A 72,089-nucleotide genomic window follows, 5' to 3' on the forward strand; every position below is an offset into this window, starting at 1 on the left:
ACAGCTCAATGCCTCCTTTTCGATACACAGTGTGCAGCAATTTGTCAAGTCTCAACAGGTAAGCTGAAAGCTTCTCTCCTTCACTCTGGAATGTGTTTCTCAACCTTACCATGAGATCAGGTGCACTTTCGGTGGTACCGAATGCGGTTTCTAGAGCCTTCATGTATTCAATCGCTGTAGCATGGGGGTTTCCTGTCTTGAAGAACCTCACAATGTCAGCAGCAGGCCTTTAAAGACTTTCTATTATTCTCTGCTTTTTCACATTGTCGGTGCACTGCCATTCCTCTAGAAAATGGGTGGTTTGCTCAGCCCATGCGTCATACTCTTCCTCTCCACTAGGAGTGGGCTTCACACCTGAGAACATACGTAGCTTACGGTAACTGAGTCTCAGATGGCACATTGTTGCATTTCTCTACCAGTGAACTTATGGCACTAACCAGTTCAGCGTTGAGGTCAGCACCAGAGGGACTTAACATCAGCCACAGTCTTCCCTTGATAGGATAATAGCTTCGCCTGAAAATCTTCATCCTCTCTCTCAACAGGAGATGTGACTTGTGAAACTACATCTACAGGCCAGGGACCCAACTCTCCAGGTATCACTTGGCAAAGCTATTTTGTTAAGGTTGTTTGATATCTCTACCAAAACATACAGCTTTTTACCAGCTGAATAAGAACAACGACCACGCAGTTTAATTTTGGATGGCTGCCGTTTTAGGGACTCTTAACCAACCGTGCTATTTTGTTAGTTTTTTTCGCATTGTTTGTAACTTATTTTATACATAATGTTGCTGCTACCATCTCTTATGACGGAAAATAGATTCTGGACATCAGAACAGCGATTACTCAACTTGAACTGGACAAATCATTTTTCTTTAATGAGTCGGATGAGAGGGATTTGCTCCAGACACCCGACAGGCCCCTCATCCCCGTCATTCACAGTTGAAAAAAAAGGAGATATCACGGAAGGAGATCGGGGTGCCTGGTAAGAAGCCGGCGACGAGTGGCTAATCTGTCTTTGCCATCGACACTATTGGCCAATTTACAATCACTTCATAATAAAGTGGATGAACTACAAGCACGTATATCCTACCAACGGGACATTCAAAACTGTAATATCTTATGTTTCATGAGTCGTGGCTGAACAAATACATGAATAACATACAGCTGGCAGGTTATACACTGTATCGACAGGATGGAACAGCAGTCTCTGGTAAGACAAGGGGTGGTGGTCTATGTATAATTGTAAATAACAGCTGGTGCACGATATATAAGGAAGTCTCAAAGTTTTGCTCGCCTGAGGTAGAGTATCTCATGATAAGCTGTAGACTACACTATCTACCAAGAGAGTTTTCATCTATATTCTTCGTAGCTGTCTATTTACCACCACAAACCGATGATGGCACTAAGACCGCACTCAATGAACTGTATACGGCCATAAGCAAACAGGAAAACACTCATCCAGAGGCGTCGCTCCTAGTGGCCGGGGACTTTAATGCAGGGAAACTTAAACTGATTTTACCTCATTTCTACCAGCATGTTAAATGTGCAACCAGAGGGACAAAAACTCTAGACTACCTTTCTTCCACACACAGAGACGCGTACAAAGCTCTCCCTCGCCCTCCATTTGGAAAATCTGACCAGAATTCTATCCTCCTGATTCCTGCTTACAAGCAAAAACTACAGCAGGAAGCACCAGTGACTCGGTCAATAAAAAAGTGGTGAGATGAAGCAGATGCTAAGCTACAGGACTGTTTTGCTAGCACAGGCTGGAATATGTTCCGGGATTCATCCAATGACATTGAGGAGTATACCACCTCAGTCACCGGCTTCATCAATAAGTGCATCGACGACGTTGTCCCCACAGTGACCATACGTACATATCTAAACCAGAAGCCATGGATTACAGGCAACATCCGCACCGAGCTAAAGGCTAGAGCTTCCGCTTTCAAGGAGCGAGACACTAATCCGGACGCTTATAAGAAATCCCGCTATGCCCTCAGACAAACCATCAAACAGGCAAAGCGTCAATACAGGATTAAGATTGAATCGTACTACACTGGCTCTGACGCTCGTCGGATGTGGCAGGGCTTGCAAACTATTACAGACTACAAAGGGAAACCCAGCCACGAGCTGCCCAGTGACGCGAGCCTACCAGACGGGCTCAAAGTATTTTATGCTCGCTTCGAGGCAAGCAACTCTGAAGTATGCATGAGAGCACCAGCTGTTCTGGACGACTGTGTGATCACGCGCTCCGTAGCCGATGTGAGCAAGACCTTTAAACAGGTCAACATTCACAAGGCCGCAGGGCCAGACGGATTACCAGGACGTGTACTCAGAGCATGCGCGGACCAGCTGGTAAGTGTCTTCACCGACATTTTCAACCTCTCCCTGACCGTGTCTGTAATACCTACATGTTTCAAGCAGACCACCATAGTCCCTGTGCCCAAGAAAGCGAAGGTAACCTGCCTAAATGACTACCGCCCTGTAGCACTCACATAACTAGCCATGAAGTGCTTTGAAAGGCTGGTCATGGCTCACATCATCATCGTGGTCCTCTGTAGCTCAATTGGTAGAGCATGGCGCTTGTAATGCCAGGGTAGTGGGTTCGATCCCCGGGCCCCCCATACGTAAAAATTTATGCACACATGACTGTAAGTCGCTTTGGATAAAAGAGATAAAATTATATTATATTATCATCCCAGAAACCCTAGACCCACTCCAATTTGCATACCACCCCAACAGATCTACAGATGACTCAATCGCACTCCTGTCCTTTCCCACCTGGATAAATTGAACACCTATGTGAGAATGCTGTTAATTGACTACAGCTCAGCATTCAACACCAGAGTGCCTGCAAAGCTCATCACTAAGCCAAGGACCCTGGGACTAAACACCTTCCTCTGCAACTGGATCCTGGACTTCCTGACGAGCCGCCCCCAGGTGGTAAGGGTAGGCAACAACACATCTGCCACATTGATCCTCAACACGGGGGCCCCTCAGGGGTGTGTGCTTAGTCACCTCCTGTACTCCCTGTTCACCCACGGCTGTGTGGCCAAGCACGACTCCAACACCATCATTAAGTTTGCTGAGGACACAATGGTGGTAGGCCTGATCACCGACAACACTGAGACAGCCTATAGGGAGGAGTTCAGAGACCTGGCAGTGTGGTGCCAGGACAACAACCTCTCCCTCAACGTGAGCAAGACAAAGGAGATGATTGTGGATTACAGGAAAAGGAGGGCAAACACGCCCCCACTCACATCGACAGGGCTGTAGTGGAGTGGGTCGAGTGTTTCAAGTTCCTTGGTGTCCACATCACCAACAAACTATCATGGTCCAAACACACCAAGAAAGTCATGAAGATTGCACGACAATGCCTTTTCCCCCTCAGGAGACTGAAAAGATTTGGCATGGGTCCCTAGATCCTCAAAAAGTTATACAGCTGCACCATCGAGAGCATCCTGACCATAAGGCGCTACAGAGGGTAGTGCATACAGACCAGTACTTCACTGGGGCCAAGCTTCCTGCCATACAGGACCTATATACTAGGCAGTGTCAGAGGAAGGCCCAAAAAATTGTCAAAGGCTCCATTCACCCAAGTCATAGACTGTTCTCTCTACTACCGCATGGCAAGCGGTACCAGAGTGAGAAGTCTAGGTCCAAAAGGCTCCTTAACAGCTTCTATCCCCAAGCCATAAGACTGCTGAACAATTAATCAAATGGCCACCCTGACTATTTGCATTGACCCTCCCCCCCGCCCCTCTATGTACAAATTACCTCGACTAACCTGTACCCCCGCACATTGACTCGGTACCGGTACCCCTTGTATATAGCCTCATTATTGTTATTTTATTATGTTACTTTTTTTAGTTGTATTTTTGACTTTAGTTTATTTAGGAAATATTTTCTTAACTATATTTTCTTAAAACTGCATTGTTGGTTAAGGGCTTGTAAGTAAGCATTTCACGGTAAGGTTGTATTCGGCGCATGTTACAAATAAAATGTGATTTGATTTGATTTATTCCTTGTGTTTTAAATTTTCTATAATTTCTATTTTTTTCTCTCTGCATTGATGGGAAGTACCCGTAAGTAAGCATTTCACTATTAGTCTACACCTGTTGTATTACGAAGCATTTGAAAAATAAAATGTGATTTTTTTCTGGTAGATGTTTTCTACGACCAATGTTCCATCTGTTTGACCAGAAATCAAAGCCTTTGCTTATACCAACTTTTTTGAATGGAAAATGGTGGAAAAATGTACTGTATATATGCCTTACTTTCTCAAAAATATAGACTCAGCTTTCATTTGACACCCAATTTGACATGGTCCTATGAACTTCACATGTTGATGCTCATAGGTCCTTTTACATGGAAATGACCACATAGAAAGAAGCAACATATGATAAGTTCAGTAATAAAACATTATAAGACCTACAGTTGAAGTCGCAAGTTTACATACACCTTAGCCAAATACATTTAAACTCAGTTTTTCACAATACCTGACAATACCTGACATGAATTCTAAATAAATCACAGACAGTGTCAACAGCAAAGCATACACACACCATCACACCTCCTCCTCCATGCTTCACGGTGGTAACCACACATGCGGAGATCATCCGTTCACCTATTCTGCGTCTCACAAAGACACGACGGTTGGAACCAAAAATCTCAAATTTGCACTCATCAGACCAAAGGACAGATTTCCACCGGTCTGATGTCCATTACTCGTGTTTCTTGGCCCAAGTAAGTCTCTTCTCATTATTGGTGTCCTTTACAGTGCTTTGCAAAAGCAGTCATCTCCCTTGGCGTTTTTCCTATTTTGTTGCATTACAACCTGTAATTGAAATTGATTTTTATTTGGATTTCATGTAATGGACATACACAAAATAGTGGGTCGCAGTTCTGGAGGGACCCACTAGGTGTCATCCTCCAACAACCATAGGCACCTACTCACTCACAGTCGGGACTAATTATTTGCCTATTGGTGTCACCTGTGGCTATCTGATTCACCTGTGTATTTATGTCCTCACTTCCCTGTGTTCCCTTGCTCAGTTTTCTCTGCTAGTTCCTTAATGTCAAGCAGTAGTGTTGATTCTATCCTTTGTCAGGTGACTGTCACATGATCTGTCACATGATCTCAGTATATCCATCAGACGTGTTGCTGTGCGTTTTGTTGCTGTGCGTTTTTGCTGCCAACTTTACTTTATTTTGCTAGCTGACAACTTTATGTTATTTTTTTTTTGTTTTGTTTTTAATTACCGTTTATATTTTTAGTTTTTCCATCGCAACTTTTTTCCCTCATTCAACTTTTTCACTCCGGACGCTTTATCTGGACATGGTTCGTCAACATCTTCAACAGCCGAAGCTAAGTAGTAACATTAACATGATGTCTTCTAATTGCAGTCGCTGTACTCATAATATACAGGAGAACGATCGCCTTTACGGCGAGAATAGCTGTGCTACAAGCCCAGCTTCAGACGCAATCGTTAGGCAAGGGTAATTTCAGTGTAGGAAAGGAAGAAACAGCGTCTGTGCCACCAGTAAGTACAGATAGTAACGTTAGTATAAATCCCCCGCACAGTCCCCGCAGCCGGACAACTTTCTCATGGCTTCTGGAGGGAAATACTGTTGGAATGCTCAACCGGTGTCGCTCATTCAGCCGACAGAAACTTTCAACCGGTTTTCCCATTATGTAGCGAGTCGGAGTCTGAGTCTGAGTCTTCTCTTGTCTCTACTCCTCCCATTACGGGGTCTGAGACGCCGAAGGCTCCCACCATTAGCTCTGACAAATTGAAAACCCTAGTCATTGGCGACTCCATTACCCGCAGTATTAGACTTAAAACGAATCACCCAGCGATCATACACTGTTTACCAGGGGGCAGGGCTACCGACGTTAAGGCTAATCTAAAGATGGTGCTGGCTAAAGCTAAAACTGGCGAGTGTAGAGAGTATAGAGATATTGTTATCCACGTCGGCACCAACGATGTTAGGATGAAACAGTCAGAGGTCACCAAGTGCAACATAGCTTCAGCGTGTAAATCAGCTAGAAAGATGTGTCGGCATCGAGTAATTGTCTCTGGCCCCCTCCCAGTTAGGGGGAGTGACGAGCTCTACAGCAGAGTCTCAGCACTCAATCGCTGGTTGAAAACTGTTTTCTGCCCCTCCCAAAAGATAGAATTTGTAGATAATTGGCCCTCTTTCTGGGACTCACCCACAAACAGGACCAAGCCTGACCTGCTGAGGAGTGACGGACTCCATCCTAGCTGGAGGGGTGCTCTCATCTTATCTACCAACATAGATAGGGCTCTAACTCCTCTAGCCCCACAGTGAAATAGGGTGCAGGCCAGGCAGCAGGCTGTTAGCCAACCTGCCAGCTTAGTGGAGTCTGCCAATAGCACAGTCAGTGTAGTCAGCTCAGCCATACCCATTGAGACTGTGTCTGTGCCTCGACCTAGGTTGGGCAAAACTAAACATGGCGGTGTTCGCCTTAGCAATCTTATTAGGATAAAGACCTCCTCCATTCCTGCCATTATTGAAAGAGATCGTGATACCTCACATCTCAAAATAGGGTTACTTAATGTTAGATCCCTCACTTCAAAGGCAGTCATAGTCAATGAACTAATCACTGATCATAATCTTGATGTGATTGGCCTGACTGAAACATGGCTTAAGCCTGATGAATTTGCTGTGTTAAATGAGGCCTCACCTCCTGGTTACACTAGTGACCATATTCCCCGTGCATCCCGCAAAGGCGGAGGTGTTGCTAACATTTACGATAGCAAATTTCAATTTACAAAAAAAAAAAATGGCGTTTTCGTCTTTTGAGCTTCTAGTCATGAAATCTATGCAGCCTACTCAATCACTTTTTTATAGCTACTGTTTACAGGCCTCCTGGGCCATATACAGCGTTCCTCTCTGAGTTTCCTGAATTCCTATCAGACCTTGTAGTCATAGCAGATCATATTCTAATTTTTGGTGATTTTAATATTCACATGGAGAAGTCCACAGACCCACTCCAAAAGTCTTTCGAGCCATCATCGACTCAGTGGGTTTTGTCCAACATGTCTCTGGACCTACTCACTGCCACAGTCATACTCTGGACCTAGTTTTGTCCCATGGAATAAATGTTGTAGATCTTAATGTTTTTCCACAAAATCCTGGACTATCGGACCACCATTTTATTACGTTTGCAATCGCAACAAATAATCTGCTCAGACCCCAACCAAGGAGCATCAAAAGTCGTGCTATAAATTCTCAGACAACACAAAAATTCCTTGATGCCCTTCCAGACTCCTTCTGCCTACCCAAGGACGTCAGAGGACAAAAATCAGTTAACCACTTAACTGAGGAACTCAATTTAACCTTGCGCAATACCCTAGATGCAGTTGCACCCCTAAAAACGAAAAACATTTGTCATAAGAAACTAGCTCCCTGGTATACAGAAAATACCCGAGCTTTGAAGCAAGCTTCCAGGAAATTGGAACGGAAATGGCGCCACACCAAACTGGAAGTCTTCCGACTAGCTTGGAAAGACAGTACCGTGCAGTACCGAAGAGCCCTCACTGCTGCTCGATCATCCTACTTTTCCAACTTAATCGAGGAAAATAAGAACAATCCAAAATTTCTTTTTTGATACTGTTGCAAAGCTAACTAAAAGCAGCATTCCCCAAGAGAGGATGGCTTTCACTTCAGCAGTAATAAATTCATGAACTTCTTTGAGGAAAAGATCATGACCATTAGAAAGCAAATTACGGACTCCTCTTTGAATCGGCGTATTCCTCCAGGGCTTAGCTGTCCTGGATCTGCACAGACTCTGCGAGGGCCTGGGATCGGGAGAGACACTTAAGTGTTTTAGTACTATATCTCTTGACACAATGATGAAAATAATCATGGCCTCTAAACCTTCAAGCTGCATACTGGATCCTATTCCTACTAAACTGCTGAAGGAGCTGCTTCCTGTGCTTGGCCCTCCTATGTTGAACATAATAAACAGCTCTCTATCCACCGGATGTGTACCAAACTCACTAAAAGTGGCAGTGATAAAGCCTCTCTTGAAAAAGCCAAACCTTGACCCGGAAAATATAAAAAACTATCGGCCTATATCGAATCTTCCATTCCTCTCAAAAATTTTAGAAAAAGCTGTTGCGCAGCAACTCACTGCCTTTCTGAAGACAAACAATGTATACGAAATGCTTCAGTCTGGTTTTAGACCCCATCATAGCACTGAGACTGCACTTGTGAAGGTGGTAAATGACCTTTTAATGGCGTCAGACCGAGGCTCTGCATCTGTCCTCGTGCTACTAGACCTTAGTGCTGCCTTTGACACCATCGATCACCACATTCTTTTGGAGAGACTGGAAACCCAAATTGGTCTACACGGACAAGTTCTGGCCTGGTTTAGATCTTACCTGTCGGAAAGATATCAGTTTGTCTCTGTGAATGGTCTGTCCTCCGACAAATCAACTGTACATTTCGGTGTTCCTCAAGGTTCCGTTTTAGGACCACTATTGTTTTCACTATATATTTTACCTCTTGGGGATGTTATTCGAAAACATAATGTTAATTTTCACTGCTATGCGGATGACACACAGCTGTACATTTCAATGAAACATGGTGAAGCCCCCAAAATTGCCCTCGCTAGAAGCCTGTGTTTCAGACATAAGGAAGTGGATGGCTGAAAACTTTCTACTTTTAAACTCGGACAAAACAGAGATGCTTGTTCTAGGTCCCAAGAAACAAAGGGATCTTCTGTTAAATCTGACAATTCATCTTGATGGTTGTAAAGTCGTCTCAAATAAAACTGTGAAGGACCTCGGCGTTACTCTTGACCCTGATCTCTCTTTTGACGAACATATCAAGACTGTTTCAAGGACAGCTTTTTTCCATCTACGTAACATTGCAAAAATCAGAAATTTTCTGTCCAAAAATGATGCAGAAAAATTAATCCATGCATTTGTTACTTCTAGGTTAGACTACTGCAATGCTCTACTTTCCGGCTACCCGGATAAAGCACTAAATAAACTTCAGTTAGTGCTAAATACGGCTGCTAGAATCCTGACTAGAACCAAGAAATTTGATCATATTACTCCAGTGCTAGCTTCCCTACACTGGCTTCCTGTTAAGGCAAGGGCTGATTTCAAGGTTTTACTGTTAACCTATAAAGCGTTACATGGGCTTGCTCCTACCTATCTTTCCGAGTTGGTCCTGCCGTACATACCAATACGTACGCTACGGTCAGAAGACGCAGGCCTCCTAATTGTCCCTAGAATTTCTAAGCAAACAGCGGGAAGCAGGGCTTTCTCCTATAGATCTCCATTTTTATGGAACAGTCTGCCTACCCATGTGAGAGACGCAGACTCGGTCTCAACCTTTAAGTCTTTACTGAAGACTTATCTCTTCAGTAGGTCATATGATTGAGTGTAGTCTGGCCCAGGAGTGTGAAGGTGAACGGAAAGGCTCTGGAGCAACGAACAGCCCTTGCTGTCTCTGCCGGGCCGGTTCCCCTCTCTCCACTGGGGTTCTCTGCCTCTAACCCTGTTACAGGGGCTGAGTCACTGGCTTGCTGGTGCTCTTTCATGCCGTCCCTAGGAGGGGTGCGTCACTTGAGTGGGTTGAGTTACTGACGTGATCTTCCTGTCTGGGTTGGCGCCCCCCTTGGTTTGTGCTGTGGTGGAGAACTCTGTGGGCTATACTCGGCCTTGTCTCAGGATTGTAAGTTGGTGGTTGAGGATATCCCTCTAGTGGTGCGGGGGCTGTGCTTTGGCAGAGTGGGTGGGGTTATATCCTTCCTGTTTGGCCCTGTCCGGGGGTTTCTTCGGATGGGGCCACAGTGTCTCCGGACCGCTCCTGTCTCAGCCTCCAGTATTTATGCTGCAGTAGTTTATGTGTCGGGGGGCTGGGGTTAGTTGGTTATACCTGGAGTACTTCTCCTGTCTTATCCAGTGTCCTGTGTGAATTTAAGTATGCTCTCTCTAATTCTCTCGTTCTCTCTTCTCTCTGAGAACCTGAGCCCTAGGACCATACGTCAGGACTACCGGGCATGCTGACACCTTGCTGTCCCCAGTCCGCCTGGCCTTGCTGCTATTCCAGTTTCAACTGTTCTGCCTGCGGTTACGAAACCCCTACCTGTCCCAGACCTGCTGTTTTCAACTCTTAATGATCGGCTATGAAAAGCCAACTGAGATTTATTCCTGATTATTATTTGACCATGCTTGTCACTTATGAACATTTTTGAACATCTTGGTATGGTTCTGTTATAATCTCCACCCGGCACAGCCAGAAGAGGACTGGCCACCCCTCATAGCCTGGTTCCTCTCTAGGTTTCTTCCTAGGTTTTGGCCTTTCTAGGGAGTTTTTCCTAGCCACCGTGCTTCTACACCTGCATTACTAGCTGTTTGGGGTTTTAGGCTGGGTTTCTGTACAGCACTTCGAGATATTAGCTGATGTACGAAGGGCTATATAAAATAAAATTGATTGATTGATTGACAGTACGTATCAGTGTCGGATCATGTGACGGAGTTACAGGTACTCGAGAAGTGTTCTCCCTGTGTCATTGTGTTTTTCCAGTCAGAGTTAGTATTTTGTATTGTTTGATGTCAGCCAGTTTTTGGAGACCTATGTGCTCCTCATTTGTTTTCGTGTATAGTCCGTTGTTTTGTGTCCTGGCTTTTGGACCACCAGTAAAAATCCTTGTTTCACCATCCTTGCCTACTGCCTACGGTCTATCCTGCACCGCACCTGGGTCACACCTAACACCAACCCTTACAAACTTGTTTCAAACATTTCTAAAAAATAAATACGGAAAAATGGTGCATGCATACAGTTGAAGTCGGAAGTTTACATACACCTTAGCCAAATACATTTAAATTCAGTTTTTCACAATTCCTGACATTTAATCCTAGTAAAAATTCCCTGTCTTAGGTCAGTTAGGATCACCACTTTTATTTTAAGAATGTGAAATGTCAGAATAATAGTAGAGAGAATGATTTATTTCAGCTTTTATTTATTTCATCACATTCCCAGTGGGTCAGAAGTTTACATACACTCAATTAGTATTTGGTAGCATTGCCTTTAAATTGTATAACTTGGGTCAAACGTTTCGGGTAGCCTTCCACAAGTTTCCCACAATAAGTTGGGTGAATTTTGGCCCATTCCTCCTGACAGAGCTGATGGAACTGAATCAGGTTTGTTGTTCTGCCTACACATTTTCTAAAGGATTGAGGTCAGAGCTTTGATGGGCACTCCAATACCTTGGCTTTGTTGTCCTTAAGCCATTTTGCAACAACTTTGGAAGTATGCTTGGGGTCATTGTCCATCTGGAAGACCCATTTGCGACCAAGCTTTAACTTCCTGACTGATGTCTTGAGATGTTGCTTCAATATATCCACAAAATGTTCCTTCCTCATGATGCCATCTATTTTGTGAAGTGCACCAGTCCCTCCTGCAGCAAAGCACCCCCACAGCATGATGCTGCCACCCCCATGCTTCACGGTTGGAGGGTGTTCTTCGGCTTGCAAGCTATCCCCTTTTTCTTCCAAACATAACGATGGTCATTATGGCCAAACAGTTCTATTTTTGTTTCATCAGACCAGAGGACATTTCTCCAAAAAGTATGATCTTTGTCCCCATGTGCAGTTTCAAACCGTAGTCTGGCTTTTTTATGGCGGTTTTGGAGCATTGGCTTCTTCCTTTCTGAGCGGCCTTTCAGGTTATGTCGATATAGGACTCGTTTTACTGTGGATATAGATACTTTTTGTACCTGTTTCCTCCAGCATCTTCACAAGGTCCTTTGCTGTTGTTCTGGGATTGAGACAGAACGTCTCCTTCCTGAGCGGTATGACGGCTGCGTGGTCCCATGGTGTTTATACTTGCGTACTGTTGTTTGTACAGATGAACATGGTACCTTCAGGCATTTGGAAATTGCTCCCAAGGATGAACCAGACTTATGGAGGTCTACAATTTTATTTCTGAGGTCTTGGCTGATTTATTTTAATTTTCCCATGGTGTCAAGCAAAGAGGCACTGCGTTTGAATGTAGGCCTTGAAATACATCCACAGGTACACCTCCAATTGACTCAAATGATGTCAATTAGCCTATCAGAAGCTTTTAATGCCATGATATCATTTTCTGGAATTTTCCAAGCTGTTTAAAGGCACAGTCAACTTAGTGTATGTAAACTTCTGACCCACTGGAATTGTGATACAGTGAATTATAAGTGAAATAATCTGTCTGTAAACAATTGTTGGAAAGATTACTTGTGTCATGCACAAAGTAGATGTCCTAATTGACTTGCCAAAGCTATAGTTTGTTAACAAGAGATTTGTGGAGTGGTTGTAAAAACGAGTTTTAATGACTCCAACCTAAGTGTATGTAAACTTCCAACTTCAACTGTATACAGTGGGGGAAAAAAGTATTTAGTCAGCCACCAATTGTGCAAGTTCTCTCACTTAAAAAGATTAGAGAGGCTTGTAATTTTCATCATAGGTACACGTCAACTATGACAGACAAAATGAGAAAAAAATATCCAGAAAATCACATTGTAGGATTTTTTATGGATTTATTTGCAAATTATGGTGGAAAATAAGTATTTGGTCAATAACAAAAGTTTCTCAATACTTTGTTATATACCCTTTGTTGGCAATGACACAGGTCAAACGTTTTCTGTAAGTCTTCACAAGGTTTTCACACACTGTTGCTGGTATTTTGGCCCATTCCTCCATGCAGATCTCCTCTAGAGCAGTGATGTTTTGGGGCTGTTGCTGGGCAACACAGACTTTCAACTCCCTCCAAATATTTTCTATGGGGTTGAGATCTGGAGACTGGCTAGGCCACTCCAGGACCTTGAAATGCTTCTTACGAAGCCACTCCTTCGTTGCCCGGGCGGTGTGTTTGGGATCATTGTCATGCTGAAAGACCCAGCCACATTTAATCTTCAATGCCCTTGCTGATGGAAGGAGGTTTTCACTCAAAATCTCACGATACATGGCCCCATTCATTCTTTCCTTTACACGGATCAGTCGTCCTGGTCCCTTTGCAGAAAAACAGCCCCAAAGCATGATGTTTCCACCCCCATGCTTCACAGTAGGTATGATGTTCTTTGGATGCAACTCACCATTCTTTGTCCTCCAAACACGACGAGTTGAGTTTTTACCAAAAAGTTATATTTTGGTTTCATCTGACCATATGACATTCTCCCAATCCTCTTCTGGATCATCCAAATGCACTCTAGCAAACATTAGACGGGCCTGGACATGTACTGTCTTAAGCAGGGGGACACGTCTTGCACTGCAGGATTTGAGTCCCTGGCGGCGTAGTGTGTTACTGATGGTAGGCTTTGTTACTTTGGTCCCAGCTCTCTGCAGGTCATTCACTAGGTCCCCCCGTGTGGTTCTGGGATTTTTGCTCACCGTTCTTGTGATCATTTTGACCCCACGGGGTGAGATCTTGCGTGGAGCCCCAGATCGAGGGAGATTATCAGTGGTCTTGTATGTCTTCCATTTCCTAATAATTGCTCCCACAGTTGATTTCTTCAAACCAAGCTGCTTACCTATTGCAGATTCTGTCTTCCCAGCCTGGTGCAGGTCTACAACTTTGTTTCTGGTGTCCTTTGACAGCTCTTTGGTCTTGGCCATAGTGGAGTTTGGAGTGTGACTGTTTGAGGAAGTGGACAGGTGTTTTTTATACTGATAACAAGTTCAAACAGGTGCCATTAATACAGGTAACGAGTGGAGGACAGAGGAGCCTCTTAAAGAAGAAGTTACAGGTCTGTGAGAGCCAGAAATCTTGCTTGTTTGTAGGTGACCAAATACTTATTTTCCACCATAATTTGCAAATAAATTCATAAAAAATCCTACAATGTGGTTTTCTGGAGAAAAAAAATCTCAATTTGTCTGTCATAGTTGACGTGTTCCTATTATGAAAATTACAGGCCTCTCTCATCTTTTTAAGTGGGAGAACTTGCACAATTGGTGGCTGACTAAATACTTTTTTCCCCCACTGTATGTTTATAACAATAATACATTATAACTGTAGTGTATGCCCTCAGTAAGGTGTTATAGTCGTATAAGGAGCCACAGGCTATTATTAAGGCTTATAGCATATTTTATAATGCATATTACCACCTGTAGCATTTACGCTAGGTGTGCATAAAGTCAGTTAAAATGAGCTGTAAGCTGTTAAGGCACACACATGCAAGCAGGCACGCACACACACACAACCACACACACACACAGTGTCATGGACTTACTTGCGTGTCTCTAAGGTGATGATGATGAGGATGGGTCTCCTGTTCATCCCTCCCACACAGCTGCTGTTGCACATGAAGTTGTAAAGGATGGTGGGGAACTCTGTTCCCACCTATCAGAGAGACCTTTACTGTCCGCTGGCCAATCACAAGGCAGTCTGATAGCCAAGGCACCACATCATACCACCCCATGACGACACACTGGGGCTTCCCATTTAAAGTATAGATTTAAAAACTATTTTGTCAGGGCTTGTGTGAAACCAACCCTAACGCATCAGACTGAATATAACAGACAGAATATAAGCTGTATATTTTATTACCTCTAGATGGGAGTGTTGTCATAAGATGTTACATCATAAAAGTCAGGCATGGTGAAAATATATATTATTTTGAAAATATCAACTAAAATATAAAAACTTCTAAATAGGTATACTACATCTAAATAACCAATTCAAATGAATACTGTGATTTGTGTTTTGTGGTGATTTTAAATGTCAACCAACCCCCATGTTCTACTGCAGGGATAAGCAACCCAAGTCATGGAGTGCTGCAGACACATCAAGTTTTTTATTGAACATTTCTGGAGATCAGGTGTGGGGATTGGTAGTATTGTATGTGGTGCCTGGTTGGAACAACATCCAGTAGTGGCTACGGCACACCAGCAATTGGGTTGCTTACAGTTCTTTTGTATTGTGTGAGCTGTGGGGAGCCACTCACCTGTGAGTTCTCATAGGGCAACATCACACTCTGCCTGCCCGTGATGGGATCGTCCATATACTGGGACAGGTTGTTCCCCTCCACCCTGATCAGGTGACTGGCGGGGGCCGCCTGGCCTGGAAGGGGGTGGGGGGGATTCCAATCAATGAATCCATCCATCTGTTCATCCATCCAAAACTACCATGAATTTTTACAGTACCCAAAACCGATATTTCATTCACACTTTACTACATTTCAGTCATGCAGCAGCCACTCTTATCCAGCGTAGTATACAAGTGCATTTAAGTAAGGAAGCCCAAACAACCACATCAGACGCGCATCGTCCGAAGTCAAATCCGTTGTGGAAATGGGTCAGTCGGTGACACGAGTGGTGTCGATGGCTATCGAGGTGGCTTACCGTCGTTGAAGTCCCGCCCCAGCTCATGGTTGGGGCAGCGCTTGACCACCTCCGTGACGTGCTCTGCCTTCTTGTAGACAGGCATGGCACGGATGACGCTGGCGTGGGGTGGGACTGAGGACAGCTTGATCTGGATTGGACATGTCTTGGCAATCTGACAGTAGAGCTTCTTTAACAGCGGGGAATACTGAAGAGGGGCAAGATAGAAGGGGGTTGTTATTTTTGACCAATCACTGGTATAGTGTTATTTTTTGTGACTGATCATTTTTGTTCATTACGATGTCTCAGTCATATTACACTATGGAGGGTCCATATGGTGATGAGGGATATTGGTGATGAGGGTGTGAGATTGATGTATAAAGAAATACACTCTTTCTAACCAAAGTGCTGAGTGATGGTATTACCAAAGTACAACACGAACGGTTATGACCACAGTAATCCTTTCAGAGTAGTACTACGGTAGAACAAATTGAGAGATTTGAAATATGAGGGAAAATACATGAGGACTTTTTGAAGGCCGTAAAACATGCAGTAAAATAGTAAGGACTATTCGGTTGCTGGAATGAACATGATCATTATCTTCTAGACTGGGCTTGTGGGTGTTGTAGCAAAGTGAGATATGATTCCTGGAGGATAACATGTCAGTCCAAAAAGCGAAGTGTGTTTGTTTGTGTGTGTGCATGTGTGTGTGTGTGTGTGTGTGTGTGTGTGTGTGTGTGTGTGTGTGTGTGTGTGTGTGTGTGTGGAGTCCAGTAGGAGTCCAGTAGAGCCTAAAAATGTAATACAATCAAAACTGTATTCAAACTCCAAATGGAATATTCAATATCACAAGCTTGTTAAATTGAAACAAATCTACTGAGGAATGCACTAACTACATTGGAGATACTCAGCTAAGATGCTATTATAGACAGGCAATGATGTATTCAAGAACTGCAAGGACAGTTCTTCAGTCCAAATGTTTGGATAACTAACTGAAGTGCATCATGCAAGTAATCTGCCATTACTGCAATGGAGGTTCAGATTCCTTCAAACTTAAGGGGGGGGGTGTTTTACCAGACAAGCTTCAACATGCCCCAGCACTATCAACAAATCCCCAAAATCCACCTGAGGACATCAAAATAGAACCTTCAGCAAAATAGCATTTTGTTTTGTGTGGACTTGCTACAATGAATCTCAATGCAGATGCTACATTGAATCTCAATGCAGAGGCAACAATGTGTCCAAAAGCCCTGGTAGAATGATAAGCATGTACTGTCTTCTGAGATATGGTAGATAGTGAAAGTCTACATATTCTACTGCCTGAAGATAAAATCTTAAAACGGATTAAATTAGATTTTTTTCCTATTGATCTACACAACCTACTGCACATTTTGAAAGTGTTAGAAAAATTATTTTACATTTTCCAAGTTACTAAGAAATACAAAGTGAGGATGCATTGATTGCGTATGTCTTCACACCCCAGAGTTAATACTTGGTGCAAGCACCTTTGGCAGCCATTACAGCTGTGAATGATTTTTAATAAGATTCTACGAACCTTACACAACTCTTAAGGCAACATATATCCATTGTTTTTGTCAAAATTGCTCAAGCTCAGTACATTTTCATTGATGGACAGCCATATTCAAACATTGTCTCTGTTTTTTTAAGCAGATTTAAGTCAAGACAGAGACTGGACCATTCAGAAACACTCAACACCTCCTGGAAAGCCATTCTGGTGTGTCTTTAGCATAAACATTTGGGAAATTGTTCAGCTGTAAAATAAAACTCTATCCCAGGCTTATGTTTTCAGAAGATTGAGGCAGGTTTTCCTCTAACTTTTTACTTGGGCTCTGCTCCTTTCATATTTATTTTCATCCTATAAAACTCCCTAGTCCCTGTCTGTGACAAGCATAGGCATAACGTGATGCTGCCACAACAATACTTGAAAATATAAAGGGATCAACAACATTGCATTCACTCAACATTACTGGCATGTATGACAAAGTGAAAAGATGGAAGTCTGTGTTAAAGTAATACTGCAAGACAACACAACAAAGACATTAACTTTTTGGCCTAAATTAAAAACTACAGGTTTGGGTCATATCCAATACAACACAACACATAGTGAAACTCTCTGTATTTTTAAGTATTGTGATGGCAGCATCATGTTATGGGTATGCTTGTCATTGGCAGGGACTGAGGAGTTTGTCAGGATCAAAATAAATATGTGTCACGATCGTCGTAAGAACCGGACCACGGCGCAGCGTGATATGCGTACATTCTTTATTTTCTAGTACACACGAACAAAACAACAAACCAAAACAATACGTGAAGTCCAAGGTTAAACACCAAAACAAACCTTACACGGAACAAGATCCCACCAATAACAGGTGCCAACAAGCTGCCTAAGTATGGTTCCCAATCAGAGACAACAAGCCACAGCTGCCTCTGATTGGGAACCACCCCGGCCAACATAGAAACACATGAACTAGAACAATAACATAGAACACTAAACATAGAAACTAACACCCTGGCTCAACATATAAGAGTCCCCAGAGCCAGGGCGTGACAATATGAAAGGAGCAAAGCCCAGGTAAAAAGGAAAACCCGCCTTAGTCTTCTATAAAACCTACTGTAACCCTGAGATAGAGTTTTATTTTTCAGCAAGACATTCACACAGATTTTTAAACCAAGACACACCAGAATGGCTTTCCAATAGGTGTTGAGTGGTCTAGTCTAAGTTCTTACTTAAAAATCAGAGACAAGGTTTGAATATTGCTGTCCATCAATGATTCCCAAACAAATTGACTGAGTTTTAATAATTTTGACCAAAACAATGAACACATGAGTTGTGCAAAGTTGGTAGAATATTATAACAAATTATACAGAGCTGTAATGTCTGACAAAGGTGCTTCCACCAAGTATTAACTCTGGGGTGTGAAGACATGCGCAATGAAGGCATCTTATAATTTTTTTCATTGTATTATTCATTTAGAATGTTTTCTCTAACTTTATTTCATTTTCAATATGTGGAGTAGGTTGCTTATATCTGTAGAAAAAGTAACAAATGTAATCCCTTTTTATATTTAATGTTAAGGCAGCAAAATGTGAAGATTGACAAGGGGTGTGTAGACTTTTACTAGGCATTAGCATGCTACATGCTACAATGTCATTAGCATGATGGTAATACTCTAATACTTTTTTGTTCTTAGGCCAATGTGAAATTGTGGAAAAGTACCTCCCCACTAGTTTCAACCATTTTATACATCATCATCAGAATCGGGGGTACAACATCACATTTACATTTTAGTCATTTAGCAGACACTCTTATCCAGAGCAACTTACAGTTAGTGAAAAAATGGGGTTAAATACATGTAAGGAAAAAAAACATGCTTCAGCATTTGGCGGTTCCATTATGTGAGCTTGTATGGCCTACCACTTTGCGGCTGAGCCGTTGTTGCTCCTAGATGTTTCCACTAAACAATAAATGCACTTACAGATGACTGGGGCAGCTCTAGCAGGGCAGACATTTGACGGTGCCATGTAGAAAGTCACTGAGCTCTTCAGCAAGGCCATTCTACTGCCAATGCTTGTCTATGGAAATTGCATGACTGTGTGCTCAATTTTATACAGCTGTCAGCAATGGGTGTTGCTGAAATAGCCACTAATTTGAAGGGGTGTCCACATACTTTTATATATATAGTGTAGGCTAGTAGAATCCCCCTTCAAATTGGAGAAAAAGACAGACAGACAGACAGACAGAAAGAGAGACGCATCTCTATACAGTCAGCCAGGCCAATGGACGAAAGGTACAGGTCCAGACAAGCTGGTGGACACCGAGTGATAATTGCCAAACTGTCATCCCTGTGGACATGCTCCGGTTTGCTTACCGCAAAGTTAGTTAACTGTCCAAATATGTTAACCCACGCAGTCTTCCTCAGCTATATCCCCCATCCCATTGACCATAGTCGAGCAATAACAACACTTTCCCGAATCCCTCTCAACGCACATGGCAAAGAAAGAAATTAGTATTTTAGATAAGAAGTGTAAATTCCTATCGCGTTCTATGTGAATTCCCCGAAAGTGATTTGATCGGCTCTAATTGCTGTTTGGGAGAATTATGGAGATGTAGAAGTATGTAATCATCTTTTATTTCACCAAAATCCACCATTTTTATTTTTGGGAAAATCCTACCAGAAGTCACTGATCATGAAGTAGTGGAGCTGGTGTGTTTTGAAGTTGTTGTTGTTGCTTTGGGAAAAATGAGCTACTATTGCATAAATACATACATACACACGTACACACACATACACACATACAGTGGGGAGGAAAGTATTTGATACTTGCAGGTTTTCCTACTTACAAAGCATGTAGAGGTCTGTAATTTTTATCATAGGTACACTTCAACTGTGAGAGATGGAATCTAAAACAAAAATCCAGAAAATCACATTGTATGATTTTTAAGTAATTAATTTGCATTTTATTGCATGACATAAGTATTTGATATATCAGAAAAGCAGAACTTAATATTTTGTACAGAAACCTTTGTTTGCAATTACAGAGATCATACGTTTCCTGTAGGTCTTGACCAGGTTTGCACACACTGCAGCAGGGATTTTGGCCCACTCCTCCATACAGAACTTCTCCAGATCCTTCAGGTTTCGGGGCTGTCGCTGGGCAATACGGATATTCAGCTCCCTCCAAAGATGTTCTATTGAGTTCAGGTCTGGAGACTGGCTAGGCCACTCCAGGACCTTGAGATGCTTCTTACGGAGCCACTCCTTAGTTGCCCCGGCTGTGTGTTTCGGGTCGTTGTCATGCTGGAAGACCCAGCCACAACCCATCTTCAATGCTCTTACTGAGGGAAGGAGGTTGTTGGCCAAGATCTCGCGATACATGGCCCCATCCATCCTCCCCTCAATACGGTGCAGTCGTCCTGTCCCCTTTGCAGAAAAGCATCCCCAAATAATGATGTTTCCACCTCCATGCGTCACGGTTGGGATGGTGTTCTTGGGGTTGTACTCATCCTTCTTCTTCCTCCAAACACGGCGAGTGGAGTTTAGACCAAAAAGCTCTATTTTTGTCTCATCAGACCACATGACCTTCTCCCTTTCCTCCTCTGGATCATCCAGATGGTCATTGGCAAACTTCAGACGGGCCTGGACATGTGCTGGCTTGCGTGCGCTGCAGCATTTTAATCCATGACGGCATAGTGTGTTACTAATTGGTTTTCTTTGAGACTGTGGTCCCAGCTCTCTTCAGGTCATTGACCAGGTCCTGCCGTGTAGTTCTGGGCTGATCCCTCACCTTCTTCATGATCATTGATGCCCCACGAGGTGAGATCTTGCATGGAGCCCCAGACCGAGGGTGATTGACCGTCATCTTGAACTCCATTTTCTAATAATTGCGCCAACAGTTGTTGCCTTCTCACCAAGCTGCTTGCCTATTGTCCTGTAGCCCATCCCAGCCTTGTGCAGGTCTACAATTTTATCCCTGATGTCCTTACACAGCTCTCTGGTCTTGGCCATTGTGGAAAGGTTGGAGTCTGTTTGATTGAGTGTGTGGACAGGTGTCTTTTATACAGGTAACGAGTTCAAACAGGTGCAGTTAATACAGGTAATGAGTGGAGAACAGGAGGGCTTCTTAAAGAAAAACTAACAGGTCTGTGAGAGCCGGAATTCTTACTGGATGGTAGGTGATCAAATACTTATGTCATGCAATAAAATGCAAATTAATTACTTAAAAATCATACAATGTGATTTTCTGGATTTTTTTTTTGATTCCGTCTCTCACAGTTGAAGTGTACCTATGATAAAAATTACAGACCTCTACATGCTTTGTAAGTAGGAAAACCTGAAAAATCGGCAGTGTATCAAATACTTGTTCTCCCCACTGTACATACATACATACATACATATCCTTTAAAAAAATATATATATTCCCCTTTATTACTTTCCAACCCCACCACCCTTTCCCTAATTGGAGTAAACTAGTGAACAACAATGCTTAGGCCTCTACTTCCAGCTTATACTTACTATATACATTTTATGGACACAGTCAATTTTCCAATAAATATATTTTGTTTGTTTTTTCTCCTGAACTTCTACTACTCTCAACCTCTCCGATCATTTTCATGATGTCCATCCGGTTTGCTTCTATATGACATGTCTTTCTAACTGTGCTCTTTCACAAAAGCTCCCAACCTACAACCTATATACATATTATGGACACAATATGCTTACATTATTAGTTCTCTTGTTATTAGCTGTTGTTAGTTGTTATTAGTCCCATCCTTCAACTCCATTCAACACCACCCATCTATCTCTTAACACCATCCATATAGGATTTCTATTTGCCATATATTTTTCAACTGTACTGTGATGTTTTACAAAAGTTCTGAACCTTTCTATTCGCATTGTTTCTACAGAATGTACATTGAAAATAAACATTTTTGCTAAAAGTATTATTATATTATTGATCGATTGACTATGACTTTTCAGATCACCCAGTAATGCTATCTGCAAGGTTAGCTCCAGGTAAATATTGCAATCCTTTAGCCATTCCTGGACCTGTGTCCAAAAACAAGCTACAAATGGACAGTACCAAAACAAATGATCTAATGATTCTGTCTCCCAGAGCTGGGAAGATTGTATCCCCCATATAAATAACATTCTATTGGTAGCAATAATTTTATATAATAATTTAAATTGAAAGATTCTATGTTTTCTTTAACCAAATATGTTCTTTAATGCAAGGACGACAGACAAGTTCCTTACTTTCTCCCCCTTCCACTTTCCTCTTCCATTTTTGTGGTAAGGCTGCAATTATTTGGTTGTAATTTTGGGTAGAGCAGACATTTCCATATGTTTTTTTGGTTAGCTGCATGTGCGACATAACTCCACCAGTCCTACCGATGATATCATTTAAGAAGATTATACCTTTTTTAAACATTATGTCAAAAAAAATAGTTTTTTGTCAATTAGTATATTTGAGTTTAACCACAATATTTGTTGCATTATTTGTTCTGTCGTTTCTGGAGGATTAAATTGAAATTGCAACCAACTTTCTATGGCTTGTTTTAGAAATAGTGATATTTGGGAGATGATTTCCTTTTCAAATAACTGAAAGTGAGAGGTTGTAATCTGAATAAAGGGAAAAAGGCCATTCTTGAACATTGGGTGAGACAATCTTACTAATTTGCTAGAGAACAAGTTCGGATTTAAGTATAACTTTTGTATGACTGAAGCTTTTAGTGATAGGTCTAATGCTTTAATATTTAATAATTTCAGTCCTCCGAATTCAGATTCATTATATAAATAGTCCCGTTTAATTTTGTCTGGCTTGCCGTTCCAAATAAAATGGAATATTTTTTTCTCATATAATAAAAAAAAAAAATTCGCTAGGCGTAAGCAAGACCATAAGCAAATAGGTAAACTGGGATAATACAAAAGAGTTAATCAGGGTGATTTTTCCAAAAATTGACAGGTATATACCTTTCCATGGTAGCAAGATCTCATCTATTTTTGCTAACTTTCTATTAAAATGTATTGGAGTGAGATCATTTATTTCCTTTGGAATATGTATTCCTAGTATATCCACATCACCATCAGACCATTTTATTGGTAAACTACATGGTAATGTAAAATTTAAATTTTTTAGTGATCCAATACGAATATAGTGCATTTGTCATAATTTGGTTGTAATCGAGGGGTTAGAAAATGTATCTAGAGGATGTGGAGGGATTCTAGTTGTGGATTTAAAAGAAAACATGAATCATCAGCGTACAATGACAAGCCCTGGATTTCTAATCCCTTGATATTATTGTTGGATCTGATTTTAATAGCTAACATCTCGATGGCCATAATAAATAGATATGCCGATAGTGGACAACCTTGTTTCACTCCTCTTCACAGTTTAAAACTTTCTGAGAAATAGCCATTATTTACTATTTTACACATAGGGTTACTATACATGATTTTGACCCATTTTATAAGAGATTCTCCAAAATTGAAATGCTCCAGGCATTTATATATAAACCCCAGTCGTACTTTATCAAATGCCTTTTCGAAGTCTGCTATGAATAGCAGGCCTGGTTTCCCAGATTTTCCATAGTGTTCTATTGTTTCCAGTATTTGCCTTATATTACCTCCAATGTATCTTCCATGTACAAAACCTGTCTGATTAGAATGAATAATGTCCGACAATGTTTTTTTAATTCTATGCGCTATACATTTTGCTAGAATTTTTGCATCACAACACTGAAGTGTAAGGGGCCTCCAATTTTTTAAATGGACTGGATCTTTATATTTTCCACTTGGAGGAGATGGAGGCGACTGAAACGAAAACATATGCTTAAAGTACTTTGTTTCCTCCTTCAAAATATAATTTGGTGAATCATGGCTGACTCCGTCAATTGTAACCAGTTTCATTACATTACTTTTGGTAGCATTCCTATGTTGAAGATAAAAAAAATATTTAGTGCATTTTTCCCCATATTCCATCCAGTTTGCTTTATTTTTATAATATATTACTCTTGATCTTTCTTGAAAAAGTTTCTCCATTTCTTTTTGTTTTTCCTCTAATTTATTCTGAGCCTCTATGTTACAGTTTTTATTGCCATCTATCTGTTCTGTTAGACCTTCTATTTCCTTTGTTAGTATGAACTCGTTTGACTTAAATTGCTTTTGTTTTCGAGATGAGTACTGAATTGCATGGCCTCTAAAGGCACATTTAAAGGTGTCCCATACAATAAGGGGATTTGCTGTACCTATGTTATGTCGGAAAAAATCAGTTATAAATTCCTTTGTCCTAGTTAAAAATAAATTATCATCCAATAGGCTTTGATTACATTTTCAATATCCTCGCCCACGTGGAAATTCAGTAAGAGTAATGTATATGCCAATTATATGATGGTCCGACCACATTCTGTCCCCTATCAACACTTTTTAAACTAGAACTAGCCAATGAGAATGACATAAGAAAGAAGTCAAGACGACTAGCTTGATTGAGTCTCTGCCATGTATATCTCACTAGATCAGGATATTTAAGCCTCCATATATCTACTAGTTCTAATGAATCCATGACATTCACGATTTCCTTAAGAGCATGAGGGTGATTGTTTGTGGTGTGATTTCCTTTACGGTCCATTGAGCTATTTAAAACAGTATTATATTCCCCCACCATAATAATATTGTCTTGAATTGCTTGCAGGGTTGATCATTTATTATATATATTGTCAAAGAAGTGTGGATCATCATAATTTGGTCCGTAAATGTTAATGAGCCATATCTGTTTATGGTCCAATAACATATTTAAAATAATCCATCTACCTTGCGTATCTATTTGGACAATTTGCACATTCGGATCGAAATTACTATTAATTAATATCTTCACCCCTTTTGAGTTTCTTTGCCCATGGGAGAAGTATATTTCGCCCCCATTCCTTTTTCCACGCAACTTCATCTAGAATTGTTGAATGAGTTTCCTGTAAACAATAGATATTATATTCCTTCTCTTTGAGGCATGTAAATATTGTTCTTCTTTTGTTATTATCAGCTAAGCCATTACACTTATAACTGGCTATACTTATTTCACCATACACCATAATGAGATACAAGTTTCAAGTCTATTTATCATTATATATGTTTGTAAATTTACCAATAAAAAATACCATAATGATTGAGTGTCCATATAGCTGTACCATGATATTTGCATTGCTACTACAGTGGGGAAAAATAGTATTTAGTCAGCCACCAATTGTGCAAGTTCTCCCACTTAAAAAGATGAGAGAGGCCTGTAATTTTCATCATAGGTACACGTCAACTATGACAGACAAATTGAGAAAAAAAAAATCCAGAAAATCACATTGTAGGATTTTTAATGAATTTATTTGCAAATTATGGTGGAAAATAAGTATTTGGTCAGCTACAAACAAGCAAGATTTCTGGCTCTCACAGACCTGTAACTTCTTCTTTAAGAGGCTCCTCTGTCCTCCACTCGTTACCTGTATTAATGGCACCTGTTTGAACTTGTTATCAGTATAAAAGACACCTGTCCACAACCTCAAACAGTCACACTCCAAACTCCACTATGGCCAAGACCAAAGAGCTGTCAAAGGACACCAGAAACAAAATTGTAGACCTGCACCAGGCTGGGAAGACTGAATCTGCAATAGGTAAGCAGCTTGCTTTGAAGAAATCAACTGTGGGAGCAATTATTAGGAAATGGAAGACATACAAGACCACTGATAATCTCCCTCGATCTGGGGCTCCACGCAAGATCTCACCCTGTGGGGTCAAAATGGTCACAAGAACGGTGAGCAAAAATCCCAGAACCAGACGGGGGGACCTAGTGAATGACCTGCAGAGAGCTGGGACCAAAGTAACAAAGCCTACCATCAGTAACACACTACGCCGCCAGGGACTCAAATCCTGCAGTGCGAGACATGTCCCCCTGCTTAAGCCAGTACATGTCCAGGCCCGTCTGAAGTTTGCTAGAGTGCATTTGGATGATCCAGAAGAGGATTGGGAGAACGTCATATGGTCAGATGAAACCAAAATAGAACTTTTTGGTAAAAACTCAACTCGTCGTGTTTGGAGGACAAAGAATGCTGAGTTGCATCCAAAGAACACCATACCTACTGTGAAGCATGGGGGTGGAAACATCATGCTTTGGGGCTGTTTTTCTGCAAAGGGACCAGGACGACTGATCCGTGTAAAGGAAAGAATGAATGGGGCCATGTATCGTGAGATTTTGAGTGAAAACCTCCTTCCATCAGCAAGGGCATTGAAGATGAAACGTGGCTGGGTCTTTCAGCATGACAATGATCCCAAACACACCGCCCGGGCAACGAAGGAGTGGCTTCGTAAGAAGCATTTCAAGGTCCTGGAGTGGCCTAGCCAGTCTCCAGATCTCAACCCCATAGAAAATCTTTGGAGTGAGTTGAAAATCCGTGTTGCCCAGCGACAGCCCCAAAACATCACTGCTCTAGAGGAGATCTGCATGGAGGAATGGGCCAAAATACCAGCAACAGTGTGTGAAAGCCTTGTGAAGACTTACAGAAAACGTTTGACCTGTGTCATTGCCAACAAAGGGTATATAACAAAGTATTGAGAAACTTTTGTTATTGACCGAATACTTATTTTCCACCATAATTAGCAAATAAATTCATAAAAAATCCTACAAAGTGATTTTCTGGATTTTTTTCCTCATTTTGTCTGTCATAGTTGACGTGTACCTATGATGAAAATTACAGGCCTCTCTCATCTTTTTAAGTGGGAGAACATGCACAATTGGTGGCTGACTAAATACTTTTTTTCCCCACTGTAAGTAACCCTCCAATTGTTCTCCACTAATTCCCCCACTAAAGCCCCTCCCAATCCCAAGTTGAGCCGTCATCCCAGTGATCGGCATCCCACCCCCGTCCCTCCGGATCCCTAGGGTCCTGAGAGGCCAGGACCCATCCATCGAAAACAGCACACAGTGCCACCCACAAAACAGAAGCAGGTTAACCGCCAAAAGCATTTCCAATCCTGTCACCTCAATGTATATATATATATATATATATATATATATATATATATATTTAAAAATATATATCTATTCAAATATCTTGCATATCTTATTTTCCATCATTATAAATTAATATGCGTAATAATGTCGGCAGTTCATGCGTAGGATTTTAACATATAACCCGGATTGCCATTGTATTACATTTAATTTTTGACAAACAATTATTGTGGTTCATCCTATATTCTCCCTAACATCCTTACCCCCTTGTAACAGATGTGGGATAAACACACACACACACACACACATACTCTAACACACTCAACACCTTTCCTCCACAATCAACCATAAAATCAGATGCTCAACGGTTGTTACATCCCAGAGCCCAACTCAAGAAAGGACCTGATTTACGAATGCATATACAGTTACAGCTGATTGAGAAAGCATGCAAGATTGAGTAGAAATTGACAACAATGTGAGATTTGATTAATCTATTTAATCTATGTCAAGTCCTAGGTGATGGAGATCAGATCCATCCTCTTCACCTGAGACTCAAACACTCTGGTCCCCCGTTATAACCATTTTCCTCAAGCATCTCTGTGCAGTCAGACCTTTGATTATTTTGTGCCACCTGGGCCACAATGATAAGCCCCCTCTCTGATTGTCCGAGTGTGACCCCCTCCCCATGGGTTACTGCAGCCAGTGTTGCCAGCACTGCCACTACCTGGGTGGGGGTACCCCACCGGAATCCCCACCAGCTAGGTACAAGGTCGTCAAGGTTCTCATTAGCAGCTTCGAGAATTTCCTTGTATATAATGCTCTCCCATCAGGGAGCTCTGGCTTTGTAGGACCAACCCTGCCAGGCAGGCTCAGAATCTTGAGGGGGTGGTGCTGCTCAAGTAGGTCTCTGACCGCATTTATTTTCCTGTTTGGGCTGCATATAGGCAACTCACAGCAGGTCCATAAAACAGATGGGGACTTCTCTTTGGTGTATGGGTCGCTCAGGTGGGTGTCTAGGATATAGGGTTGGGGATCGTTCCATCATGATAGGACAATAAAAAATATATTAGATGTATAGCTACTATTGCACTTGTAAACATCTCAAAATGTGGATCAAATGAATAGAAAATATTGTTCACTAAGAATAACTGCAAGTACAAAACAATCTAAATGCATATCTGCAGTCTAAAAAAACAGTGTTGTTTATTTTGTACCTACTAGTCATACATCAATGACTAGCCGTGTACTCCGAGCATGTGCTGACCAACTGGCAAGTGTCTTCACTGACATTTTCAACATGTCCCTGACTGAGTCTGTAATACCAACATGTTTCAAGCAGACCACCATAGTCCCCGTGCCCAAGGACTCTAAGATAACCTGCCTAAATGACTACCGACCCGTAGCACTGACGTCTGTAGCCATGAAGTGCTTTGAAAGGCTGGTCATGGCTCACATCAACAGCATTATACCAGAAACCCTAGACCCACTCCAATTTGCATACCGCCCCAACAGATCCACAGATGATGCAATCTCTATTGCACTCCACACTGCCCTTTCCCACCTGGACAAGAGGAACACCTACGTGAGAATGCTATTCATTGACTACAGCTCAGCATTCAACACCATAGTGCCCTCTAAGCTCATCACTAAGCTAAGGATCCTGGGACTAAACACCTCCCTCTGCAACTGGATCCTGGACTTCCTGACGGGCCGCCCCCAGCTGGTAAGGGTAGGTAACAACACATCTGCCACACTGATCCTCAACACGGGGGCCCCTCAGGGGTGCGTGCTCAGTCCCCTCCTGTACTCTCTGTTCACCCATGACTGCATGGCCAGGCACGACTCCAACACCATCATTAAGTTTGCCGACGACACAACATCAACCGACAACGATGAGACAGCCTATAGGGAGGAGGTCAGAGATCTGGCCGTGTGGTGCCAGGACAACAACCTCTCCCTCAACGTGACCAAGACAAAGGAGATGATTGTGGACTACAGGAAAAAAAAGAGGACTGAGCACGCCCCCATTCTCATCGACGGGGCTGTAGTGGAACAGGTTGAGAGCTTCAAGTTCCTTAGTGTCCACATCACCAACGAACTAGCATGGTCCAAACACACCAAGACAGTCGTGAAGAGGGCACGACAAAGCCTATTCCCCCTCAGGAGACTAAAAAGATTTGGCATGGGTCCTCAGATCCTCAAAAAATTCTACAGCTGCACCATCGAGAGCATCCTGACTGGTTGCATCACCGCCTGGTATGGCAACTGCTTGGCCTCCGACCGCAAGGCACCACAGAGGGTAGTGCGTACGGCCCAGTACATCACTGGGGCAAAGCTTCCTGCCATCCAGGACCTCTATACCAGGCGGTGTCAGAGGAAGGCCCTCAAAATTGTCAAAGACTCCAGCCACCCTAGTCATAGACTGTTCTCTCTGCTACCGCACGGCAAGCGGTACCGGAGTGCCAAGTCTAGGTCCAAAAGACTTCTCAACAGCTTCTACCCCCAAGCCATAAGACTCCTGAACAGCTAATCATGGCTACCCGGACTATTTGCACTGCCCCCCCATCCCATCCTTTTTACGCTGCTGCTACTCTGTTAAGTATTTATGCATAGTCACTTTAACTCTACCCACATGTACATATTACCTCAACTACCTCAACTAGCCGGTGCCCCCGCACATTGACTCTGCAACGGTACCCCCCCTGTATATATAGCCTCCCTACTGTCACTTTATTTTACTTCTGCTCTTTTTTTTCTCAACACTTTTTTTGTTGTTGTTTTATTTTTACTTTTTTTGTTTAAAATAAATGCACTGTTGGTTAAGGGCTGTAAGTAAGCATTTCACTGTAATGTCTGCACCTGTTGTATTCGGCGCATGTGACCAATAACATTTGATTTGATTTGATTTGATATTGCTGGTAATGTATGGCTGTTGCTCATGACTGTATTGCTTTGGGTAAAAGTTGCCTTTAGGCACAAATCTATCTTAACCTTAATGGGGAAGTTCAGGATTTTACAACTTGATGTTAGATGGTTCCTCACCCTGAAAGTAGTCTTTGGTCCAGGAGAAACTGTAATCCATGGTTTGGTTTTCTTTAAAGCTAACGTTAGCCACCACTAGCTAACAATCAATGGAAGTGAATGTGACGTATGCATGTTTTTTTAAAGTGCCAAATCACCTTGAAGTAACATTAATCTAAACATGGAGTAGATTTGAGTTGATTTTGTTGATTTGACGAGGACATTTTGACAATTGCACACATGCCCCATTTACTTCCATTGATTGTTTAGTAGTTGTGGCTAAAGTTAGCTGTGAAATGTGCGTTAGGAGTAATGACTAGTCAGCAGAGAGCCTAACATCTCAACTGTAAGATTTAATCCCTGCTCAAACTCTATACGATAAGCATGGCCAGCTCCATACACTTCTTTCTTTTTTTTCCGCATCACATCGCATCATAGCAATCATATCATGTTTTGCTGGAAATAGTTTGTCGAGTTTGACATAATGCACAAAAAGTGACAACACCTTTACCTTTTGATGTGCTTCATGTACATATTACTATTTTGATTGATACATAACAATACAGATGCTACGTTGGCTCCAAAGCATGAGACACAGTGAACATGGAAAGAAGTGTGAGTAAAGAGTGAGGATGATACACCAAGAAAGGTGACTAATTGATTCCAATTCTGTGTGTGTGTGTCTACGTGTTTGAATATCTGTGTGTGTGTGTGTGTGTGTGTGTGTGTGTGTGTGTGTGTGTGTGTGTGCGTGCACGCATGTGTTCGTTCATGTACAGTGAGGAAAAAAAGTATTTTATCCCCTGCTGATTTTGTAAGTTTGCCCACTGACAAAGAAATGATTGGTCTATAATTATAAAGGTAGGTTTATTTGAACAGTGAGAGACAGAATAACAACAAAACAATCCAGAAAAACGCATGTCAAAAATGTTATAAATTGATTTGCATTTTAATGAGGGAATTAAGTATTTGACCCCCTCTCAATCAGAAAGATTTCTGGCTCCCAGGTGTCTTTTATACAGGTAACTGAGATTATACAAATACTGAGATTAGGAGCACACTCTTAAAGGGAGTGCTCCTAATCTCAGCTTGTTACCTGTATAAAAGACACCTGTCCACAGAAGCAATCAATCAATCAGATTCCAAACTCTCCACCATGGCCAAGACCAAAGAGCTCTCCAAGGATGTCAGGGACAAGATTGTAGACCTACACGAGGCTGGAATGGGCTACACGACCATCGCCAAGAAGCTTGGTGAGAAGGTGACAACAGTTGGTGTGATAATTCGCAAATGGAAGTGTAGTATCTAAACAGTTTATGATTTTGCTGACGTTTGCAAATGGTGTGTTAGAGGAACTTGGCTCTGCTTGCGGAAACATCTGGAAAACATTACTATAGGGGCCCCCTAAAACAGAGGAGAGTCTGCTATGTAGAGGCCAGGGATTGGTCTATTAAAATCACGCCATATTATGTTACATAGGATATAAATACCATGTTTTTTAACAAAGGAGGGAGAGAATAACATATTAGAGATTTGGTCAGTTGTTCTCTGGACTTTTGCAGGAGTCTGTAAATAGATACTGTAATCTTTGATGTAATAAACCATTATAATCAAGGACAGTGTCAGTGGATTTCTTGTCATCACAGCATATCAGCATCGTTGTCTCGACACCACAGAATGGCGACGAGGATTTGGGACGTGTTGCGTCTTTTCTCAGCGTTCTATTCATGGGCTACGAAGTGACTCCCGCTCAAGAGGCATGCATTCTCACAACTTTGAGCGCTGGTCGGTTCGTGTGCTGTGTGTGTGCGTTGAGGAGATGTACCGTTTAAGGACTTGTGTGTGCGCCTTGCTCTTATTTGCTGTGTGATGAGAATCCGTTCTAAATTTCTACATTTGTTTGCGTTGGGAACAATGCAAACAGGGGGGAGTGTCTATAGGAATTGTTAACACTGGCGCACGGATATTTGACTTGAATCAAATGAAAAGGAGTGTCCAGGGATAGCATGAAGGAATAAGGCCAGGAAATAAGTAAAAGTATACTTTTAGGACGTCGCTGATTTAAGGAAGCCCTCAAACGAGGCGATCATTAAGATGGGCCATAAATCCTAGGAGAGTCACTAGGTTGACTTTCGGGTCAGTTCTGGGAACTGTGAGTTTTTGGAAGATACATTTAATTGTAAGTTACCTCTCGACATATAGTTGACGAGGTATGTGTTCGAAGTAACCTCTCATTGAATATCTGCAACTCGAGGTAGCAGAAATTTAGGAAGGAACAATAAGAAATAAGGAGCGACGGTAGCATGCTTAGTGTATTGTATGAACGGATGCATTCCTCTTGAATTGTGTGTGTGTGTGAGAGGCAGACAGCCTATGCATGTGTGTGTAAAAGGGGAGGTCTCTGCTGTGTGTCGACTAAGGCTATGACAACAGGGGTTTTAGTTTTTTGTAAGGAAATATGTTAGTTAAGGTTAAAATCTTATGAGTCTCCATTAGAGAGAACGTTTAATAATTGTTAAAAAACTATGAGCCCCTGGGAGGACGATTATTTGGAATGGATAAGAAAATAACTATAAAATCTGCAGATTAGAATAAGTGAAGATAAGAAACTTCGAAGTAGGATTTGTGTTATATGTTCTGTGTTGGTTTGTGAGTTTTGTTAAGTGTTACTGTTTGTCTGTGTTGGAAATAACGGAGGGACAGCTGGTCTGTCTACTTTCTGTTGTTTAGCTTGGAGAGAGCTGCTTGGGAGAGCTCCTCTCGCTTTGAAATCGCACTGGTGAATGAGCTGCGCATGCGTGGGATTTTATGAGTTTAGAGTTACGTAGAGCAAATATGCCACTCCCCTGCCTGCACTGAGCTGCTGTGATACGCAGACTTAGTGCTGCAGACAGAGAAGAAAGGGGGAGATTTTGAATACACACGGATAAAGTATTCTGTTTGATAAGTGGTTGTTGCTTAACATACCATATCCACAGCCAGTTTCTGGACAGACACAGAATTGGAGAGGAAGAGGACGAGAAGGCTTAGGAAGAGGAAGAGGAGGAAGATTTAAGCCATACTTCCAGCAATCTTCAGAAGTGTGTTATAATTGTGGACAGGTTGGTCACTTTGCCCGTGAGTGTAATGGGCCAGGAGGAAACACCAGAGGGAATTTCAGAGGAAGATACAGGGGCCAGTCAAGATCATCTGGAGGACCGGTGAACCCTTATAGGGGCCCGGAGCAAGGATTCTAGAGGTGCCCAGAAGATCCGAAAGGGGGTGTCAGCTGGTAGCATCAGGACCGGGAAAAAGATCCAACAATTGAGGTGAAAGTAAACAAACGACCATTGGAAGTGATGGCGGATAGCGGAGCTGCTTTTACCTGTGTTCGGCCTGAAGATGCTACACATCTCCCTATGTCCAATCAACTAATTAGGACTATCGGATTTGAGGGAGTGAAACAGCTGATTCCTCTTACGGAACCAATTGAGCTCTGCTATGAAAATCAGAAAATTACAATACCCATACTGGTATCAGAACATACACCTATTGCATTGTTGGGAAGAGATGCATTGTGTAAATGGAACTGTACAATAAAATGTACACCAGACGGCTGTCTGGTAGAAGTGCCAAAGGAAAAGGTTTACCAATTGTTGATGACGACAGAGATGGATTCTTCTTCAGTATTCTGGATTGGAAATCTCAGTGATTTTTTTTTGAAGCAGGCTAAGATGTGGGAGAAATTCATTGTGGCAAATATGCCAGATGCGAGGCTTCCGGAATATCCATTTCATTGTACGCTCAAATATTTCAAAAATGGTGCCCAATCGAACTCAGAGGAATGGTTGAGTCATCAACCAAAGAAAGTTCAACTCAGCTCATGTTGCATAATTTTAGGACCACAAGGAGCAGCTATGAAGATAAACACAGACGATTATCTGGATAAAGAATTTGAGATTGAGAACAGTGTGCCACATGTGACCTTGTTGGTTTCTGAAGACTATGAGCAGAAGCATATAGGAGAAATGATGACAGAAGCAGAGAAAGCTGTTTTCGTACCGATGAAAGAGAATTTGGGGATTTGGAGGAGTGAAGATCAGCGATTTCTCAAAATCATGATTTCGGCTCAAGGACAAGGAGAGCCACAAGCTGTACGGATGACACATGAATCTATTTGCAGTGCGAAGATGGATTCAGACCCTATGAAAGAGGAGATGTTGCAACAAGTTCCAGAATGTTTGTGGTCTCAACACAGTACCGATATTTGACTTGTGAAATCAGCCCAACCGGTGAAAGTTGAACTTCGACCAGGAGCCAGACCTCCTTGGAAGAATCAGTATCCATTGAAAGATGAAGCAATCCAAGGGATCGAACCACAAATTGAAGGAGTTTCGAAAGCAGGTGTTTTGAAGACAAAAAAAAATATCCTCATAGTAACATGCCTTTGTTGTCTTTGGAGAAACCATGAGGGGTTGATAGTAGCGCCTCTAGACCTATTAGGTCTGATGATTCAGGAAACACATGGGTTAGCTAATGTTGCAAGGGGGGAGGTTAGGAGAAAGATCACAAAGGAGTATGGTTTTTGGGAACCATATCTGCTTGAACAGGTTGACTATGTCATAGGCAGGTGCACAATCTGTCTGAAAAATAATGTTCGCAGGGGTGTGACTGTTTTTCTTGGTTACATTCCTACACCAAGAGGTGCATAAGATGTCCAACTAAGCTAAAAGATGCTCAGTCGGTTGCTAAGTTCTTGTGTAAAGAAGTCTTAAGCAGGTGGGGATTTCCCGATTTAATATCCTCAGAAAATGGGAAAGAGTTTTGTGGATAAATCAGTGAAATGGATTTTGAAGAAATTGGGGAAAAAAGTCAGACCAAAAAAGTTATGAAAACTAGGGTTGAAGTAACTCTAGGACATTTTGAATATCCGATCATTTTTCACGTCTTTACATATTATTGTGATATTTAGTATTTTCTTATGAATCAAAGGGGGGAAATGGAATGTGATTCATATTATATATCATTTTTATATTATTGTTGATATTGATGTTTTAATTTGCATGTGTTGTTTTGCAAAAGATACTGGTTGGTCTTTTCTTTTCTTCCAGAAGCATATGGGGGAATGTGTAGAGTGGGATTCAAATACTCAAACATGGACAATATGAATGGACTGGAGGAAGTGGAACAAGGAAGGTGTGGAAATGTTCAGATCCCATCATCGACGTTGCATTAAAAGTCGACACTGCTGAGGAGATGCAGTGTAGTGGACTACATTCCAGTGTCTGCAATGATATATAGACATATTTGTATGTGTAATACATAATTTGTCTCATATTCTTTCTGTATTAATTTTTGAAGAATTATGTTTTCTGTTGTTGGGTACATGTGGGGACCTCAGATGTTTTTGTTTACTTCGTTGAAGCTTAGGGATATTGGGTCTAGGCAGGGACAGAGAGAATCCACAGGAGGGTCCGATGGGTCGACCAGCCTGAATGTGGACAATTTTGATTGTATTTTGTTTTCTGAGGCTTTCATGTGTATTCAATTGCATCATAGTTTAAAATGCATTGATAAAGATTTATAAATTGATCTGGAGTACTTAGGTGATCGCCTGGGGTAGAGGGGCCGTGAGAGAATTTTACTGTCTTGACTGATTGATGGATATTTGGAAAGAAAGCTGCCAGACAGGTTTTTCACTCTTACACGCCATAACGATATGTTTACACTTCATAAAAATTTGTTCACACTACATACATTTTGTTTTATTGTTAAAGTTACACATGATTTGTCATAATCCTATTATTTTTGTTTTCGAGACTTAATTAGTCTCGAAGGGGGGAAATATGTAGTATCTAAACAGTTTATCATTTTGCTGACGTTTGCAAATGGTGTGTTAGAGGAACTTGGCTCTGCTTGCGGAAACATCTGGAAAACATTACTATAGGGGCCCCCTAAAACAGAGGAGAGTCTGCTATGTAGAGGCCAGGGATTGGTCTATTAAAATCACGCCATATTATGTTACATAGGATATAAATACCATGTTTTTGAACAAAGGAGGGAGAGAATAACATATTAGAGATTTGGTCAGTTGTTCTCCGGACTTCTGCAGGAGTCTGTAAATTGATACTGTAATCTTTGATGTAATAAACCATTATAATCAAGGACAGTGTCAGCGGATTTCTTGTCATCACAGCATATCAGCATCGTTGTCTTGACACCACAGAAGAAACACAAAATAACTGTCAATCTCCCTCGGCCTGGGGCTCCATGCAAGATCTCACCTCGTGGAGTTGCAATGATCATGAGAACGGTGAGGAATCAGCCCAGAACTACACGGGAGGATCTTGTCAATGATCTCAAGGCAGCTGGGGCCATAGTCACCAAGAAAACAATTGGTAACACACTACGCCGTGAAGGACTGAAATCCTGCAGTGCCCGCAAGGTCCCCCTGCTCAAGAAAGCACATTTACATGCCCATCTGAAGTTTGCCAATGAACATCTGAATGATTCAGAGGAGAACTGGGTGAAAGTGTTGTGGTCAGATGAGACCATAATGGAGCTCTTTGGCATCAACTCAACGTGTTTGGAGGAGGAGGAACGCTGCCTATGACCCCAAGAACACATTTGTAAATGTTTTGTCATTTAGCAGACGCTCTTATCCAGAGCGGCTTACAGGAGCAATTAGGGTTAAGTGCCTTGCTCAAGGGCACATCAACATATTTTGTACCTAGTCGGTTCGGGGATTAGAACCAGCGACCTTTCGGTTACTGGCACAACACTCTTAACCACTAAGCTACCTGCTTTGGGGGTGTTTTTCTGCTAAGGAGACAGGACAACTTCACCACATCAAAGGGATGATGGGGACGGGACCATGTACCGTCAAATCTTGGGTGAGAACCTCTTTTCCTCAGCCAGGGCATTGAAAATGGGTTGTGGATGGGTATTCCAGCATGACAATGACCCAAAACACACGGCCAAGGCAACAAAGGAGTGGCTAAAGAAGAAGCACATTAAGGTCCTGAAGTGGCCTAGCCAGTCTCCAGACCTTAATCCTATAGAAAATCTGTGGAGGGAGCTGAAGGTTCGAGTTGCCAAACGTCAGCCTCGAAACGTTAATGACTTGGAGAAGATCTGCAAAGAGGAGTGGGACAAAATCCCTCTTGAGATGTGTACAAACCTGGTGGCCAACTACAAGAAACGTCTGACCTCTGTGATTGCCAACAAGGGTTTTGCCACCAAGTACTAAGTCATGTTTTGCAGAGGGGTCAAATACTTATTTCCCTCATTAAAATGCAAATCAATTTATAACATTTTTGACATGCGTTTTTCTGGATTTTGTTGTTGTTATTCTGTCTCTCACTGTTCAAATAAACGTACCATTAAAATTATAGACTGATCATTTCTTTGTCAGTGGGCAAATGTACAAAATCAGCAGGGGATCAAATACTTTTTTCCCTCACTGTATGTGTGTGCGTGTGTGTAAAGAAACCTCATTATCAAGTGTGTGTGTGTTACCAAGCTGTGGCAACACACACACAGGCCAGCAGGCAGTGCTGGGGATGGGATAGACTCAGAGGAAGTCTGACTCCATGTGCATGTTGGGGCCCACATCCTGGCGGTGAAAGGCTAATAGCTGGGAAGAGCAGCTCCCGACACGCCGGGATTAGGAGCATGCTCCGGCCTGCCTCTTCCCCATCCCAATCGACACCCAGCCGAGTGGCAGAGCGCTGTTGGAACATTCTCGGAGTGTCGGTAGCCCCAAATTGGTCATTATTGGAAAAACTGGCTGAGGTGTTAGATCAGATTTAGATCATCCCATCATGGCACTTATTGCTCAGAGAGCTCCAGGAATGTCTAAAGAGGCAAAAGGCTCATTCTTGGGAACAATTATCCCTAATACAGAATAATGAGTTGTTTACCAGACAGGCACCCAAGACACCCATAACAGCAACTATGAGATCTTAGAGTGGCTTAAATAGAGTGGCTTAAAGTCAGCTTAGGCAGACTTGTTAAGTGGGAAGAATTGTGACAAGGTATTATGTTGTGTTGTGCAGTGTTCTATTCTGTTCTATTCTATTTCACCTACAGTGAGCGAAGCAGGTGTCAACTCATTCGCCAATACTGCAGTCCAAACCTGATGACTGCTGTCAGTCAAGTATACAGTATGTAAGTGTATTCAATTCAATATTCATTCCCATGGACAGATTGTTGCTGGGATGGAAGTGGCAACAACATGGTAACTATAACCAACAATACATAAGCCTAGACAGAACAGACTCTCCACATACAACAACACTTAAAATCCTCATCAGTCCAGACAGATAAAAAGAAAAACTGTGCAACCACTAAATGTCCACTAAAAGTGCTGTCCACTTATTGGCAACTCATCATAGTGGCAATGGTATGCAGAATACATTCTGAGCTGCTTGCAAACACAAACTGAGTCTGTCTGGGCAGGAGCAATGGTATTTAATCTCCCCAAACCCAATGCCTCCTACAGTAGCTGAGAGAGAGTCGTTAGTGGCAAACACTAGAAAGTGATGGAAGTCAATAATGCCCCCTAAGAGTTCATCTTAAAAAGGAAAATAGAGAAACTAACAGCACAGACAGATGGCAATAAAAACTGTATCATAGAGGCACAGAATAAGTTAGAGGAAAAACAAAAAGAAAGATCAAGTGTAATGTATTATAAAAATGCACCAAATCATTGTTTAATCTTCAACATAGAAATGTTACCAAAAATAATTTACAGAAACTTGTTACAAATGACAGAGTCATCCATGATTCACCAAACAATATTTGGAAAGAGGAAGTCAAGTACTTTAAGCATATGTTTTCATTTCAGTCTCCTCCATCTCCACTAACTGAAGTTAATTGTAAGGATTGTTTTTCTATTAATAGTGTAAAATTAACAGCTATACAGAAACACTCATATGAAGGCCTAATTACAGAGGAGGAACTTATAGATGCAATTAAAGCCTTTAAGTCCAAGAGGAGGGTTTGGCCGGCCGGAATGTCCTTGTCCCATCGCGCTCTAATGACTCCTTGTGGCGGGCCAGGCGCATGCACGCTGACTTCGCTCGCCAGTTGTACAGTGTTTCCTCCGACACATTGGTGCAGCTGGCTTCCGGGTTAAGCGAGCAATGTGTCAAGAAGCAGTGCGGCTTGGCAGGGTCGTGTTTTTCGGAGGACGCATGGCTCTCGACCTTCGCCTCTCCCGAGTCCGTACGGGAGTTGCAGCGATGGGACAAGACTGTAACTACCAATTGGATATCATGAAATTGGGGAGAAAAAGGGGTAACAAAAAGAACAAAACTGAAATAAAAATGGAGACCCCTTACACTTCAGTGTTGTGATGCCAAAATCCTAGCAAAATGCATAGCGCATTGAATTAAAAAGGTATTGTCGGATATTATTCACCCTAATGAGGTTTTTTACATGGACAATACATTGGAGATAATTTACAGTGAATTCGGAAAGTATTCAAACCCATTGGCTTTTTCCACATTTTGTTAAGTTACAGCCTTATTCTAAAATGGATTAAATTTGTTTTTTTCCTCATTAATCTACACACAATGCCCCATAATGACAAAGCAAATGTATACTTTTTTTTAGTGAAATATCACATTTACAGTATTCAGACCCTTTACTCAGTACTTTGTTGAAGCACCTTTGGCAGCGATTACAGCCTTGAGTCTTCTTGGGTATGACGCTACAAGCTTGACACACCTGTACTTGGGGAGTTTCTCCCATTCTTCTCTGCAGATGATCTCAAGCTCTGTCAGGTTGGATGGGGAGCATTGCTGCACAGCTATTTTCAGGTCTCTCCAGAGCTGTTGATTCGGGTTCAAGTCCGGGCTCTGGCTGGGCCACTCAAGGACATTCAGAGACTTGTTCCAAAGCCACTCCTGCATTGTCTTGGCTGTGTGCTTATAGTCGTTGTCCTGTTGGAAGGTGAACCTTCGCCCCAGTCTGAGGTCCTGAGCGCTCTGGAGCAGGTTTTCATCAAGGATCTCTCTGTACTTTGCTCTGTTCATCTTTCCCTCGATCCTGACTAGTCTCCCAGTCCCTGCCACTGAAAAACATCCCCACAGCATGATTCTGTCACCACCATGCTTCACCGTAAGAATGGTGCCAGGTTTCCTCCATACGTGACGCTTGGCACTCAAGCCAAAGAGTTCGATCTCTTGGGCCCCATAACTCATCTAGTTTCAACAACGGGGCTGGTGTTTTCCATGTGTATCCTTGGTCGCTATGAGGCAGGAAAGGGGTGTGAGAAAGGCTTGAGTCAAAGAACAGAGTTGACAGACAGATTGCAGAGGAAGCCTATGTGGTGGGATGAAGTACAGCCCCAGGGCGATGAGGGTGACAGCCAAGAGAGGGGCTGAAGAAAGATGGTAATGTGGTGGAGGGTCAGATCCTTTAAATATAAGAAGAAGAAGAAGAAGAAGAAGAAGAAGAAGAAGAAGAAGAAGAAGAAGAAGAAGATGTATTTGATATAGAGCTTTTCATTACAAGTAGAATCTCAAAGTCACTTTGAAAACCAAATAAAATAAAAACAATTTAACTAAACAAATAGGGATCTGGCAGAATTTGGGCGATGGTTTTCCATGTCCATCTTTATATGATAGGCAGTTCAGAAAGGAGGAGGGAGCATAGATGGTATAGTCAGGCAGGGAGGTAGAGACATCTGACAGACAGGCCATGGAGCTCATCAACGGCCACCTCGTCATCATCGATAGTCACAGCTCCTCCTCCTCCTCCGTAGATAGGCCGGATCATCCACTACTGAAATGTAGCACCTACCTGGGTGATGCTTCTTTGACTGTGAAAGTGCCAGTAAGACCACCACACCTCAGCAGTGGTCCAGAAAAGCCCCCGACTAAGCGAGCCTCTGCATCCCCTCACACTACCCTCTAGGAACTCGGGCAGGGGGCTAAAAACCCAATGCTGTTGATCTGGTTTTGCTGCATCATTCAAATAATTTTAGCAAAACTAGCTAGCTAGCTAGGCAAGCCAAATATAAACTGACTTGCCATAATCAGTCCTGCAATATGATGGGTCACCATCAGATATTTAATTTAATCTATCAACAAGTTATAAAAAATCTCTAATTCTTTTAAAAACACAAATGAAATAGTTTATTGTGGGAAATTCAACCAACTTATTGTGGGAAGCTTGTGGAAGGCTACCCGAAACGTTTGACCCAAGTTAAACAATTTAAAGGCAATGCTAAAAAAAAACAGACTACTGTTTGCAACTGCACATGCGGACAAAGATCACACTTTTTGGAGAAATGTCCTCTGGTCTGATGAAACAAAAATAGAACCTTTCGGCCATAATGACCATCTTTATGTTTGGAGGAAAAAAGGGGTCCCTTGCAAACCGAAGAACACCATCCCAACCGTGAAGCACGGGGGTGGCAGCATCATGCTGTGGGGGTGCTTTGTTACAGGAGGGACTGGTGCACTTCACAAAATAGATGGCATCATGAGGAAGGAAAATTATGTGGATATATTGAAGCAACATCTCCAGACATCAGTCAGGAAGTTAAAGCTTGGTCGCAAATGGGTCTTCCAAATGACAATGACCGCAAGCATACTTCCAAAGTTGTGGCAAAATGGCTTAAGGACAACAAAGTCAAGGTATTGGAGTGGCCATCACAAAGCCCTGACCTCAATCCTATAGAACATTTGTGGGCAGAACTGAAAAAGCATGTGCGAGCAAGGAGGCCTACAAACCTGACTCAGTTACACCAGCTCTGTCAGGAGGAATGGGCCTAAACTCACCCAACTTATTGTGGGAAGCTTGTGGAAGGCTACCCGAAACGTTTGACCCAAGTTAAACAATTTAAAGGCAATGCTACCAAATACTAATTGAGTGTATGTAAACTTCTGACCCACTGGGAATGTGATGAAAGAAATAAAAGCTACTATTATTCTGACATTTCACATTCTTAAAATAAAGTGGTGATCCTAACTGACCTAAGAGACGGTATTTTTACTAGGATTAAATGTCAGGAATTGTGAAAAACTGAGTTTAAATGTATTTGGCTAAGGTGTATGTAAACTTCCGTCTTCAACTGTAGGTAGGGGTAAAGTGACTATGCATACATAATAAACAGCGAGTTGCAGCAGCTTAAAAAAATGGGGGGTCAATTAATTATCCATTAATTTGTAGTTTATAAATGTGTATATAAGTAGCTAATAAGGTCTTTATTGTCTTATTAGCCATGTACTATATTAGTCCTTAATTAAGTGTTTTTTTATTCAAACATTATAAGTCGTGTTACTGGCCAATCATTAATAACCTCCTTGTTAGCCATAATAAAGACATATTCACCGAATAAGGTAACACTTTATAGTATAGGAAACTAATCTTAAGGTACTATGCTTTTATTAGTTCTACATTGAGACATTTACGTCATTTAGCAGACACTCTTATCCAGAGCGACTTACAGTTAGTGAGTGCATACATAATTGTTTTATTTTTCATACTGGCCCCCCGTGGGAATCAAACCCACAACCCTAGCGTTGCAAACGCCATGCTCTACCAACTGAGGTACATCCCTGCCGGCCATTCCCTCCCCTACCCTGGACGACGCTGGGCCAATTGTGCGCCGTTGTGGATTCGAACCAGGATCTCTAGTGGCACAGCTTGCACTGCGATGCAGTGCCTCAGACCACTGCGCCACTCGGGAGGTATACTAAGAGTCTGTTTCTTGTGTAACCTGTTCTTTATTCAATAATAATTTCCTTTTTTATTACGACTAACAATGAGGTTATTAAGGATTGGTCTGTAACACATGACATATAATGTTTGAATAAGTAAACAATAATATATGGCTAATAAGACATAATAAGACATAATAAAGGCCTTATTAGCTACTTGCATACACACTTACAAACTACAAATTAGTGGCTAATATGTGCACCTTAAAAGTGTTACCAAAAGGAACAACAGAACTAGCTCTCAATCACTTGAAGAAAATATCACTTGATGCAAAAAACATAAAGCGCAGCCGGTTCAGACAGGAAACCCGAGTACTGGCATCAGCGATGCATCAGCTGACGTCGCACCAATCATATTGTACAAAGACTTCCTACCTTAATATGGCAGTCAATTTAAAACCTCTTCAATGTTAAGTCCCCCATATGGGGGAGTTTGAGCGGTTCTGGACCGGTTCTGACTGACATTTTCGTGTACAAAGCACTCCGTGAAGCGTTCCTTAATGTTGCAAAAAGCCCCATCTGTCTTTCCACTCAGCAGAGCTGACTTGAAGTGTCAGATTTCAGACCTCATTTGGATAGGGAGTGATATGTCACATTTTATGGCCTATCCAGACAAAGAATCAATTTCCTTTTCCTCTGAGCAAGTGAGGCCAAGTGAGATGGCATATGAACGGTGACAGTCTAGCGGATCCAGCTGTTGTGGTTTCATCTCGCTGTGATATTCTCAGCCAGATTTAGAGATCTCAACATAAAATAATTTAATAGAATTGAAAGTAGACCACTTTCTCTCGGTCACAGATGGACAAAATTACATCGAACTTAAAGCTGAAGATGTAACGAGTCTGCACACATTTGAATGGTGTCTCTGCACTGCTCAGTGGACGTCGAGGATACAATTTTCTGTCGTCAGTTATATGAAATAGTGCCAACATTGTACTGTCACTAATCATATTTACTTTACAGTTATATAAAATGTGAAATCTTATAGTAAGTCGTTTATAATTTGATTGTAACTATATTTAGAAAACATTTCAAGCACTATTTCCCCACTTTTGTTGAATAGGGAAAAAATGATATATGATTTTTCATATCTTCATAATATTTGTATTATGTACTTGAGCTTGTGTCCTCAAAATGTAGTACACCTCAGCAATTTATAAGTATTTTTTTTACCAGAAATGTGAGTTCCAAATCTTTCTTCAACAATGCAACAATACCAGTTATTGTTTATGGCCAACTCATTAAATGTAATTACATTTGGGTATGTCTATTTAGATGGAATTCAAATTGTTGATCAAGAGGTTCTAAGCTGATCAGTTTTACTCACACATTCCCTGCTGCCTCTACTGCTGTTGGTTGCTCGGTAGTATGGAGTTGAATATTTTTTTTTTACCAACTACCATATCTGACTGTAAGGGTTGGTGTGAGGTGTGATCCAGGTGCGGTGCAGGATAGACAGTAGGCAGTAGGCAGAGATGGTGAAACGAGGATCTTTACTGGTGGTCCCAAAACCAGGACACAAAATAACGGACTTGTCACAAAAAAATAAAGGAGGAGCAAATTGGTCTCCAAAAACAGGCTGACAGCAAACATACGAAATACTAACTATGACTGAAAACAACAATGAAACAGGGAGAACACTTCTCAAGTACCTGTACATACGTCTCGCGATCAGACACTGATTAGTACTGTTTGGCATCGAGAACTAGCAGAGAAAACAGAGCAAGGGAACACAGGGAAGTGATGGCATAAATACACAGGTGAACAGGTAGACACAGGTGACACCAATAAAATAATGATTAGTCCAGACTGTGAGTGAAGGGGTGCCTAAGGTTGTCGGAGGATGACACCTAGTGGGTCGCTCCGGAACTGCGACCCCCTTCTGTAACATCTGACCCATTCGAGGAAGCTAGGCGTTTGTCACACATCATTAGTTCACAGGAGAGGCATTTTAATTTTTTATTATAATTGTTTTATAAAAATGTGTTTTTTGTCAGAAATGCCTTCTGGAACATGAGAACTTTCATGTGCCTTAATAACAAATGTGTATGCCATCTGTAAATACGAATACGAAAAATTGTTAAATTACGAGTCTAGTTGGTTTAGCCACAGAAAAAGACTGGAACTTTCTAACTAGCCATGATTGGCTGAGATAATGGATGGGCTGGACATGCCGAGAGATGAGTTCGGATTGGTCTGCCATGTAGCATGCTTCTGTCTATAACATGGTTAGATAATCCTTTATACCGCTGCTTTTTTGAAAGATATCATGACGAACTGCAAAAGTGTTGCTCTCAACATTGCTGCCCTGAATTTAACAGGTGCTATTGACAAAGATCAGTGGGAAAAAGTTGTGATGGACTTCTTTCTGGAGGACGATCGTGCCATGCTGACACTCTCTGACTTTGAAAATGAATCAGACGATGAGCAAATCCCTGATTTTGGTAAAAACATTTTAATTGAACCAGATATTGTAGAGTCTTCTGATGACAGTGATGGGAAGAAACGTTGATCAACAGTGTTGTTGTCACAGAAGAAGTTGACCGAGTTTTGAAATAAGTGGAATGCCCGGTGGAAGCAGAGTATGATTGCAAATGTGGTAGGAGTCGAAAAGAGAACAGAAGGCTGTTGTATTAAACACGTCTCTGGATTAAATCTTCAAACTAAGGGCAACCATGGCAAGAATTGCAATTTTGAATTCCGTAAATTGAGTGTGGAAGAGGTGAAAAAAAGTATTGTTGTCTATCAACAATGACAAGCCACCGGGGTCTAACAACTTGGATGGAAAATGACTAAGGATAATAGTGGACAATATTGTCACTCCTATTTGCCATATATTGAATTTAAGCCTACTAGAAAGTATGTGCCCTCAGGCCTGGAGGGAAGCAAAAGGTATTCCCCTCCCAAGAATAGTAAAGCCACCTTTACTGGATCAAATAGCCAACCAATCAGCCTGTTACCAACCCTTAGTAAAGTTTTGGAAAATGATATTTTACAGTAAACAAATTGACAACAAACTTTCAGCACGCTTATAGGGAAGGACATTCAACAAGCACAGCACTTATACAAATGACTGATGATTGGCTGAGATAAATTGATGATAAAAAGATTATGGGGCCTGTAATGTTAGACTTCAGTGCGGTTTTTGACATTATCGAGCATAGTCTGCTGCTGTAAAAACAGATGTGTTATGGCATTACACCCCCTGCTATATTGTGGATAAAGAGTTACCTGTTTAACAGAACATAGAGGGTGTTCTTTAATGGAAGCCTCTCCAACATAATCCAGTAAGAATCAGGAATTCCCCAGGGCAGCTGTCTAGGCCCCTTACTTTTTTCAATCTTTAACAACGACATGCAACTGGCTTTGAGTAAAGCCAGTGTGTCGATGTATGCAGATGACTCAACAGTATACATGTCAGCTACTACAGCAACTGAAATGACTGCAACACTTAACAAAGAGCTGCAGTTAGTTTCAGAATGGTTGGAAGGAATAAGTTAGTCCTAAATATTTCAAAAAGTATTGTATTTGGGACAAATCATTCTCTAAACCCTAAACCTCAACTAAATCTTGTAATAAATAATGTGGAAATTGAGCAAGTTGAGCTGACTAAACTGCTTGGAGTAACCCTGGATTGTAAACTGTCATGGTCAAAACATATTGATACAACAGAAGCTAAGATGGGGAGAAGTCTGTCCATAATAAAGCGCTGATCTACCTTCTTAACAGCACTATCAACAAGGCAGATCCTACAGGCTCTACTGTTCAGTGATGTGTGGTCAAGTGCCAGAAAGAGGGACTCAGGAAAATTGCAATTGGCTCAGAACAGGGCAGCACGGCTGGCCCTTGGATGTACATAGAGAGCAAACATGAATAATATGCATGTCTATCTCTTCTAGCTTAAAGTAGAGGAGAGATTGACTTTGACTCATCACTACTTGTATTTGTGAGAGGTATTGACACGTTGAAAGCATTGAGCTGTCTGTTTAAACGACTAGCACACAGCTCAGACACCCATGCATACCCCACAAGACATGCCACCAGAGGTCTCTTCACAGTCCCCAAGTCCAGAACAGACTATGGGAGGCGCACAGTACTACACAGAGCCATGACTACATGGAACTCTCTTCCACATCAGGTAACTGACGCAAGCAGTAGAATCAGATTTTAAAAAACAGATAAAAATACACCTTATGGAACAGCGGGGACTGTGAAGCAACACAAACATAGGCACAGACACATGCATACACAAACATGATAACATACGCACTATACACACCCAAACACATGGATTTTGTGTTGTCGATATGTGTTAGTGGAGTATGGGCCTGAGGGCACACACTTAGTGTGTTGTGAATTCTGTAATGAATGTATTTTAATGTTTTTAAAATTCTATAACTGCCTTAATTTTGCCGGACCCCAGCTAATGGGGTTCCATAATAAATACAAATATAAATCCATGACAGTGACAGAGAGGGAGAAGCGTTCATCCATGTATACGGGTAAGAGCCTAGCTACATTTTCAGATATGATTTGTTTCTAATTTTGTCAGAAAGTCAATTGAATTGCAAATTAAAGTGTACTGTTATCTAGCTAGCTAAAGTTAGCTGACTGGCTTGCTAGGTAATGTTATGTGTATGAGCTGTGTAGTAAAAAAAAATTGTATCTCAGAAATATATTTGCATTGCTAGTTATAGCCTAATGTTTGCTAGGTAGCTAACATTTTACCTAGTTGGTTAGCTAAGGGCAACCATGGCATCCATTACACCGTGTGGTGCCAGGATAACAACCTCTCCCTCAACGTGACCAAGACAAAGGAGATGATTGTGGACTACAGGAAAAAAAATAGGACTGAGCACGCCCCCATTCTCATCGATGGGGCTGTAGTGGAACAGGTTGAGAGCTTCAAGTTCCTTGGTGTCTACATCACCAACAAACTATCATGGTCCAAACACACCAAGACAGTCGTGAAGAGGGCACGACAAAGCCTATTCCCCCTCAGGAGACTGAAAAGATTTGGCATGGGTCCTCAGATCCTCAAAAAGTTCTACAGCTGCGCCATCGAGAGCATCCTGACTGGTTGCATCACCGCCTGGTATGGCAACTGCTCAGCCTCCGACCGCAAGGCACTACAGAGGGTAGTGCGTACGGCCCAGTACATCACTGGGGCCAAGCTTCCTGCCATCCAGGACCTCTATACCAGGCGGTGTCAGAGGAAGGCCCTCAAAATTGTCAAAGACTCCAGCCACTCTAGTCATAGACTGTTCTCTCTGCTACCGCACGGCAAGCGGTACCGGAGCGCCAAGTCTAGGTCCAAAAGGCTTCTCAACAGCTTCTACCCCCAAGCCATAAGATTCCTGAACAGCTAATCATGGCTATCCAGACTATTTGCACCCCCACCCCATCTTTTTACGCTTCTGCTACGCTGTTAATTATTTATGCATAGTCACTTTAACTCTACCCACATGTACATATGACCTCAACTACCTCAACTAGCCTGTGCCCCCGCACATTGACTCTCCACCGGTACCCCCCTGTATATAGCCTCCCTACTGTTATTTTATTTTACTTCTGCTAAAAAATTTTGTTGTTGTTGTTTTATTTTACATTTTTATTAAGAAATAAATGCATTGTTGGTTAAGGGCTGTAAGTAAGCATTTGGCAAATAAAATTTGATTTGATTCTTTTGATTTCATCCATGTGTACGGGTAAGAGTCCATCTACATTTTCACATATTATACGTTTCTAATTTTGCCAGAAAGTTGTTTTCCTTGCAAGTTAAAGTGTACTGTTAGCTAGCTAGCTAACATTAGCTGGCAGGCTCGCTAGCTAATGTTACGCGTATGAGCTGTTTCGTAATATTATTTGTATCTCAGAAAGCCATTTGCATTGCTAGTTATAGCCTAATGTTAGCTAGCTAACATTGAACCTAGTTGGTTAGCTTTAGCTACCTGCAGATTCATGCATGGGGCATGGTAGTATGGTTTGGGATTATGGGTCTAAACAAAAGACTCCACTACGCAAGTAACCATTTCACTGTACCGTTTACACCTTCTGTATCCTGTGCATGTGACAAAAAAAACTTTTATTTTATTTGATATAGTGTGTGTTTACCAGAGACGGTAATGTGAAGAACAACATGACCTGCACCAAAGTCAGATTACGATATAGGCCAAGGACTAGATAACGTGTATTTTTACTACTACTTTTTGCTACTACTTTTCACCACTTTTAGTCTTAATCTTTGGTTGTTTACTACACTACCTTACTCACACTGTTTAGCACTTGGCCTCACACGTGAAACCTTAAAGAGATGGATGGAGCTAAGGCTTAAGAGGGTGTGAACAATGCTGAATGGGTGTACACAAAGACAAGCTCTCCAGTAGGTGTACCAACACATTTTGCTACATAGGACAGTATCAAGGTCGTGGGTCACATATTGCATGTATTGCAATATTTTCTAATAAATGGTTAAATGAATATGTGGCGTTTCCTGTCTGAACTATTTTCAGTGCAGAATAAAGTGCCTTATACAAATGTGACCAACCGGCTCGATTCGGTCTTATGCAGCAAAATTTTTTTTTTTTTTTTTTTACATTGGATAAAAGTAGAGACTCAGAGATAGAAAATGGTATATCATACACTCCAGTTGAGGAACAATGGGGAAATAATTCTGCTTTGATAAACTTGTAACCTCACTTTTGAGAAAATGGCCCTTGAATGTTTTGGTACCTACTGGAGAGCTCTTCTTTGTCTACACCCATTCAGCATCGTTCACACCCTCTTAAAAGCTTTAGCCCCACCCATCTCTTTAAGGATTCACATGTGAGGCTATGTACTAAACAACCAAAGATTACAAGACTGAAGGCTGGTTTATACTACGGGTGTGTTCGTAAATTTAATCTGGAGTGCCAGAGTGTGTTCTAGGCGTTTGTAAACTCAGAGCGTTGTCAGATTGGCCATTCGTAAATTCAGAGCGTTTCGCTCTCGGAGTGTACACTGGAAGTTGATCCCAGCGTTCTGACCTAAGGCACGTTCGTAAATTCACTCTGGCTATCTACTCTGATTTAAGAGCACTCTCGTCTGAGTGTGCCAGAGCGCAGAATAACGCTCTGGATGACAGAAAAACAGCCTAACCAGCTCTGCTAGGTCTTGGAAAATGGTCAGAGTGAGCTGTTCTCTCATTTGTGTCTGGATGTAGCTAGCAAGCTAGCCAATGTTAGCCAGTTAGCCTGGGTGCTTGACTGCCGTTGTGAGGTCAGAACGTTAGGCTCAACCCTACTCCGCGTCCAGTGTGCGCTCTGAACGCTCCGAGAGCAAAACGCTCTGAATTTATGAACTGACAATCTGACAACGCTCTGAATTTATGAATGCCCAGCGCGCACTCTGAGTGCACTCTGGCACTCCAGATTGAATTTATGAACACACCCCAAACAACAGCAGTCAAGCACCCAAGCTAACTGGCTAACGTTGGCTAGCTTGCTAGCTACTTCCAGACACAAATGAGAGAACAGCTCACTCTGACCATTTTACTCGCCCTAGCAGAGCTGGTTAGGCTGTTTTTATGTTATCCAGAGCGTTGGTGACTGCAACTGTGTAATTACACTTTTTTTGCCAACGTTTACTGACACCGGCCATATTCAACGGGTGTTGAGCGATCGTAAATTCTTCAGTTATTCTGCGCTCCGGCACACTCAGATGAGACTGCTCTGTAATCGGAGTAGATAGCCAGAGTGAATTTACCAGCTACGTCTATCGACAGTTGTCGCAGTGACATCATAAACATTCTATTGAAATAGTTACTTACATAGTGGAGTCTTTTGTTAAGACATGTAGCTAGCTAGCTAAACAATAATCCATAATCCCAACTCATAACGTTACTACCCTGCATGAATCTGCAGGTAGCTAACCAACCAGGTTCAATGTTAGCTAACCAACATTAAGCTATAACTAGCAATGCAAATGGTTCTGAGACACGAATAATATTACTACACAGATCATACACATAACGTCTGCTAGCTAGCCAGCCATATCTTTCAAAAAAGCTGCATTAGAAAGGATTACCTACACATACTGACCATCTTATATTATAGACAGAAGCGCGCTACATGTCCAGCCCACTCATTATCCCAGCCAATTATGGCTAGTGGGAAGGTTGCTGTCTTTTTCCGTGGCTAAACCAACTAGGCTCGTCATTTAACCATTTTATTCGTATTTACAGATGGCATACAAGTTTGTTATTAAGGCACATGAAAGTTCACATGTTCCAGAAGGCATTTCTGCCAAAAACCGCATTTTGATAAAACAATTATAATAAACATTAACATGCCTCTCCTGTGAAGTAATGATGTGTGACATACGCCTAGCTTCCTGAAACAAGTCACAAATACTAGAATAGTTTAGTTAGTGAGTACTCTTTGAACCCATGAAGAGTCACAACGATAGTGCTTGTCACAAGAGTGTTTGCAGCCATAGACATCAATACATAATCGGTTGAAGTCAACAACCCATCTCATCATTGATCCAATGCAGCAATTTCAGTCAGTTCTCAGGGAAAGTATCACCTTAACCAGCAACTTTAGTTTGTGATTAACTTTACTTTTGAGCCAAGAGAAGACAGAAACACTGTAACAGACAATGAAATGAAAAACTTTAGAGAGAACACAAAGAGAGAGAGTGAGATAGAGAGAGCGAGAAAGAGGAATATAGAAGAGACAGTAAGACAGAGAGACAAAAGAACCCCTCACCGTCCTGTTAGCTTGTAATGTGTTAGCGCTCACCTGTATGTCTGTGTTCATGTGCATGTACATCTGTACGCCTACATCAGTGCATGTGTGTATGTGTGTGTGTGTGTGTAAGTGAACTCAACTCACAGTCCAGGTGGCGGACTTGGCGGTGCTGGACTGTTGGAAGGTGACTTCGAAGCAGTGTGGCCCTGGATAGTCGGTGTTGGACGGGATAGCGGGCGCCGGCGACAGGCCGTCAAAGGTGCTGTTGGGCTGCGAGTAGGGTGACGGCGTGGGCACCGCGGACGTGTTCTCCCCAGAGCTGTAGGGGCTGGTGGATGCTGCTCGCTGGCTCCCCAGGCTCGCCTCCATGCTGCTGCTCAGCAGATTGTACTGGGACTGAACAGCGGGAGGGAAGGAGAGAGGGAGCAGGATAATGTTAAGGAAAAGGTAAGGCCCAACCTGGAGACACACACAGGAATGTTTTGGCTCATTTTTTTTTTTTTTTTTTTATCAGCTCATCAGTGTTACAACACTCAGGGAAAGGTTTTTAGAAAGGTAGGGAGTGTTGAGAGGTGTGTGTGCATGTGAGTATAGGCCCCCACCCTGTATACCCAGGGGGGCTGGGTGAGGTTGTAAAACACCAATGTAATCTTTGATCTGCCTAATTGCCAGTCAGTCCCATCTCCATGGCAGCGCCTCTACTTTCCCCCCCAGCCACCACCATGTGGAGGGAAAGATTTGTAGCTCTGTAGTAAGTGGTGACACATTTCAGACTACTGCTCTGCAAGGCTAGCCCGACTACTACCAGCACACATGGAAGGAAACGCTAGATATGTACAGATAACATCAAAATCATCAATAAACAGGGAGGGAAAATCTGATCAAAGTCGCCAACTTGTGCAGTAGCTTTTTGATTGGAGATTGGCACACAATTGATCATTATCAGTCATCGATATAAGCAATACACTTTTGCAATGGAATGTGAAATACTACAGAGAAATACAGAAATGTGTTTTTCCTCAATGTTTTCCCCAATCTAATCTGACTTCATAACCTCTGGACAATCAACACACAACTAGTGCAATGAGTATAGACGTAGAATCAAAGACCAAGAGTTACCTTCTTTTTCACGTAGTACATCCTCCCAATTGGCTGTATTCACTCTCACACACAAACTTCTAGGTCAGAAGTATCCAAGCAAAAAAAAGCAAGAAGAAAGAGGGAGACCCCCAAAGACCCTTTAATGGTAAAGCTCCACCGATAGAGAGAACAAGAGGGGATGGACTGAGAGAGAAAAGAAAGACAGAGAGAGACCCCCAAAATCTCGCCAGTGTTCTACCTACAGCATGCCCGGTTTCAAATGACGGCGCAAGTACGCACACGCCGGAGAACGCCTAGTGAAGACCTGCACAGCTAGGGTAAACACAGTATGTCTGTCTGACAAGCCCCAGAGAAAGAGAGAGAGAGGGGAATGAAGAAAAAACTAAAAAGTATGAGGAGTCAGGTTCAAAGGTCACTGGAGGGGAGATAGTGGTGCGCCTATATAAGGACAGTGCATGAGATTGTCTTTGGGGCAGGAGGCTTATGTTTCATCAATACTGAGGTGAATTCACATATTTTGATTGAGGTTTGTTGTTGTCAAGAAGTGGGTTGCAGTTCCCTATATGTTTTAGCAATGATGACTCATCAAAGTACTTTAGATTCCCCCCCCCCCTTTTGAATTACCGGATAAAAGAAAACAGTAGGCATATTTCTAGCAAGAACCATGCACCATATAGGGAAAAAATGTAGGACAGCTTTAATAATCAGGTATATCTTTCACATAATATAGGGATAGCCACTAAGTCATATAGGGCAGTGACAAAGTCATACAGCAGGGATCCCCAACTGGCCCCCAAATGTTCTAAGCAAAATATTTTTATTTAATTTCATTGTTGGACATAAAATACTGTAAAAACTGTTCTCAACTATTTCCACGCATAAGCGCGGTTTGAAATGATTATGTTGTAGTCAAATATTATATGTGGTCAATTTGTGGTCAATTTGCAGTCTACAAATTATTTGTAATTATGTTCCACCCCCTCCCGACCATCCGCTCAAGAAAAAATTGGCCCGCTGCTGAATCTAGTTGATAATCCCACAGGGACCGTCACAAATACTAAGCCATTTAAGGACAGCCACTCAGTCATACAGGGACAGTCACTAAGTCATATAGAGACATGTCATATAGAGATAGTACAAGACCTTCACTCTGTGTGTCAGTGGGCTAACCAAGGTTCTATGCACAAAGAGTTAGGAAAGTGGGGCAACATAGATACGGATCACGTTATTTGTTTACTTTAAAGCCAAATAAGTCTACAGATGATGATGAAACTAGAAAGACCCATTTATGATGAAACCAGGCTTGGGTTGACTGTATGGTGCAAGGCTTGCTATGAGCATTGGTAAAAGCCAGTGTCTCCCTATAACACCCTATATGAATAAATGCTTATAAAGACCATCACATTGTAGTACACACAGACGGTTAATAGAAAGTGTGATACACCTGTATGATTACTGTTACTAGTTAAGAAAACAAATACAGTGAGGGAAAAAAGTATTTGATCCCCTGCTGATTTTGTACGTTTGCCCACTGAAAAAGAAATGATCAGTCTATAATTTTAATGGTAGGTTTAATTGAAAAGTGAGAGACAGAATAACAACAACAAAAATCCAGAAAAACGCATGTCAAAAATGTTATAAATTGATTTGCATTTTAATGAGGGAAATAAGTATTTGACCCCCTCTCAATCAGAAAGATTTCTGGCTCCCAGGTGTCTTTTATACAGGTAACGAGCTGAGATTAGGAGCACACTCTTAAAGGGAGTGCTCCTAATCTCAGCTTGTTACCTGTATAAAAGACACCTGTCCACAGAAGCAATCAATCAATCAGATTCCAAACTCTCCACCATGGCCAAGACCAAAGAGCTCTCCAAGGATGTCAGGGACAAGATTGTAGACCTACACAAGGCTGGAATGGGCTACAAGACCATCGCCAAGCAGCTTGGTGAAAAGGTGACAACAGTTGATGCTATTATTCGCAAATGGAAGAAACACAAAATAACATTCAATCTCCCTCTGCCTGGGGCTCCATGCAAGATCTCACCTCGTGGAGTTGCAATGATCATGAGAACGGTGAGGAATCAGCCCAGAACTACACGTGAGGATCTTGTCAATGATCTCAAAGCAGCTGGGACCATAGTCACCAAGAAAACTATTGGTAACACACTACGCCGTGAATGACTGAAATCCTGCAGCGCCCGCAAGGTCCCCCTGCTCAAGAAAGCACATATACAGGGCCATCTGAAGTTTGCCAATGAACATCTGAATGATTCAGAGGAGAACTGGTGAATGTGTTGTGGTCAGATGAGACCAAAATCAAGCTCTTTGGCATCAACTCAACTCGCTGTGTTTGGAGGAGGAGGAATGCTGCCTATGACCCCAAGAACACCATCCCCACTGTCAAACATGGAGGTGGAAACATTATGCTTTGGGGGTGTTTTTCTGCTAAGGGGACAGGACAACTTCACCGCATCAAAGGGACGATGGACGGGGCTGTGTACCGTCAAATCTTGGGTGAGAACCTCCTTCCCTCAGCCAGGGCATTGAAAATTGGTCGTGGATGGGTATTCCAGCATGACAATGACCCGAAACACACGGCCAAGCCAACAAAGGAGTGGCTCAAGAAGAAGCACATTAAGGTCCTGGAGTGGCCTAGCCAGTCTCCAGACCTTAATCCCATAGAAAATCTGTGGAGGGAGCTGAAGGTTCGAGTTGCCAAACGTCAGCCTCGAAACCTTAATGACTTGGAGAAGATCTGCAAAGAGGAGTGGAACAAAATCCCTCCTGAGATGTGTGCAAACCTGGTGGCCAACAACAAGAAACGTCTGACCTCTTTGATTGCCAACAAGGGTTTTGCCACCAAGTACTAAGTCATGTTTTGCAGAGGGGTCAAATACTTATTTCCCTCATTAAAATGCAAATAAATTTATAACATTTTTTACATGCGTTTTTCTGGATTTTCTTGTTGTTATTCTGTCTCTCACTGTTCAAATAAACCTACCATTAAAATGATAGACTGATCATGTCTTTGTCAGTGGGCAAACGTACAAAATCAGCAGGGGATGAAATACTTTTTTCCCTCACTGTATTGGAAAAACACCAAGAGACAACAAAACACACAATGTACAAACTATTCATATATATTTATACCACAGCATTGTTGAACACTAGTTTCTGATTGGTTAGAAGGACATTCTAGAATGGACATTAAAACCAGATAACAGGACAGTTGGAAAAGATATCTGGACAGTTGGAAAATATATCGGGACACCTTGCAATTGTGACGCAATATGCGCCTACACATGCAGACAGTACTTCTTACAAAGTTACAGAAAGCTAAACCATCAACCACACAAACCGAAATTGGATACATTGTAAAGGTCCGATGAGGAAAAAACGTTGCTAGATAGCTAGCATTGATTTATTTTTGCAGTCATATTTTTTTGGAGCATCTGATGACCTAATGTGGTGAGTGATGAACATGAATTTCTCTGGTCCCTACTGTTGCAGTCATGACGAAACTGGCGCTATGCAGTCAAATACTCCCACGTTTCTAGTTCGACCAGTTGTTTTCAGCAACTGATATTTTTTCATTTGCTTTTCATATTGGCAGGTTTCCAAGAAACTAACTATTTAGCTAGCTTCTAGCCTAGTGTTTGACATGCAATGCGATCTCCTCGTAATGAACAGTATCGAGTGTTCTGACGAGAAGGCAAACTTGTATAGCAATGCCAGGCAAAATCAGGCATTGTCTGCTCATTGTTATGGATGTATCCAAATGAATGTCCATAGAAAACAGCTACTTTTCTGTTATTCTGGCTGCAGAGGTCGTGACTGTGTTAGCCATAGCTAGCTGGACTATCTAGCAAGCAATGGATAAGAACGCTGTCAGCGAACATGGCAACGGAACATAAAGAATGAACGACTGGGTCGCGTCCATAAATATCGAACTAATCGAACAAACGACTGGGTCGCGTCTAAAGCAACCAAAATATGAGAAAGTATGAATTAGCTTATATAAATGAAAATATTAACAAAAAATGTTTCTTTCTACCGGTAAATGTGTGCTTATAGTATTGTTTTCTTTTGCAACTGTGGTATAAGCGGGATAAACAGTTTAAAGAAACGCAACGGAATAAACTTTGCTGTTATACTGGCTGCAGAGGTCATGACTGTGTAGCTGTAGCTAGTTGGCTAGCTAGCAGCAGCCAAGGGATAAGAACGTTGCCACTGAGCATGGCAACGGAACATAAAGAACGAACGACTATATATATCGAACTAATCAAACGAACGACTGGGTCACGTCTCTAGCAACCTCAAGCTGAGAAAGTATGAATTTGCTTATAAAAATTAAAATATAAACGAAAAAAATAAGTATTTCTACTGGTAAATGTGTGCTTTTATATTCATTTATTTGGCAACTGTGGTATAAGTGGGATAATTTCCTCCATTCTGTACATTACCTTGGAAAAATGAACTCTGCCTGAATTGTCCATTATATCCAAGGTAATGTACAGAACGTCAACGTTTATCCCTTACACATTATACATATAGTAAAGACTGTTTGCTATACTGGGGTTGGTAGAAGTTGCCCCTAACCGCTGGTCAAGGATCAGGTTTTTATTTTATAATTCTCATGGTTAAGGTTAGGATTTCTTACTCAGACATTCATTCTTTACTGTCTGTGATAAAAAAATAAAATAAAAAAAAACGTATTGTATTGTGTGATCATGGACTACACACAAATTATTTTGTGCATTGAAATATTTCCCTTCAAAACTGTTATCGTAAACACATGTGACTACTAGTCCCATAATGACATAGCAATCAGAACAAAACATGTATAGCAAACTGCATATATACAGAACATTTACTCAATGATGCCAACAGTGCATACCCATGTCCATAGAGTTGAAATATATACCAACAATATAGATGGTCTCCAAATTTTTTCTCACATTTTAGTCATTTAGCAGACGCTCTTATACAGAGCAACTTACAGGAGCAGTTAGGGTTAAGTTCCTTGCTCAAGGACACATCAATAAATCTTTCACCTAGTTGGCTCGGGGATTCAAACCAGCAACCTTTCGATTATTGGCCCAATGCTCTTAACCGCTAGACTACCTGCCGCCCCAGTAAGTATAGTTAAACCCATGACATATATTATTTTTAATAATACTCTGTGATAATTCTATATGCATAGTAATATATATCCTCAATACTAAAAACAAAAAGCAAATGAAGAAGATGAGGCAAAAGACCTGGCATTGATCCGATTACATGTTCTTCCTCCCGCTAACCATCAATCTATACCAATGATGGTTCTGAGTAACACTGAGTACTACTGAACAATACTGTGACTGATTCCCAAAGAAAACCAACAATACAAACCAACCAAAAATAAGTTATCTTCGGAAATATTATAAAAATAACATATCCAAATGACAGCCACACAAGTATGTAGAATAAAACAGATATACACCACATAATACCAGAAAGTAAAGTCCCAGCCACCTTACCGTTGTGTAGTGCTGTGCGGGGTACAACATTTTAGACGTCCTGTAGAGAGCGTGGTGCTGTCTTAAGGTGGATGGCGCTCTACTGAGCCGATGGTCATAGGTAGGACTGGGAGAAGGGGAGCGGTCAGGTACGGTCAGGTCAGATGCGGTCGCTGCTCTGAACTCGTCAGGTTTCAGATCCACAGGACAGGTCAGGTGGACTGCTCACTTGAACCGGGTTGGGTGATAATGGAGGAAGGATGTAAGCAGGTTCATTCACTTCTTTCGACTTGCCTCCACTGCCTTTCTTGTCTTGGCCCTCTCAAGTAGTCCCGCATCTAACTACAAATGTTGGACCTCTTTTTCTCTCATGACTGATTAACTAGCAGGGCAGGCCCAGGCTTGCCCTGTGATATATTGCGTCATACCAATATTGTACATCAGAAGGCTTATTTGTAATTGAATGACTTTTCCTCTTTTCATGGACATTGTAATTGATTTTCTGGTGTTGAGGTAAAAAAAAAAAAACACTAGTCCATTGGTGCCCTCCTCAATTACAAAACACTAACATTGAAAATTATAGAAGTCGTCTGTTTACAATAGACATCTAAACAGTTTAGAAATCCTGTTATGCTGTAGACTGTTGCAGCAGTTGTAGACACACACACTCACACACACACAACAGATGGCAGAGCAGCAAGTTGTGTTGGTGTGGGGCTTGGCTTGCTCCTCTGTAATTAAGGTGTTAACCTCCCCCCTAATCCCAGACCACTCACCACAGAGCACTAAGGGAGGGAAGAAGGCTCCGGAAGAGAGGGAAACGAGGAGGGAATCTCTACTTCACTGGAGGAAAAACCACCACCCACCAACTAGGGGCCCAGCCCAACCAATATAGGAATAACCATGACAAGGGCCCGTAGCCACAAATAAGTATTCACACCACATGTTAGAATCCCCTTTGGCAGCGATTACAGCTGTGAGTCTTTCTGGGTACGTCTCTAAGAGCATTGCACACCTGGATTGTACAATATTTGACCATTATCAATTCTTGCCATAGATTTTCAAGAAGATTTAAATCAAAACTTTAACTCGGCCACTCAGGAACATTCACTGTCTTCTTGGGAAGCAACTGCAGTGTATATTTGGCCTTGTGTTTAAGGTTATTGCCCTGCTGAAAGGTGAATTCATCTCCCAGTGTCTGGTGGAAAGCAGACAGAACCAGGTTTTCCTCTAAGATTTAGCCTGCGCTTTGCTCCATTCCGTTTATTTTTATCCTGAAAAACGTCCAAGTCTTTAACGATTACAAGCATACCAATAACATGATGCAGCCATCACTATGCTGAAGAGTGGTACACAGTAATGTGATGTATTGGATTTGCCCCCAAACATAACACTTTGTATTCAGGACAAAAAGTTAGTTTGTTTGGCAATTTTATTGCAGTATTACTTTAGTGCATTGTTGCAAATAGGATGCAAGTTTTGGAATATGTTTATCCTGTACAGGCTTCCTTCTTTTCACTCTGTCAATTAGGTTAGTATTGTTGAGTAACTACAATGTTGTTCATTCATCCTCCGTTTTCTCCTATCACAGCCATTAAACTATGTAACTATTTTAAAGTCCCCATTGGTCTCATGGTGAAATCCCTGAGCGGTTCACTTCCTCTCCGACAACTGAGTTAGGAAGGACGCCTGCATCTTTGTAGTGACTAAGTGTATTGATACACCATCCAAAGTGTAATAACTTCATCATGCTCAAAGGGATATTCAATGTCTGCTTTTCTACTTTGACCAATATAGGTGTCCTTCTTTGCAAGGCATTGGAAAACCTCCCTGGTCTTTGTGGTTGAATCTGTGTTTGAAATTCAATGATCAACTGAGGAACCTTACAGATACAGTACCAGTCAAAAGTTTGGACACATCTAATCATTCAAGGGTTTTTCTTTATTTTTACTATTTTCTACATTGTAGAATAATAGTGAAAACAAAACGATGAAATAACACATATGGAATCATGTAGTAACCAAGAAAGTGTTAAATAAATCAAAATATATTTTTGAGATTCTTCAAATAGCCACCCTTTGCCTTGATGACAGCTTTGCACACTCTTGGCATTCTCTCCATCAGCTTAATGAGGAATGCTTTTCCAAGGAGTTCCCACATATGCTGAGCACTTGTTGGCTGCTTTTCCTTCACTCTGCGGTCCAACTCATCCCAAACCACCTCAATTGGGTTGAGGTCTGGTGATTGTGGAGGCCAGGTCATCTGATGTAGCTATCCATCACTCTCCTTGGTCAAATAGCCCTTACACAGCCTGGAGGTGTGTTGGGTCATTGTCCTGTTGAAAAACAAATAGTCCCACTAAGCCCAAACCACATTCGATGGCGTATCACTGCAGAATGCTGTGGTAGCCATGCTGGTTAAGTGTGCCTTGAATTCTAAATAAATCACAGACATTGTCAACAGCAAAGCACACACACACCATCACACCTCCTCCTCCATGCTTCACGGTGGGAACCACACATGCGGAGATCATCCGTTCACCTACTCTGCGTCTCACAAAAATCTCAAATTTGCACTCATCAGACCAAAGGACAGATTTCCACCGGTCTGATATCCATTGCTCGTGTTTCTTGGCCCAAGCAAGTCTCTTCTTATTATTGGTGTCCTTTACAGTGCCTTGCAAAACTATTCATCTCCCTTGGCGTTTTTCCTATTTTGTTGCATTACAACCTGTAATTGAAATGGATTTTTATTTGGATTTCATGTAATGGACATACACAAAATAGTCCAAGTTGGTGAAGTGAAATGAAAAAAATAACTTGTGTTACAGGAGTGGGTCGCAGTTCCGGAGGGACCCACTAGGTGTCATCCTTCAACAACCATAGGCACCTACTCACTCACAGTCGGGACTAATTATCTGCCTATTGGCTATCTGATTCACCTGTGTATTTATGTCCTCACTTCCCTGTGTTCCCTTGCTCAGTTTTCTCTGCTAGTTCCTTAATGTCAAGCAGTACGTATCAGTGTCGGATCATGTGATGGAGTTACAGGTTCTCGAGAAGTGTTCTCCCTGTGTCATTGTGTTTTTCCAGTCAGAGTTAGAATTTCGTATTGTTTGATGTCAGCCAGTTTTTGGAGACCTATGTGCTCCTCATTTGTTTTCGTGTATAGTCCATTATTTTGTATCCTGGCTTTTGGACCACCAGTAAAAAAATAAAAAAATCATTGTCCATTTGGAAGACCCATTTGCGACCAAGCTTTAATTTCCTGACTGATGTCTTGAGATGTTGCTTCAATATATCCACATAATTTTCCTTCCTCATGATGCCATCTATTTTGTGAAGTGCACCAGTCCCTCCTGCAGCAAAGCACCCCCACAACATGATGCACCCCCGTGCTTCATGGTTGGGATGGTGTTCTTCGGCTTGCAAGCATCCCCCCTTTTCCTCCAAACATAGCGATGGTCATTATGGCCGAAAAGCTAGGACATTTCTCCAAAAAGGACGATCTTTGTCCCCATGTGCAGTTGCAAACCGTAGTCAGGCTTTTTTTTATGGCGGTTTTGGAGCAGTGGCTTCTTCCTTGCTGAGCGGCCTTTCAGGTTATGTTGATATAGGACTCATTTTACTGTGGATATACATACTTTTGTACCGGTTTCTTCCAGCATCTTCACAAGGTCCTTTGCTGTTGTTCTGGGATTGATTTGCACTTTTCACACCAAAGTACGTTCATCTCTAGGAGACAGAACACGTCTCCTTCCTGAGCGGTATGACGGCTACGTCGTCCCATGGTGTTTATACTTGCGTACTATTGTTTGTACAGATGAACGTGGTACCTTCAGGCGTTTGGAAATTGCTCCCAAGGAAGGATGAACCAGACTTGTGGAGGTCTACAATTATTATTTTTTATTTTCCCATGATGTCAAGCAAATAGGCACTGAGTTTGAAGGTAGGCCTTGAAATACATCCACAGGTACACCTCCAATTGACTCAAATGATGTCAATTTTCCTATCAGAAGCTTCTAAAGCCATGACATCATTTTCTGGAATTGTCCAAGCTGTTTAAAGGCACAGTCAACTTAGTGTATGTAAACTTCTGACCCACTGGAATTGTGATACAGTGAATTATAAGTGAAATAATCTGTCTGTAAACAATTGTTGGAAAAATTACTTGTGTCTTGCACAAAGTAGATGTCCTAACTGACATCCCAAAACTATAGTTTGTTAAAAAGAAATGTGTGGAGTGGTTGAAAAACAAGATTTAATGACTCCAACCTAAGTGTATGTAAACTTCCGACTTCAACTGTATGTGCCAAGCTTGTAGAGACATACCCCAAGAGACTTGCAGCTGTAATTGTAGCTCAGTTGGTAGAGCATGGCATTTGCAACGCCAGGGTTGTGGGTTTGATTCCAGTTTGAAAAAAAAAAAAAATGTATGCACTCACTAACTTTTAAAGTTCTTTAAATTTTCCAGATTGACTGACCTTTATGTCTTAAAGTAATGATGGACTGTCATTTCTCATTGCTTATTTGAGCTGTTATTGCCATAATATGGACTTGGTATTTACCAATTAGGGCTATCTTCTGTATACCACCCCTACCTTGTCACAACACAACTGATTGGCTCAAACGCATTAAGAAATTCCACAAATTAACTTTTAACAAGGCACACCTGTTAATTGAAATGCATTCCAGGTGACTACCTCATGAAGCTGATTGAGAGACTGCCAAGAGTGTGCAAAGCTATTATCAAGGCAAAGGGTGGCTACTTTGAAGAATCTCAAATATGAAATACATTTTGATTTGTTTAACACTTTTTTGGTTACTACATGATTCCATATGTGTTATTTCATAGTTTTGATGTCTCACTATTATTCTACAATGTAGAATATAATAAAAATAAAGAAAAACCCTTGAGGTGTGTCCAAACTTTTGACTGGTACTGTAATTGTATGTGTGTGGTTCAGAGATGAGGTAGTCATAAAAAAATAATGTAAACACTGTTATTGCACACAGAGCGAGTCCACACAACTTATTATGTGACTTGTTAAGCACATTTTTACTCCTGAACTTATTTAGGCTTGCAATAACAAAGGGGTTGAATACTTATGGACTCAAGACATTTCATCTTTTCATTTTCTATTAATTAGTAAATATTTTTAGAAAAACATAATTCCACTTTGAAAATATGGGGTATTATCTGTAGGCCAGTGCCAAAAAATCTCAATTTGATCCATTTTAAATTCAGGATGTAACACAACCAAATGTGGAAAAAGTGAAGGGGTGTGAATACTTTCTGAAGGCACTGTATATGGTGGTAATTTCAATAGTTGTATTTATAAAACAGTTGTATTTTAAAGTATTTTCGGCGCGAGAATGTGAGGGCTAAATCTTATCATAACTCAAACTTCCTCAAATTTTCTTAATTTAGGATCCAGTCTTAACAGTGGATTGAATTACATTTACGTTTTAGTAATTTAGTCATGTAATCAGTTACATGTAATCTGATTACCCCAAAAATGTAACTGTAATCAGTTACGTTACCAGCTATAATAGATTACTGATACTTAAAATACTAAAAAAAAACTAGTCAGAGACCAGTAGGATGACACAACAAATGCGTTTGATGTATCCTTTTTGTCTTCTAATGAATCTTCGGTGGAAAGTAATCCAAAAATATTGAAAAGTAATCTGATTACATTACTGAGTTTGGGTCATCCAAAAGTTATGTTAGGGAGTGAAAGTAATTTATAATAAGAGTTATATGGAGAAAATCGGACCTCTCTGAAATGAAAATGGATGGCCCTCCCTTCAGCAAAATATATTTGACCTAAACCCTCCCTGAACGCTTGAAAAAAAATTAAGTGACCCTCCCTCATACCCAAAATAATAATTAAAACAAAGTGGATAACAGAGAACATGTCTACCGTTTACCCTCACTTCTTGGACAGAGCAGAGCCTTAGATATGCAGTTTTAGAAGCTATTCTTCATCCTGTAAATATTACATGGCAAAGCAGGAATTTTGACAGGACTGTGGGCAAGAAGGTTGTGGGTTCACAGACCACCATGGAGGAAAATAGTAGGGATGGAAAGATCTCCATTATAGTAAAAGCATTGCATGAATCTATCATCATTTTTGCAGGTCAGAGAAAAAATAGCCTTTTATAAAAATGTCATGCAATTCTACGTCATTTCACAAATTAGCTGAATATTTTTGAATACCACACAAATTACCGAAATTACAGGCTAAGAATGGACAGAGAGATAGGCCTATGTGTTCATCTTATCATATTTCTCCAATGCCAAATCAGTGTGTCTTGTTTGCAACAAAACTGTCCCTGTTTGCAAATAATTGAATCTGAGACGTCATTAGGAATCTGAGCATGGTACTTTCAAAAGTTAGGCCTACATTTCCACCCCAGACAGAGTAGGCCTACCGACGCAGAAAGATGTAAGCTTTAAATGCTGTCTACTTTTCTTCCTGGCATAAACCAACGAGAGAAGGTCCCAAGTGTTTCCCTAAACTGTCTTGGTTTAAAAATCTTCTATTGTACAGAAAGTGAATAGTTTAATCAATTGATAGTGATATAATTAGATTACTTCCCAAGCAAAGTCTATTTTTGTCTCCTCTGCTATAGGAGGTTGTAGCTCAGCCTCTGAATGTCAAAGAAACTAAACAATGATATCCCCATATGCATCAGAGTCACATCTTTCTAGCATAAAGCATCGCTGATCAAAGCGCTGTTATAGATCATTTTATATAATCAGATCCATTTTATTTTCTTAACAATCTTAAGCTAACAAGGAAGGGGTAGGCCTGTGCTTTTTGCCATTTTCTTTAATAAAAGGTAGGCCTCTGGCACACCCTCTTTAACTTAACAGCCCTTCCCTGACACAGAGGTAGGCTATTTAAAGAGTGCATGGTGGGTGGAGGAATTGACAGCAAATCTAGGGATATGTCAAACAGGAAGACCTACATCTTATTTATTAAATAGGAAGAAATAGGCTCCAACACAAAGCCCTCTTGTTGTTAGTAAAGTTAATTAAAATGAAGATGGTTGAAATTAATTATGCCTACTCGAATGTACCTACTTTCAGCAACATGAGCTGTCCATTTCCGATTGATTGGAAATGGACAGTGAAATAAAACGGTGATAAAGGTAACGTACTAAACATAGGAATGACCAATATCAATATTCAGACTATGGTGTCACTGCAGAAGAATAAAAAGGAAGGTTCTAAGTAACATCATACCAACGTTTGCAGTATGTTGACCACAGCCCCATATTGCACGTAGCAAAGGACTTCCACCTCCTTTGAACATAAACTACTTCAAGTTTCAGCACCACAATGTAAGTTACACAAATCTGGCTTATTGTGAGGTCAGTAACTCTGATGAATACATATTGTTTTAAATATATATATATATATATATTATAGTTGTAGCAAGCGATCAAAGTTAACCTCAATTCCTCCTCATCTTCACACTCTCCTTCTCAAACTGAACAGAACATAGGCTATAGGCTAGTCCGCAAGCTAGACCTAATCAAAAACTATTTTCTGAAGAAGCTTTTGACTCTCCTCTTGAACTGCCACCGTAGTCGTACACAGCACAGCCATTGGTTAGGCAGCACACAAAAACGTTTTTGATCAGCAAGAGCAGAGCAGGCCAGGACTCAGGGTTGGAATATCCATTGTGTAATGCACCCTAGTTTTATTTACACCATCTCAGCAGCTATCTTAGAAATATAACTTTGCTCTGTGCTTCTCCAAGCATGCACTTCGTAGCATATAGCCTACAGGCTATGGATCATTTGATTGAGATCACACTAAATAGCCTATAGCTGCACTTGATATTGCGCGCCCAGCGGAGAATCAGAGATGAAGGGCGGCATCGGGCACACATCGATATATAGCCTAATAAGCAACTAATTCTAAAACACTGAGAAATATTAACATTTAATCAATTACAAAATACATGACCCTCCCCTAGACTATATTTAAAAAAAGACTAAACCCTCCCCTTGACTGAAATTGAAAAAGCATCACCCTCACCCATTTTTCTCCAGGTAACCATTCTGTAAATTTCTAATCATCCCTTGCTGATTATAATTTTGGACAGGTAACTGAAAGGAACCTACCGAAACCTGTGTGTGTGTATGTGTGTGTGTGTGTGTGTGTGTGTGTGCAGGCGTGCGTATGTGCGTGTGTGTACACTTACAAGGTGCTCCACAGGTGCTCCCCTCATCAGCAGCAGTGGGCTGGGACACAACGAACAGAAGGGTAGATCAATCTGTAGGAGTCAAAGGTCAACTAGAGTTACTGATGGACTATCTCTGATATACAGAGGAATGAACTGTCTCTGACACAAAACCTAGGTAACATTTCACACTTACACTAAAATAAAGGGTCTATAAGTTGTTTATAATATAATTTATAAACAGTGTAGGGTAGGCTAGCTCAAAAAAGGTTGGGAACCATTGGGCTAGCTTACTCGTTTATGTTCGCGCATATGAACTTTACAGATAACTCACACAAAACCAGCAGAACTAACCAGGAGGCTAGCCTTTTTTTCCCATATCAAACACACATTACAACTACATCCTTGAAACGAGACGGGACAACCACACAAGTACGACCAGGAGTGTTATCAGGGGAAGTGATTCAGGGTTATTATATCGATGGCCGATAAAGAGTGTAATGACCGAAAGGCTTGATTGTGTTGATGATGTGCTGGGAGTGTGAGTGCGACACACACAAACACACACCTGTCTGCTGTTTCCAGGCGTGATCACATTGGGTATGGGCCCAGTAGAGGGGCACAGAGGTGTCGGGGGCTCGACATGCCCGGGCCTGCCTGCTCCTCATCACCTCAACCCAAGGGGTTGAGGTGTCACGTGGCATTGCACACGACTTCCTCCTTCCCCACCACTCTCCCTATACGAGGAGCTACCAATCAAGTTTGAATATTGGACGCTTCTGAGCTGTAATAATACATCTGTATAGGCCTAAGTACCGATACATGCATGACTGAAACATGTATGGCTGGCAATATATGACAGATGGCCTATCACAATCTCTATTTAGGTTTTTTCTGCTCCTAACTATCAAGCTCAACTAACGTCCCGGGTGGCCACCTTGCTTGTTTGAGTGACAACTCCCTCTTGTGGCACTTTGATAGAAACAGACCAATGGTGTGGGTATATCATGGTTCAAGTAATCATATACAACACAAAGGACCATAAACACACCAAAAGTCACCTTTGCTGATAAGCAGGTGGGTATGCTAATGTTAATTCTCCAAACAAAGCCATGATTTAGCAACCAACAAACACTAAACAAATCAGCAATTTATTGACCAAATCATTATGTTAGATAAGCATGGTGTAAAAGCTACACCATGTCCTGTTATATCCAATTACATGATGTTGTGCATTTACGTGCAGGGTTCTTCACCTGTCCCTGTAGGATAACCTTTTTTTGTGGTTCCAGGTTGAACCTTTTTTCGGTTTCATGTAGAATCCTTTCACCTAATGAAGAACCCTCAAATAACCCTTGGGTGAACCCTCCTACAGGGCCAGAGAACCCTTTACGAACTCTTTTTTCTAAGAGTGTATAACTATAGGCCAAATGAGAGGAATAGAATACATTGGGAATATATTTTCCCAAAACTGACCTGGAATATAATTTCCATTGCTCAAATAAATTAGCCTCCTCATAATTATTGCTGAACATGAAACACACAGCATGAGCAAATTGTAGGCTACAAGAAATACAATTTTCCTAAGGACTCAAAATAATTATAATATAAGCTTTCCCATCAGTCTTTTTTTTTTGAGGCCTTAGGAAAATCTCAAAATGCTCCCAGAAAAGGATTTCTGAGTTTGATAGTGTCTCCAACACAGCTCATTATTGAACACGTAGTCCTTTCGACCACCATAAAGCTTACTATAATTACTAGTGCGCACCATGAAGCGTCATATCTCTTTAGCAACACCATTGAAGGGCTGAAAATAAAAACTGTGGCAAAGGTTTGTGGGTTTAGAGCAGGGATCATCAACTATATTTAGCTAATGGACAATTATTTTCTTGAGCGGATGGTCAGGGGGCCGGAACATAATTGCAAATAATTTGAAGACCGCAAATTGACCACAAGAATCCTAAGCAGATATAATTAGACTAAAACATAATCATTTCAAACCTTGCTTACATTTGTATATGCTCATGTGTCTCTCTATTGTGCATGGGAATACTTGGGAACAGATTTCCAAAATTAAAATCAATTGGAGCTGATTTGGGTGGTCCTCTGTAGCTCAATTGGTAGAGCATGACGCTTATAACGCCAGGGTAGTGGGTTTGATCCCCGGGACCACCCATACGTAAAAATGTATGCACACATGACTGTAAGTCGCTTTGGATAAAAGCGTCTGCTAAATGGCATATTATATTATTTCCTGGTGTTTTTACAGTCTATGATGTACAACAATAAAAATTAAACCAATTAATTTTCTTGCTCAGAAAACTTCGGCGGCCAAATAATACCACCCGCGGGCCAAATTTAGCACGCTGGCCGCCAGTTGGGGAACCCTGGTTTAGGGGTTGAAGCACAGTGAGCACAAATATGAAGAAGTTGAACCCCTGTTGGAATCAAGTTAATTGATAATATTGCATGTGTAGCCTAATGCATGCGTAACACTGTAACATAGCAGGTGCAGTTAGTGAGTTTAATAATAACGAGCATGGAGTGATACAAAATTAGAGAAGTGTCTGACATAGAAACATAACCAATTCTACCTGATGACTGATAACAAAATAATACTATATAAAAGGTAAGTAATCAAGGGAGTAATGAAGTCCAGGTGTGACTGATGATGAGATGCAGGTGTGCGTAATGTCGGTTGCCAGGTGTGTGTAAAGATGGGTTGCCAGGACCGGTGGTTAGTAGACTGGTGACGTCGAGCACCGGAGCGGGAGTGGACGTGAGAGTACCCTGACGCGCGGCTCCAGCCGCAGGACGACACCGGCCAGGAGGATGGCCCGAGAGCGAGGAGCGGGCTGGAAGACAAAAGTGGAAATCTGTGATGATATTGGGATCTAGAATGTCGTCCACCGGAACCCAACACCGCTCCTCTGGACCGTACCCCTCCCAGTCCATCAGGTATGATTTAGAGAATCTGTCCACTATCACCAAAATGGTGGTAAAACCTTCAGAAGAGAGGAGATCAGTGACAAAGTCAATGGACAGATGAGACCAGGGACACTGAGGCACGGGAAGGTTAAGGAAATTCCCTGCTGGAGTGCACCAGGGGATTTGGATTGGGCATATACGGAACTGGAGTTGACATAACGAGTGATGTCCTGCGCCAAGGTGGGCCACCTGTACTTTCCAGAGATGGACTGAATGGTGCGGGTGATACCTGGATGTCCAGCGACGACAGCTGTGTGCGCCCAGGTCAATAGCCAATCCCTTATCTCCGTGGGAACGTAAGTGCACTCAGGAGGACAGGTGGCAGGTGCAGGCTCCCTCTCCAGGGCCTGGCGAATGTCCACATCTACGTCCCATAGCACGGGGGCTACGACTCAAGAGATTATGGGTGCACTCAAGACAGGAACCTCTCCCTTATCGTAGAGACGGGACAGGGCATCGGCTTTGATGTTTTTTAACCTGGGTGACATGTCAGCGTGAAATCAAATCTGGTTTAGAAAAGGGTCCACCTGGCTTGGCGCGGGTTCAGTCGCCTCGCTGTCTGTATGTACTCCGGGTTACGATGGTTGGTGAGGATGGGAAATGGGTCCTGGGCGCCCTCCAGCCAGTCTTCACCGCCAGGAGCTCCCGTTTGCCAACATCATAGTTCCTCTCTGCAGGAGACAGCTTTTTTGAGTAATATACACATGGATACAATTTCTGTGGATTACCTTCATGTTGGGACAGGACAGCCCCCACACCTACTTCTGAAGCATCCACCTTCACCACGAAGGGCAGCGTAGGATCTGGAAGTTTAAGCAACGGGCGGAGTTGAAACGACCCTTCAGTAGGCGGAAGGCTTCGTCAGCTGCAGAATTCCATCCCAACTTCCGGGGACCACCCTTGAGGAGAGATGTGAGAGGAGAGGCGATTGAGCTAAAATTCTTAATGAATCGGCGGTAGAAGTTGGCAAATCCCAAACACCGTTGTAACCCCTTTATGGTGGTTGGGACTGGCCATGACCTGAAAGCATCCACCTGTGATGTGTGTGATTGTCCCAACTATCCAGTGCTTGAACCGGACAAGGAGAGGAGAGCGGATATGAGGTGATGTTAAGGGAGGAGGCGAGGGCCTGGTCAATAGAATTCCCTGCGGCACTGGAGTCCACTAGAGCTGTAGAAACAAAACATGAAGGACAGCCAGCCAGTGAAATCTTTACTAGGAAAGTTTTGGTGGAAAGTGATGATGATGGAATACTCACGCCTAACCCAGGAGACGGATGATCACGTGGCTGCCCCAGTGCTCCCGTGGATCCCCGGTTAGAACGTACCGGACACCGTTGAAGCTGGTGCCCCTCCTGTCCGCAATAAGGTCAGAGCCCCAGCTGTATACAACGGCGTCGCTCAGCCGCGGAGAAACGTGTGGCCCCCACCTCCATGGGTTCAGGCTCTGACTCAGAATTATCAACGGAGGAGGGAGAGAGGCGATGGGGGTACCTACGATCCCGAAGAAGGTTATCCAGACGGATGGCCATCGCGATGAGGGCGTCCAAGGATAGGTTGTCGTCCCAGCACGCCAACTCCGTCTGGACCTCTTCGCGCAATCCTCTTCTGAATAGGGTGCGGCACGCCGGCTCATTCCATCCGCTGGATGCTGCCACTGTCCAAAAGGTGAGCGTGTACTCCACCGTGGTCTGGCCATCCTGACATAGTTGGAGTAGGCGCTCACCCCCCTGTCTGCCCTCTGGTGGATGGTCGAAAACCCCCCTGAACAGAGCTATGAACCCTTGATAGGAACCCAGCTCTTCCTCTCCTCTCCCAGACAACCGTGGACCACTCCAACTCCCATCCAGTCACCCATGCATACCCCACAAGGCATGCCACCAGAAGTCTCTTCACAGTCCCCAAGTCCAGAACAGACTATGGGAGGCGCACAGTACTACATAGAGCCATGACTACATGGAACTCTATTCCACATGCTACATGACAAATGCAAGGGACATTTCATATAAAAAGCACACAGGTTTTATTGCATATCAATTTCATGTATAAATTCTTCATAGCATTGGAAAGATTACATTTGGTATACATTTCTATTCTACAGAATTAACATCAGAATCATATATTTCCATGAAATTTCTCTAAAGTACATCTTCAATAATCACAAGCATAAAAAACTGCAATTTCAGAATTGTTCAATATTATTCTACAATCCTTTCATTTTTTTAAATTACATCTCTCTGCCACAAGCTTTTTTGTATTCATTTAAGAACCACCTGCCCAATACATCTGTAAGGACTTGAAGTCAAACCTACTAACCTAACCACGTACAATAAGTGCATCTACGGATTCATTTTTTTTACATTTCATTTTTAAATTTAAGATACACATTTCACAAATTGACATCATTATGACTGCTAAACACGTCATGCACAATATCTTTTTTTATAAACATAACAGAGGTGATACAACTCAGATTCAAATGAAACGAGCACCATCCATTTAAACCCATTTTTTTTCATTGAATTTTTCAGACATAATGCAACATTGTTTATTAAAATACTATAGACTGGTTAGCTGAAAACATCATGAAAATGATGCGAGCACTTTAATGGGGCAGAAGTCTGTGTGTTATGATTCTAGATGGCCAGATAGCTAGCTAGCAACAATGACAAGACGCTGCCATGTGGGGAATCGTAGGTGGCTCGTTTCAGCTAGTTTTACCTTGTTCTTGATACCATGTCTTGTTTTGAGGTGTTTTGACTGATGTCACTTCTATGCTGATATGGCAAAAATGTGTTAGCTAGCTAACCAACAACTGTAATGATGTATTTGAGAGACAACAAGTGCTCATTGTGCAAACGTATTTGTTTTCAATAAACATTGGAGACGACATATAGTTCACATGTTGTCAACAATCTAAGCCATCCCGTTTCGCCCCATAGTTACGAACGCACCGGTTTTATTGCTGAACAACCAACCTGTCTATACAGTAAA

General features: G+C 41.8%; 1 protein-coding gene across 1 annotated transcript; it reads right to left on the reverse strand.

Annotated features, from left to right (window-relative positions):
* Nucleotides 1-14,244: 14,244 nt before the first annotated feature.
* On the reverse strand, nt 14,245-52,690 carry LOC121545993 (tumor protein p73-like). Its single transcript, XM_041856950.1, has 5 exons — nt 52,429-52,690; nt 51,454-51,705; nt 15,360-15,546; nt 14,963-15,078; nt 14,245-14,358 (listed from the first exon to the last, which is right to left on the reverse strand). Exons 1-5 carry the CDS (start codon nt 52,447-52,449, stop codon nt 14,245-14,247), a joined length of 690 nt encoding a protein of 229 aa, XP_041712884.1. The 5' UTR covers nt 52,450-52,690.
* Between the last annotated feature and the right edge of the window lie 19,399 nt (nt 52,691-72,089).

The sequence above is a fragment of the Coregonus clupeaformis genome, chromosome 30, assembly GCF_020615455.1.
Source record: "Coregonus clupeaformis isolate EN_2021a chromosome 30, ASM2061545v1, whole genome shotgun sequence".
Classification (NCBI taxonomy): Eukaryota; Metazoa; Chordata; class Actinopteri; order Salmoniformes; family Salmonidae; genus Coregonus; species Coregonus clupeaformis.

What these genes read in the sequence shown, in the direction of transcription:
- LOC121545993 (XM_041856950.1), bottom strand. Translation starts at nt 52,449, where the DNA reads ATGTACTACGTGAAAAAGAAG. An exon ending in TGTACTACGTGAAAAAGAAG is followed by an intron (nt 51,706 to 52,428) that starts GTAACTCTTGGT and finishes CCCGCTGTTCAG; the next exon opens with TCCCAGTACAATCTGCTGAG. An exon ending in CCAAGTCCGCCACCTGGACT is followed by an intron (nt 15,547 to 51,453) that starts GTGAGTTGAGTT and finishes GCCCCTCTTCAG; the next exon opens with TATTCCCCGCTGTTAAAGAA.